This window comes from Balaenoptera physalus (assembly GCF_965194825.1).
Source record: "Balaenoptera physalus genome assembly, chromosome: X".
Taxonomy (NCBI): domain Eukaryota; kingdom Metazoa; phylum Chordata; class Mammalia; order Artiodactyla; family Balaenopteridae; genus Balaenoptera; species Balaenoptera physalus.
This window is the reverse complement of record NC_138903.1, coordinates 99,382,343-99,454,431: the sequence shown is the minus strand read 5'-3', so window position 1 is coordinate 99,454,431 and position 72,089 is coordinate 99,382,343. Positions and strand designations below refer to the sequence as shown.

Here is a 72,089-nt window from a genome sequence, read left to right as displayed (position 1 = left end):
AACAAACACATGGAAGGATATTCAAAATCACTAATTATTAGAGAAATGCAATTCAGAACTACAATGAGGTATCACCTCACACCAGTCAGAATGGCCATCATCAAAAAATCTACAAACAATAAATGCTGGAGAGCGTAGAGAATAGCAAACCCTCTTGCACTGTTGGTGGAAATGTTAATTGATACAGCCACTATGGAGAACAGTTTGGAAGTTCCTTAAAAACTAAAAATAGAACTACCATACGACCCAGCAATCCCACTACTGGGCATTTACCTCTAGAAAACCATAATTCAAAAAGAGTCATGTACCACAGTGTTCATTGCAGCACTATTTACAATAGCCAGGACATGGAAGCAAACTATGTGTCCATCGACAGATGAATGGATAAAGAAGATGTGGCACATATATACAATGGAATGTTACTCAGCCATAAAAAGAAACGAAATTGAGTTATTTGTAGTCAGGTGGATGGACCTAGAATCTGTCATACAGAGTGAAGTAAGTCAGAAAGAGAAAAACAAATACCGTTTGCTAACACACATATAAGGAATCTAAAAATAAAATGGTTCTGAAGAACCTAGGGGCAGGACAGGAATAAAGACGCAGATGTAGAGAATGGACTTGAGGACACAGGGAGGGGGAAAGGTAAGCTTGGACGACGAAGTGAGAGAGTGGCATGGACATATATACACTACCAAATGTAAAATAGATAGTTAGTGGGAAGCAGCCGCATAGCACAGGGAGATCAGCTCTGTGCTTTGTGACCACCTAGAGGGGTGGGATAGGGAGGGTGGGAGGGAGGGAGACACAAGAGGGAAGAGATATGGAGACATATGTATATGTATAACTGATTCACTTTGTTATAAAGCAGAAACTAACACACCATTGTAAAGCAATTATACTCCAATAAAGATGTTTAAAAAAAAATAGATAGCTAGTGGGAAGCAGCCACATAGCACAGGGAGATCAGCTCGGTGCTTTGTGACCACCTAGAGGGGTGGGATAGGGAGGGTGGGAGGGAGGCATAAGAGGGGGGTATATGGGGATATATGTATACGTATAGCTGATTCAGTTTGTTATACAGCAGAAACTAACTCAACATTGTAAAGCAAGTATACTCCAATAAAGATGTTAAAAATCTTTGTAAATCAACTATATTTCAATATAAAATTAATTTAAAAAGTAAAGCCTCCCCTTACTCTCAAAAATGTCCTATTTTGTATGATAAAATATATGGTCATCCTAAACACAGGTGGTCTTCCTGGGTCATTTGCTAGGAAACTGGATGTCAGTATCTTTAGGTTTTTTCTCTGGCTAGTCAAATTTCCCAGGGAATACTCTTTCATTTTCCTACCTAGAGGTAAAGGTCTGACTGCCAACATTTGAGAAACTGCCAAATAAAATGTTAGTAAAATTAAAAACATGACTCTCGTACAAATCTAGGGTCAAGCAGATTCAAAGAACATTTTGAGGAACTAGACATTACTTATAGTCATATAAGAAGGAATTTAAAATAAGATTGCTAGATTAGATACACAACTGATTAATATCCAACAAGGCAATAAAAACTATAATTTTGAAGTTATATTTTCTTCTGGACAAAAATTATTTGTGTCTCTACTGGGTAAGATCTGCAAGTTAACATAAAACTCCACAGAGTCAGAGCCCTTAATACAAATAGCAAAGTCAAATATATGTATATTTCCCTAGATAATTAAATCATCATTGGGTGGGCTTATTAATGTTCCCATGACATCAAAAGAACATGCTATACTCTTTTACTCTTCTTTCCAACTTTTGGATAATTTTTTTGAACAGATCTAGAGGGAGGAAAAGCCCAGGGTTTCAGCATTCAGGATTCATTTCACATAATCCCATGTTACTTATGATATTCAAGCTGCCAGCTGTTCATGGTATCACCCAGTCCAGAGACCCAATGTTTTACCATCTCTAGAGAATAAATCTCTAGTTTTCTGCTGAGGGAGAGGCGGGGCAGTGACCTAGAAGTTTCGAGGTGAGGGAACAGATCTAGGGTTCTATTTCTTTAACAGCTTTCCATCAATCTTCCTTTAATAGGTTCTACTTTATGGCCAGTTCCAGAGCTACAGGGTGCCTCCAACTGTAATCATTTTGATGATTCTGCAGGGTAAACCAGGTGGACTCTCAGCTTTCCCCACTGCCAGTCTAGAATTTATCTTTCTCAGATTTGCTAATTCAGTTAACCTTGATCTATCTGTTTTCCATCTTCCAAAATATTATTGTTGTCTTCCCTGTATTTCTCTCTATCCCAGTGGGCTTTACACCTCTAAAAGGTAATTCTTTTATTGTAGTTTAGAGGCATTTCAGGAGGTCTGATGAACTTTCCAATGTCAGTATCTTTGGGTCTTTCTTCCTAAGCTGCTGAGATTTCCCAGAAAATATGATTCCAATCTGCTGTCTGCAGAGTAAAGCTCTGGCTGCTAACATTCTAAGAGTTGAGTAGAGGGAAAAGGCAGGTGGCTTCTGACTTTAGTATGCATAGATTCACTCATTTCCCCTGGTTTTAATACAGCACCCTTGTCCTTGTCTGAATTACACCAGAAGTTTTCACTGGACCCAAGAAATGGGGAAAACTTTTGGAATGAAATTAAATGCATATGTTCAATCCACCACCAGCTTGACACCCAAAGTCTGATCATTTATTTCCTTTTTATTAAAATCTATACTGATGGCTATAAATAAGAAAATTTAGGTACTCCAGTCATTGATGTAGGACAAAACCAAGTGTGTGTTTTGTGAACTGAACATTTTATTCACTTCCCCACCACAAAATATGCAAAACTAAGACTGTGTTAAGTATATATACAAACAATAGTACAGTGCCTAGCACTCAATGTGTCAATTATGTTACTATAATCTGAGTGGGGATGGTGGGGCGGGAAGGGATAAATTGGGAGGTTGGGATTGACATATACACACTACTATATAAAATAGACAACTAATAAGGCCTTACTGTATAGCACAGGGAACTGTACTCAATACTCTGTAATGACCTATATGGGAAAAGAATCTAAAAAAGCGTTGATATACATATATGTATAATTGATTCATTTTGCTGTAGAGCAGAAAGTAACACAACATTGTAAATCAAGTATATGCCAATAAGACAATTTTTTAAATGTTACTATTATCTGAAAATGACTAGTTTAATAGGCAAATGTTAACAAACTGATGAGTTGTATCAGCAGCCCCATATCCTGTGCATTAAGACATCCATCTATTTTCCTTTGCTTTTCAATGTACATTTTAAATTGATTTAATAAACCATATGATTCAAACATCTTAATTCACTCTATGAGCCTTTCTGCCCCATGACCTCTAGAATACCTTGCCTGGTAGCATACTTGGAGATGACCATTGAATCAAGGTAATTTCCCACTCTGAAAGGTTCTGAGGTCAAATTAATGTTTAAGTGTTGGATAAGACAAAGTTAAACAGATTTAATTATTATAAAATTATTTAGAGCTTTTAATAGACTAGTGTGGAGTATGGCTCTCTAAGAAGGAGATATAGTATGCTCTATTTCCCAAACTTTTTGACAATGCAAACCTTGTTTTTTTTTTATTCTCCCAGGAGCATCTCATGAGACTAACGTTCCACAGACCACACTTTGGAAAAGGCTTCATTAAGAAAATAGGTCCTGCCATCTTGGTGCCTTTTCAACATCAATCTCTTGTTCATGTTTCTTTTCACTTCTGCCCCTGAGAAAAATGATTGGATTTACTGACACATTTTAGCAAAGAATATGGTCGAGGCTGTCAAAAGGTTGACTGCTTTGAATAAATGTCCTCTTCCTTTAAATCAAAAGCCAAATGTAGGGGAAAGAAAATCCATAAAGACTAATGAATGAAGACCTCAGAGACCTTCTGAAAGACGACCTGAAAAGGCAAAAATGCCTTGTGAGTTAGGCTCAGAAATGAACTACTGAGGTTCCCAAAAGCTCCCCAGAGGGAATAACTGCCAAATGAACTGAGTGCTTACTCTGTTTTTTTTTTTTTTCAAACATTGATCATTTCATTTCTCCTTCCAACAATCATGTGAGATTGGTCCTAGTTTTCTCCTAATTTACCAGTGTTACCGATACACAGAAAACTTAATTTACACAAAGTCACACGGTTAGCAAATTTCAGAGCCTGCATTTGAACCCCAGTTTGCATGCCTCCATGGGTGGCGCTTTTCAACACCATATTCAATTCTCTCACTGAAGAAGCTAGTAAAAGAGTCTATCATGACAATTCCAGGGGAAGGGCCACAATTAACTTTAGGGTTAGTCCAAGGCTGGTCTAACTGGCACACTCCCATCTTCAGCCACAACACATCCTCCCCTGGAGGGAGACCCAGAACTTTATTCAGCTCTGTGTCTGGTTCCCACATATGAATTTGGTGACTTCAAGAATTTTTTCTACCTAGCTCTTGGACAGTGATCACACTGGAAAAAAGCAGAAAAACTAGATCAAACTAACATGTTAGTGGCAAATAATGGTCCAATGAAGCAGTATAATGTGATGAGTAACATGCAGATGCTGATGCCAAAGTACTTGGGTTTGAATCATGGCTCTGCTATTTATCAGCTATATGATTTTCATAAATTCCTTAATTTCTCTATGCCTCAGTTTTCTCATCTACGAAGTGGGGATAATAATAGGATCTTTCTCACAAGATTGTTGTAAGGATTAAATGAGTTAACATATGTAAAGCTCTTAGAACAGTGTCCTGCTCATGATACATGCTCTATTAGTTTTAGCTATGATTATTATCCCACTATCAGGGCTATCATTATTTGATTATGGGAAACTTATAGAGCTAAAGAAATAAATCTCAAAAAGTAGAATTTCAGATTGCAAGCACTCTAAAGGAAAGCAGAAAAACAGGAATTACTCTGTAATTAAAGACCATGTGGAAAGGGAGACCCTAACCAAGTACTGTCAAGTGGTTAATACTCTAGGATCTTTCCTTTCTGCTGCTACCCTGCTTCTTGAGTCCTACTCTGTAGCTGTGGATGTGACTTAACGAGATTTTTTTCCACCCACCTCAGCTCTTTTGCGTTCTTAACCTTGCTCCCTGTTTGATTCTTTATACTGTATTCATTTGGCATAACTGAGCTTTCTCAGTTAGGAGGGTGGCTCTTCATTCTACAGCTACTCTTCATTAGCTTTTTGCCCCTTAAAGTAGAAGTTTGCATTATTGCTATTTTAAAATAGGCCCAAGTTTTCTAATTAAGCACCACAAATCTCCTGAAGTGTTTTACAGCATGGTCTCAGAACAGACTGCTTGCTTCTAAAGGGGACACATCTTTCTACAGAAAATAGCAAGACATCCTCCTCTGAAAGTCCCCTCCAGCCTTGCAAATTCAACGATTCTCACATCAAATTTACCTTCCTGCCAGACGAGTCCCCTTCCCTTCTCACTGGCCCCTGGCATACCACATCTGAACTGCTCCTGCAAAAAGCAAGCCTTACTATGGGGCAGTGGTTAAGAGGCTTACAGGGCTTTAGAGTCAGACAGACCTGGATTTGAGTTATTTGCTAGTGGTGTGACCTTTGACCCATTACTAAGTAGAACTCATCTGAGCCTCAATTTCCTTTTCTATGAAATGGGGATAATAATATCTACCTCCTCGTAAGGCATCTGAGGATTAAACGAGATGAAGCATGTAAAACCTTCAGCATATAGTGCATGGCACATAATAGTAGCTAACATTTATTGAGGTTTGCTATGTGCCAGGCAGCGTTCTAGCATTTTTTACATGTATTTACTTATTTAATCCTCATAATTCTATGGCATAGAAGATGTGGCACATATATACAATGGAATATTACTCAGCCATCATTATTATCCTCATTTTGCAGATGAGAAGATTCAGACATAGAAAGTTTAAGTTACTTGCACAAGGTCACAAAGCAGAACTGGTGTTCAAGTCAAGGCAGCTTAGCTCCAGAAGCCATGCCCTTATCTTAACCACCCCACTCCTCCACCTTCCATGCTGTATGCACTCAGAAGTCTCAACACCACTTTCAACAAATGATGGCACTTATTGAATGCTGAAGGCCATGTGCCAGAGACTCTGTACTGAAAGCTTTGAACGCACGATGTTAATTAATCCTAAACCTTTTGAGATATGAATGCTTGTTTCCATTCTATAGATGAAGAAACTGAGGCTCAGAGAGGTAAAGAAACTTACTTAAAATGACCCAGCTAGGAAGTGACATTCAGATTCCAATCCTAGATCTGTGTGGCTTTAAAAACCCTGTGCTCCTAGGCACTACTATTCACCTTCCTGAAAGCTCTTTCCTCATATGATAGGGGGAAAAGAGTGTTCCCATTTTTAAGGTTATTGTGTAGTTTGTTATAACCAGATGGCGATTGTCCATAGATGTTGAAACTGGTTTTGTTAAATGGAATGGTTCTTTTGTCATGAGATTTCACCTGGGTACAGAAATGCCAGGGTGGCACACTTAGGTCCGGGAGAGCATCACACCTAATGCCTTCAACTGTGAATATTAATTTTAGGCTCTAAATGGCCACATGGATCCCGGAAGACAAAAGTCTGGGAAACAGTCCTTAATACCTTATTCTTACTTAATTGTTTCAGCTTAAAGTACACTCTTTTCAAAGACTATATGGTGTGTGAAATAGACATGCTATACTGTTAAGTGACCAAAGAAGAAATTAGAAGCGATCATGCCATTCTTCTACACAAAAGCCCTATAGAATTCAAATCAATACATTCAGATTGACGTTCAGGAGACTTCACCTGAACAGCCTGACTTATCTCCTCAACATGAAACCTAGATTCCAATCAAACCTTACTATTTACAGCTACTGAGTGCACCTTTGCAACTCTGGCCTCTGGATCTCTGCCTATTGCTTTCCCCCTCCTCCGTGGTCATCCATCCAGGCCCAGCTTAACATTCGTGTCCCAGATGAACCCCAACTCACAACGACCCCTTTGCTTCTAAATTTACAGCTCGGAGTCAATTTCCCTACAGAAAATAATGTTAGACATGATCATTCATTCAGGGCTAGCGTACCAAACGAACTATTTAACTCACAAATTTTGAATTTCTTGACTTCTTTCAAGAACATGTCTGCATAATCATGATTTTTAAATTGTTTAATGATTGAAAATCTTGTCCCCCAAACAATATCATAAACTCCTCATGGGCAGGAAACATGTGTGTCTCCAATTCTTTCTTTTTTTTTTCTTAAGTGTTCATAGCTTCAACCTCAGTTCTAGGTACACAAGAGGTTTTTTATTAAATGCTTAATGAATAAATGAATGAAACAAAGTACTGCTATGTGCAAACATCTAAAAGGCACAGTCAAAAGCAATTAATCATATGGATGAGTAGTCTCAGAACAAACGAAGTAAATTAAGCAGTTGGCTGGGGGCAATTTGGTCTATACCAATTCCTGCCAAACCTTCAAAATGTTCAAACTTTCAAGGATTTATTTTCTGATCTTGCTCCTTTCAAAAGATTGATCTCAAAACAGCTCAGGCTTCTGACAATTTTTTAGTCATTGCTAATCTCACGCTCTCTCCTGTACATGAATCACTCAATTCTTCCACCTTATCCTTTTGTCTCTGAAAGCCCTGCTTGTTCTCCTTAATCTCATCAGAGTATCAAGTTAGCTCCCATTGTGCTGTTCTTATCTCTTTTTGCAAACCCTAACTGATGTGGACTACTGTTGTTCCATTCTGGTTTTTGCTCTCTCTAGGACCAAATATTTCACAGCAGTTCCACGGCTTAGAGTGGGTGTCTCACTGATGCTTGACTCTACTTCTTTACCCCTGAGGAACTATGATCACTGATAAACACAGCTGGCCTATGCATTGGTTACCTCTGTGTTACTGAAGGGCCTTTTTTAAAAAGCTCACTGCCCTTCAAATGTTCCTTCTTTACAGCCTGGGATACAGAAAGGAAGTGGCATTTCGCATTACTCACTTCTCTAAGTTAAGCCTCGAGAGAGCCCCATTCTCTTCGGGTATACCCTACTTCCCCCAAGCAGGCACCAAACATCATCATGCCACCTCCTAACTGCCAATCCATTTTCTCTTCAATGAATGGCACAGGCCTGCCTGCTAGCTGTCTAGATGAGAACTTAGCCCTCGAAAGACAGAAAAAAAGAATGAAATTATAGGCTAATTCAGTTATAGCAACGGAAACCGTTGCCCAAACTCTATAACCTCTCTTCTTCCCATCAAAATTTACCTGTTCTATGTCTCTCTCCCTAGGAGTCCTGCTGGATAATGCTGCTGTCATAAAAATTAATCTGTGCAAAAGCACTAATGGTTAATATCTCTTAAAGTACTCCACTCCTGCTTATGTTTATCAAAATAGTCATTTGTTTTCAACAGAATTGAAAAACCGAACTCCAGATACGTAACTACATTTTTAAACTAGTAAATGTTCTGTGGTTTTGCAATATTGTAGAAAGAACTTTAATTCATCATTGGTAATTTTTAAAAAATCATCCAAACCAGTCATGGCACCTCAAGAGATTCCAATGTGCCTAGCCAACAGGTTGATTCTTTCACTTTCCAACTGGTAGATGTGATCCCAACGGATGTGGTTAAACTTTCTCACCTAAAGGTGGACTTTCCCAACAGAGTTCTTCCAGAGTATCAGAAAAAGGGGACTTGATTAGAGCAAAAGAGGGAAGGGAGTGGGTCCTCTCTAAGGATACTGCCAAGAATTTGACTTGAATTATATTATAAATGATCTCGCCTAGCATTCTAATTATCCTTCTTCATAATTAATCCTGCTCACGCCACAAAACTATGCACGATTATGTTTTTCCCTGGAGGAACACCATGCTTCAAGATTACTGCAATATGTAGCTAGAAGTGAACTGGACAATCAGAGAAAGAGAAAAGTGAGCTCCAGAGTTCAAGTGACTGTAAATGATGCTTAGACGATTGGTTCAATGCACTTGTTTTTACTTTTTTTTTTTTAACATCTTTATTGGAGTATAATTGCTTTACAATGGTGTGTTAATTTCTGTTTTATAACAAAGTGAGTCAGCTATACATATACATATATCCCCATAACTCCTCCCTCTTGCATCTCCCTCCCACCCTCCCTATCCCACCCCTCTAGGTGGTCACAAAGCCTAGGGGCAGGACAGGAATAAAGACGCAGATGTAGAGAATGGACTTGAGTGCACTTGGTTTGAAAACAAATTGTCTTGCAGCTTGGGATTAAAGTAAGGCAACTAAGTGAAAAATCACAGGAGCAAATTCTATGTCTATATCTGGGAGATAGGCTTTCAAGGCAAAGACAACTGAGGTCAAGCCCAGCCTCTATCAAGTGTGTGACCCTAAAATTTTTATTTAACTTGGTTGAACCTGTTTTTTCAATTGAAAAACAGGCATAACAGTATCTACCCCACAGAATTATTAAGTATTATTGAGTATTAAATTGCATAATGGATATAACAAGTCTGGTACATATGGGAAGTACTTAAAAAGGACTAATCCCCTTCTTCTTTTTCCCTGATGTGAAGTGTCTGTTTCAGCAAAAGTCTTGGAAACTTGGACTATTAGAGCAAGGGGAAATTGAGAGTTCATCTTATTCAATTACCTCATTTTTGCAGATGAGAAAACAAAAGTTCAGAATATTTGAGTATGCCATAGTGGGTTGTATTATAAAATAGGAATGGGGCTACAAATTCCCACCTCAATATACTGAGGAAGTCTATAATTCCCTCTGCATTAACCATTCCTGTCCAGATCAGGAACATGGAAAGGAGGTATTCTTCTCCAATCTTTTCTTAGATTTTCTACTTAAACCAGGTCTATAGTTTAAATGGATAATTACCCATCTGCAGCTCACAAATTCCATAGCTATTTGCTAAGTGAATTTCCTAAACAGCTCTTAGAATTACTTAGGACAGGATTAGACTCAAGTGGATACAGTGAGGTCTCAGGATTCCAGAGACAGGAAATATCATGGAAATGGAACTGACAGAACCTGAAACTGCCTTCAAGTGGCAGAAGGTAGTGGGAGGAAGACGTCTGAGGTTTGGAGCTTAAATGACTGGGAAAATGATGATGCTAACAGACATTTGGAAGTCGAGAACAGGAGTGGATTCACAGTGGAGCTAGAGAAGATGAGTTCATTTTTGGACATGTTGTGTTTGAGGTGCCAGTGGAACATTCAGACAGTGATGCCTGGGAGGCAGAGTTACAGCTAGTCTTTTTGGAGCTTTTGTGTGAATATTTAACAAGGCGATCTCTCCAGGTAGACAGTCCTGAGCACAAGACTTGGTCAGTGGACAGTTAGCGCCTTCATGTGAACAAAAACCACCGCTTTACTCAGTCTAATGCAGCCTGGTACAGGACTTGGTGAGCAGAGCACCAAGCTAGATTAAGGCCCCCACTTCCTCCAGAACCATTTGCAGTTGCTCTGCCAGTAGCCAACTGAAGATGTGAGTCTGAAGTTCAGGGGACATATCTGGACTGGATAGAGAGAGTTGGAAGTCATGACCTTATAGGTGAGAGCTGACTCTCTGCTCAAAGAGAGTATATATAAAGACAAAGAAGGGCTTCCCTGGTGGCGCAGTGGTTGAGAGTCTGCCTGCCGATGCAGAGGGCACGGGTTCGAGCCCTGGTCTGGGAGGATCCCGCGTGCCGCGGAGCGACTGGGCCCGTGAGCCACAAGTGCTGAGCCTGCGCGTCTGGAGCCTGTGCTCCGCAACGGGAGAGGCCGCGATAGTGAGAGGCCCGCGCACCGCGATGAAGAGTGGCCTCCACTTGCCACAACTAGAGAAGGCCCTCGTACAGAAACGAAGACCCAACACAGCCAAAAATTAAAAAAAAAAAAAAAATTAAAAAAAAAGACAAAGAAGAATGGCCTTATGGCCTTGGGTGTTTGAGGGTTTCAGGAGGTTGTTTATCATTCACTAATTGTTTTCGTTCTTTCCTTCATTGACAGAACAAGTCATATGTATACATGGGGGAAAACCCTTCCAGGCAGAAGTAACAACTAGGAGAAAGACCCATAAGCAGGAATATGACTGACATGTTCTAGAAAGAGTCAGGAGACTTGTGTGGCTAGAGCAAAGTAAACAAAAGGGGAGAATGGTTGGAGATGAGATCAGAGTAGGTAAAGGATGGGGATCACTGCCATGTTAGATAGGATCTTACAGGCCATTATAAAAACTTTGCTTCTCCTCTAAGTGAAATGGGAGCCATTGGAGGGTGTTGAATGGAGGAGTGATATGACTTGACTTAGGTTTCAAAAGGTTCACTCATACTTCTGTGTGGAAAATAAAATGTAGGGGTATAGGGCAGAAGCAGGGAGTCTAGTTAGGGGAGGCTTCTGTAATGACCCAGGCTTGAAATCATGTTGCCTGGACCAGGATGGCAATGGAAATGGTGAGAAGTGGTTAAATTCTGGATATATTCTGAAGGTAATGCTAACATGGTTTCCTTAAATATTGCATGTAGAGGGAGAACAAAAGAGAGAGAGGAGATTCGAGGATGGAGTTGACATTTACTGAGATGGGAAAGGCTATGGAAGAAATAGGTTTGGAGGTGAAGAACAGGAATTCTGTTTTGGAAGTATGAGTCTTCAAGTTAGAGAAGAGGTCTGGGCTGGGGATATCAAATTGGGGGTCATAATTTTATACTTAGTATTTAAAGCCATGAATCTGGATGAGATCACTAAGGGAATGAGTAGAGACAGAAAAGAGTTGTGAGATGTAACCCTGTGGATCACAGAGATTAGAGGAAACAGAGGAAGAGGAATCAGTAAAGGAGACAGAGAAGGAGCAGCCAGTGAGGTAGGAGGATAACCAGAAGAGCGCCAAGTCCTGGAAGTCAAGTAAAGAAAGTATTTCAAGGAACTAGAGAAAGAAGAACAAACAAAACCCAAAGTTAGTAGAAGGAAAGAAATCATAAAGACCAGAGCAGAAATAAATGAAATAGAGACAAAAAAATAGAAAAAATCAATGAAACTAAAAGCTAGTTCTTTGAAAAGATAAACAAAGTTGATAAACCTTTAGTCAGACTCATCAGGAAAAAAAAAGGAGAGGGCCCAAATCAATAAAATCAGAAATGAAAAATGAGAAGTTATAACCAACACCACAGAAATACAAAGGATCATAAGAGACTACTACAAGCAACTATATGCCAATAAATTGGACAACCTAGAAGAAATAGACAAATTCTTAAAAAGGGACAATCTACCTAGACTGAACCAGGAAGAAATATAAAATATGAATAGACCAATTACCAGTATTGAAATTGAATCAGTAATTTAAAAACTCCCAACAAACAAAAGTCCAGGACCAGATGGCTTCACAGGTAAATTCTACCAAACAATTAGAGAAGAGTTAACACCTATCCTTCTGAAACTATTCAAAAAAAAATTGCAGAGGAAGGAACACTTCTGAACTCATTCTATGAGGCCACCATCACCCTGATACCCAAACCAGACAAAAATATCACAGAAAAAGAAAATTACAGGCCAATATCACTGATGAACACAGATGCAAAAATCCTCAACAAAATGTTAGCAAACCGAATCAAACAACACATTAAAAGGATCATACTCCATGATCAAGTAGGATTTATCCTAGGGATGCAAGAATTTTTCAATATCTACAAATCAATCATTGTGATACACCACATTAATAAATTGAAGAATAAAAACCATATGATCATCTCAATAGATGCAGAAAAGGCTTTTGACAAAATTCAACATCGATTTATGATAAAAACTCTCCAGAGAGTGGGCACAGAGGGAACCTACCTCAACATAAGTAAAGGCCATATATGACAAACCCACAGTTAACATCATATTCAATGGTGAAAAGCTGAAAGCATTTTCTCTAAGATCAGGAACAAGACAAAGATGCCCACTCTTGTTACTTTTATTCAACACAGTATTGGAAGTCCTAGCCACAGCAGTCAGACAAGAAAAAGAAATAAAAGGAATGCAAAGGAAGGAAGAAGTAAAACTGTCACTCCTTGCAGATAACATGATACCATATATAGAAAATCCTAAAGACACCACCAGAAAACTACTAGAGCTCATCAATGAATTCAGTAAAGTTGCAGGATACAAAATTAATATACAGAAATCTCTTGCATTTCTGTACACTAACAATGAACTATCAGAAACAGAAATTAAGGAAACAATCCCATTTACTATCACATCAAAAATAATAAAATACCTAGGAATAAACCTACCTAAGGAGGTAAAAGACCTGTACTCTGAAAACTGTAAGATACTGATGAAGTAAATTGATTAACCAAATAGCTAATAGCCAGAAAAATCTTGAAAAAGAAGAACAGAGCCGGAGGAATCAGGCTCTCTGACTTCAGACTATGCTGCAAAGCTACAGTCATGAAAACAGTATGGTACTGGCACAAAACAGAAATACAGATCAATGGAACAGGATAGAGAGCCCCAAAATAAACCCATGCACATATGGCCAATTAATCTATTATACGACAAAGGAGGCAAGAATATACAATGGAGAAAAGACCATCTCTTCAATAAGTGGTGCTGGGAAAACTGGACAGCTACATGTGAAAGAATGATATTAGAACATTCTCTAACACCATATACAAAAATAAACTCACAGTGGATTAAAGACCTAAATGTAAGACAAGAAACCATAAAACTCCTAGAGGAAAACATAGGCAGAATATTCTTTGACATAAGTTGTAGCAATATTTTCTTAGATCAGTCTCCCAAGGCAAAATAAATAAAAGCAAAAATAAACAAATGGGACCAAATTAAACTTAAAAGCTTTTGCACAGCAAAGGAAACCACTGACAAAACAAAAAGACAACCTACTGAATGGGAGAAAATATTTGCAAATGATATGACTGATAAGGGGTTAATATCCAAAATATATAAACAGCTCATACAACTCAACATCAAAAAAAAAAACCTGATTAAAAATAGATAGCTAGTGGGAAGCAGCCACACAGCACAGGGAGATCAACTCGGTGCTTTGTGACCACCTAGAGAGGTGGGATAGGGAGGGTGGGAGGGAGACGCAAGAGGGAGGAGATATGGGGATATATGTATATGTATAGCTGATTCACTTTGTTATAAAGCAGACACTAACACACCATTGTAAAGCAATTATACTCCAATAAAGATGTTAAAAAAAAATTGGACAGAAGACCTGAATAGACATTTTTCCAAAGAGGAGTTCAGATGGCCAACAAGCACATGAAAAGATGCTCAATATTGCTAATCATCAAGGAAATGCAAATCAAAACCACAGTGAGATATCACCTCACACCTATCAGAATGGCTATCATCAAAAAGAATACAAATAACAAATGTTGGCAAGGATGTGGAGAAAAGGGAACCCTAGTACACAGTTGATGGGAATGTAAATTGATACAGCCACTATGGAAAACAGTATGGAGGTTTCTCAAAAGACTAAAAATAGAACTACCATATGACCCAGCAATTCCACTCCTGTGTATATATCCCCAAAAAACGAAAACACTAATTCGAAAAGATCCACATAGCCCAATGTTCATAGCAGCATTATTTACAACTGCTGAGATAATGGAAGCAATCTAAGTGTCCATCAACAGATGAATGGATAAAGAAGATGTGATACATAAATAAATACACACACACACACATACACACACACACACACACTGGACTACTACTCAGCCATAAAAAAGAATGAAATTTTGCCATTTGCCACAACATGGATGGACTTGGAGGGCATTCTGTCAACTGATATAAGTCAGAGAAAGACAAATACTGTATGTTATCACTTACATGTGGACTCTAAAAAATACAACAAACTAGTGACTATAACAACAAAAAACAGACTCACAGATATAGAGAACAAAATAGTGATTACCAATGGGGAGAGGGAAGGGGGAGGGGCAAAATAGGAGTAGGGGAGTTAGAGGTACAATTTACTATTTATAAAATAAATAAGTTCCAAGCATATATTGTACAGCACAGGGAATACAGCCAATACTTTATATTAACTATAAATGGAGTATAACCTTTAAAAATTGGGAATCACTATCTTGTACACGGTAACATATATAATACTGTACATCAACTATACTTCAATTAAAAAATACTTAAGTTAAAAAATAAATATATCAACTGTACTTCAACTTTTTTAAAAGGAAAGCATTTCAGGAAGTATATTCATTGTATTAATTGCTGCTGATAGGTCTAGCAAGGTAAGGAATAGGAACTGTCATTTATCCAACAAACTAGAGGTCATTGGTGACTTTTACAATGAACAATTTTGGTGGAGTGATGGAGGCAAAAGCCTGATTGGAGTGAGCTCAAAAGAGAATAGGGGACAACAAGGAGAGACAACTCTTTTGAGGAGTTTTGCTAAGAAGGTGAGCTGAAAAATGAGGCCATAGATATAGAGTCAGGTGGAGTCAACAGGAGGATTTTTTTTTTAAGATGTAAGCAGTAACAGTATGTCTATACAGTGGTAGGAATGAACCAGTAGAGAGTGAAAACCACTGATGCAGAAGATCAACGGGAGAAATGTTAGAGCGATAGCCTTGAGTAACCTAGAGGTGTTGGGATGTAATGTAGAAATGGGGTAGTTGGCCTTAGATAGGAGCAGAGATGGTTCTCCCATAGTAACAAGAGAGAAGAGAAACAATATGGGTATATTTGCAAGTAGGTGGGTAGATGGGGGAGTCTGTGGGAGTTCTCTTCTGACTGCTTCAGAAGGTCAGCTGCTGTGAGAGGGCTTGAGGGAGGGAGTGTAGGGATGTTGAAGAAGAAAGAAAAGTATAAAGAGTGAGAGAGTGAATGAACCAAGGAAATGTATAGGAGTGGCAGTCAGCACCAAGGGCGCAGCTGAGATTAGTGGTTGTGAATATGAAGTGAAATCAGTTAACACAAAGCTTCCTCTGTATTCCATCCAGCTCTCTAGGCTTCACCCTTATTCCTTTCTCCTCAGCTTACAAGAGAGAGGCTTGGTTCGTATCCTCAAATCCAAACCATCTCCCTTTCTGCTTCTTAGGTTATCTCTTCCGCACAGCTCAAGCTGAAAGAGAAGCAGCAGGTTTGAAGTGGGAAGTCAGATTGTGGAGAGGGTGAATTTGCGACACCTATAGGACATCCAAGTGGTTTCAGATCCAGAGCTTGGGTCAGAGCTCTGGACTGCAGGCACAGATTTGAGAAGTACCACTCAAGGCTGAGAGAATGGATGAGGTTATGCAGGGGAAGAAGGGAAGATCAAGGAAGGGGAGAGTGTTCAGAATAGAGCTGTGGGGCCTGACTACCCTGCAAGAGCAGGTAGGAGCAAGAAGAGGAAGGTTTACTAGGGAAGTGAAGAGAGGACAAGTGTCCTGCCTTGCACCTGACTGCTGTTAGCCAGGCAATGTTTGAAGAAACACAAGTAGAACCCCACCATATTTCATCTATTTCTCACTCCGCCATGAGCTGCTTGCTGCCTCTCTGCTTGACAAATTCTCCTGTCCCTGAGGATCTTAAAGGACAGAGTGTTCCACACGCAGTACCAGCTTGCATCACGGATGCTGGGTAAAGAGGAGGAAAACCAATTAAAGCCCCCATATGTCCATGTTTCAAAGGGTCCCTCTCTTTCTGTCTTCTTCTGAGTCAAGGTCTGGCCTTGGGAATTAACATCCCTTCACATCTGCACGCCTTTCACTTTGCAAAGAGCTTTCATGATTGTCATCCAAACTGTTCCTTAGAGAACCTCTGTGAAGTAGGCAGAACAAAACTTATGACCTTCGCTCCCCAGGTGAGAACCCTAAGGCCCAGGCAAGCAGGGAGGCTGGCACAGGGTCATCTGGCCGGTTGGTGGCAGAGCTGCGTCCGGGGTGCAGGTGCCCCGTCCCCAGCAGGGCGCTGCCGAGAGGGCTGCTACCAGGTGGCTTGGGCTGCTGCCCTCTGTGCTTCTGAGAAGCCGGGAGCCGTGACTCCAAGACCTGCCTCGGCAGTTGCTGAAAACTAGAACCTCTGGAGCTGAGCCCAGACTAAGAGCTTATTTAGGGCCTGCTGCGTGCCTACCACTCAACCGCTGCTTATGGGGGCCTCAAACAGGGGTCCAGCATAGCCCCCACCCTCAAAGACATGACAACCTGAATGGAGAGACTAAGCTTAGATAGCAAGCCCAAAGGCAATCCCAAGGGCTTCACTCTTCTCCGCTAACCAGTCTGTTACCAGGGACCGTGACGCAGAGACACCTTCCGCATTCACCTTTCTCCTGCCCCAGCCCTGTGGAATGATGGGTAGCAAGGGCTAAGGGTGAAGGATGGGGAACATGCGGGAAGAAAGGAAAAACTAGAGTTTCCGCTAGGTGTCAGGCATAGTGTGGAGTGTATATGTTATACATATGCCAGCTATATGATGTTTATTTTACACACACACACACACACACGCACAAACAATCTCCATGGATTAACCTTCTTAGCTAACTCTCATCCATGTAAAGAGCTTAAAACAGTGTCTAGCACTTACGAAACACTGAATGAATGTTAACCATTCTTCCTTATCATCATCATTATTATCTTCAGGCATATTTCAAAGTTTTGGGACTTGTAGTATGTATAGAGCTGTTTACAGAGGAAGATAGGAAGGCTCTGAACATGAATCGGAGCTACCTCAATAACCCAGCTGAGACCTGGAGCTAAAGAAATTGCTGAGCTTTGCTTGGTGATAATGCATCTCTCTACACACTAGCCTAAAAATCCCAAACTGTTAGGGTTGTTGAATTTCCGAATATTTAATAGTATTAGTAGTAGTTTTTATTTTTCCCCATATTCTCTCCTGGGCACCATAGTTTCAGCCAGACACGTGACAGTCATAAATCTTACTCTGCCACCTCTCCTATCACTGTCTACAGATGCCTGAGCCTCTTGCTTCACTGAGAAAATCAAGGCCATCAAGGGAGCCTTTCCTATGCAGCAACCAGCCCCACTGTTGACTCCTTTTCTCTAGTCCCAAAGAGTGAGCTGTCACTCTTCCTGTTCAAGGCTAACTCATCTACTTGGACCCTACTGCCTCCTCTTCTCAGGGACACTGATTGTTTAAAGCATCCTCTCCCTCTCCTTATCCTCAACCTCACTTTTCTCCTACTGATTCTTTTTCCACAGCATAGGAACGTGCTCAAGGCTCTCCTACATTAAACAAAATTTAAAACGTTCTTTAACTTGCAATCCTTTTTAGCTGGCATCCTCTTATTCCTTTTCCTTCCCAGCTAAATTCTTTGAAACGATAGCCTACACTCACCATTTTAACTCTCTGATCTCTCATTAATACCTCAACTTACTGCAAATTGTCTTCCTCTCTCATAATTCCACTGAAACTGCTCTCCCTGAAGTCACCAATGATCTCCATAATTCCAAATTCAATGGATACTCTTCTGTCATTTTCTTAAATTGATCTCTATGTGCCATTTGACATTACTGACTATTCCCTGGAAAACTTCTTTCTTTGACTTCTTTGAAATCATTCTCTCCCCATTTCTCTCCTTTTCTTGCCATTCATCCCTGGTCTCCTAGTCTGGAATCTCTTTCTCTGCTCAAACCTCAAATATTGTTGTGCTCCAAGGTTTCTACTTTACCACTCCCTGGGTGATCACCTCTGTACCCAAGGCCTCAGACCCTGTGCTTCTCTCTACCACTGCATTTAGCCCCATCTTCCTATTCATCTGCAATCTTCTTGAGAGCAGAGCCCATGCCCTGTTCATTCTTGTATCCTCAGTGCTTTGCACAGTGCCTGATATGTTATGGACATTCCATTACTATTTGTTTCATAAATGAATTAAAACTAAGGCTTGACCTTAGTTATGCCTTATCAAATTGTAAGTCCCCCAGGATCAGTTGCCAGGGTTACAACTTATACTTTAGATCAAGTAACCACTCAATATTCTGAATGAAGCTATATAAGCCCATTAGCCTGCTCATGCCCCAAAACAAAGTTCCTTATCTAAAAGTTTCAATAGATATTCATGGGGTTCTTTATGCTCCTGAGGCCCAAATCTGCAAAAGCTTTCTGAGATTGTGCTTAGATTCAGTACAACGTAAGTAAGATAATGTATATGTATAGTTGTATTGAGGCAAGAAAGACGGAGCTTAGATAAATGGGAAAGGAGAGGCCTTATATAGAGATGCTCATTTCCTTCAGACTTGCAGGTGGTCATTTGGATGGATATATAAAGCTAGTAACACTGAAGTCAGGATATAAGAAGGATGGTGATTGTGTTAATTTGGCTATTAGTGTATGAAGTTTGGCATTAAGGAAATTTGCCTTTAGAAGACCAAACTCTCCCTTTCAGAACCACTATCAACACTCTGTAGTAACATTTCCCCAATATAATATCCCCTTCTCCAGACATTCAAGGCCTTCCTCTTATAAAAGTTAGCCAGCTAACACAAATCTTTCCTTTTGAATTAATCGCACATCACTGCAATTCTCTTCCTGTGGACTTACTTCTCAATTGCAGAATAAAAGGCCAACATGATCTGACAGAGAAGGATTCCAAAGGGTGTTGGGACCAGCTTGGAACCCCCCAAATCATAGGACATGTACCAGTCTTAAGAGCTATACTTGCTTCCAAGACCCAGATCCATTTCCTGTAAGGGACTCCTATGAGCTGGTGCTGATATGCATGAATGGGTTAGATACTGCAGCCAACAGTCCTAGATAAATTGTTCCTCCTTCCAGCCAATTATGATTCTGTATCCTACTGTAAAAGCCCCAGAGCTTTCCATCCAGGTGGGTCAAAAGTTGAGATTTTCTCTTTCTCAAACTTCAAGAATTGGCCTCATCAGAACCACATTATTATCTTCTCAGTAATCAGGGAAGTTTGGGGTGGGTATGGAGAAAATATACTATCTGGTATTTTATTAGGCACTCAGGACAGAAAGATAGAAACACAGAGGAGAGAGTTCCTGAAAATTGCTTTGATTGCTGGTGGTTAGAGAATTAGCCATTCTCATCACTAGCCACCACTTTTTCTTGAAATGGAGATTGGAATTGCTTGCCCCAATTTCCAATGGGGATACCAAGGCATACAGAGTCTAGATACTATGGCAAGGAAGCAGATATCTGGGTAGCACTGTACTGTATACCCCTGGTAGGTTCATTACATAATGTCAAGGAATAAATTCTCAAACAAATATTGAGTGGTTATCATGTGTCAGTCACTGTGCAAAGTGCTTTAATACATTATTTCCTTCAATCATTGTAACATTTCCAGGAAGTAGCAACTATTATTATCATCACTAATTTACAAATGAAGAAACCATTAACTTTCATATCATTGGAAATTCTAATGGAATAAAAATTCCATTTAGAACATATTAAAGAAAAACATAAAAGATTTCTATGAAGACCACTTTACTGCTGAGAGGAATAAAACAAAATTTGCACAAATAGAAAGATACAGTGTTCTTGAATATAAAAACTCAATATTGTAAAATAACAATTCACATATTAGTCTAAAATTTAGTCTATTAATTTAAATGTGATCCAAATGAAAATACTAACAGGACTCTTTGGATTTAGACATAAAGGTATTAAGTTCATGTGGAAAAATAAACACGCAAGACTAGCCAGAAAAGTACTGAAAAAAATATTATAAAACTATGGTAATTACAACAATACAGGATTGGCTAATAAGAAAACAAACTGGTCAATGTAACAGAACAGAGTGCCCAGAAGAGCCCCTATACACATAGGAGTTTTATACTCTATGGACGGTACTTAAAATCTGTCAGCAAATGAGTTATTCAATAACTGATGTTACTGAATTGATAACTGAATGATAACTCACGTTATCGATTGTTATTAAATTGGCTCTCCCTAACCAAAAATACATTCCAGATAGTAGAAGATTTAAATATAAAAAATAAAATAATAAAAATACTAGATGGAAATATGGCAGAGTATTTATAAAATAATCTAATATTGAGTAAGGCCTTTCTAAACAACACACAAAACCTAGGAGTCATGCAGGAAAAGAATGATAGATTTGAATACAGAAAAATTTTAAGCTTCTGACAGCAAAAACTATCCTAAACATCAAAAGAAAAGTGAAACAATATTTACAACATAGGGCAAAGGCCTAATTCCATTTATATGTAAAGAGTTCTAAGGGAATTCCCTGGAGGTCCAGTAGTTAGGACTCCACGCTTCCACTGCAGGGGAACCGAACTGGTGGGGGACCAAAGATCTCACAGGCCATGTAGCACGGCCAAAAAAAAAAAAAAAAAGAGTTCTGAGAAATCTGTCAGAAAACACAAACAACTCCATTAAAAATGGACAAACAACATGGACATGCAGTTCCCAGAAATATTTAAAAGTGGCTTTTAAATATATGAATGCTTAACCTCACCCGTAATTACATACATAATATATTTTATTTTTCAGAGCAGTTTTCGGATCACAGCAAAATTGAATGGAAGCTACAGAAACTTCCCATATACCTCCTGTCCCCCGACACATACACAGCCTCCCCCATTATTGATTGCCATCCCCCACTGGAGTGGCACATTTGTTACAATCAATGAGACTACATTGAGCCGTCATAATCACTCAAAGTCCATAGTTTACATTAGGGTTCACTCTTCCTGTTGTACAATCTATGGGCTTGGAAAAATGTATAATGACATGTATCCATCATTATGGTATCATAGAGTATTTTCACTGCCTTAAAAATCCTCTGTGCTCTGCCTATTCATATTCACTCCCCCCTCCTCAACCCCTGGTAACCACTGATCTTTTCACTGTCTCCAAAGCTTGGCTTTTTTTCATTATACAGAATGCCTTTGCATTAGACAGATGTATAATAACATGTACCCACCATTGTAATTAAATGCATTTTTTAGTGAGAATATTTTAAACCATCAGAAGAGAAGATTATGAAGAGCTTTATGCTAATCAAATTAAATTTAGGGAAAATTCTCTTCAAACCAACCCATAGAGAAAGAGAAAACCTAACAAGCCCTACAATTATTGTTTAAAATTTGAATAAACAGTTAAAAATCTACTCCTTCAACCAAATTTCAAAAAACAAACTTTCAAAGAACATATCATCTCTAATTTACATAAATGTTACAGAAAAAGTATTCAGTTCTCTAATGAGCCTAGTTTAGTTTTGACATCAAAAGCAGAAAAGGAGAGAATGAAAATGAACAAGTATAAGCCAAACTGAATTATGAACATAGACACATAAACACTAAATAAAATATTAGGAAATGAATCCATCTCTGTATTACATCACGACCAAGTGTGGTATATCTGAAAACTGAAAGAATGGTTTAGCATTCAAGAAAAAAAAAAAGTATTTAATGTCTGTTGACGCTATAAGAGCAAACAGAAAAATAATTTGATGAAATGCAGGAAAAGCTTTTGATAAAAATCAACACCTTTTTAGCATAAAAACACTCAGAAAACTGAAAATGAAAATTAATTTCCTCAAAGTCAAAACTATGGCGATGAAAAGATCGGTGACTGCCAGTCGGGGATGGGGATGAAAAGGCAGAGCACAGAGGACTTTTAAGGCAGTGAAAATGCTCTGTATAATATTAAAATGATGAATATATGCCACTATGCATTTGTCCAAGCCCATAAAATGTACAACACCAAGAGTGAATTCTAAGGTAAACTATTGACTTTGGGTGATTATGATGTGTCAATGTAAGTCCATCCTTGGTAAAAACAAAAAAATGTACCATTCTGGTGAATGATGTTGATAACGGGGAAGGCTATGCATGTGTGGGGTATATCTCTGTGTCTCCCTCTCAATTTTGCTGTAAATTTAAAACTGCTCTAAAAAAATAGTCTTTTAAAAAGTTAATTTGCTGAACTTGATAAAAGTTCAAAAAGTTACTGGAGAATGTATAACAACTATAATTGGTGATACCTTTGAAATACTTATTTGCCTTAAAGTCAAGAATAAATAAAGAATGCCTACTACCACTGTTTTTATTCAATATTATATTGGGAGACCTGTCCAACACAACTACACAAGGAAAAAAAAATCTAGTATTTCAGTATAGAAAAGAAAAAATAAAACTGATGTTATTTAGAGATAATATGATTGCCTACACAGAAAACCCAAGAAAAGACTACAAGTTTTTAAAACTAAAATATTGCTGGGTATACAACTAATGTACAAAGGTTGTGTTTTTATATATCAGCAACAAATAATTTAAAAGTAAAATAACAAATATAGACACTATTTACAACAGAAAAAGAAGGCTATAAGTATTAAACAATAAATCTGACAACAGAAGTATAAGACTTTTATGGAGAAAATTATAAAATATTATTAAAAGCATAAAAAATATATAAATAGATGGAGAACTGTCAATGTTCATGTGCCATGTTCATGGATGGGAAAATCAATATCACAAAAATTATAATTTCCTCCAAGTTAATCTATAAACCCAAAATACAATTCCAACAAAATTTTTCCTTCAAAAGCTTGTCCTAAAATGTATATTAAAGAATAAAAGGCCAAGAGCAGTCAGGATAATAATGATGATGATGATGATGATGATGATGATGATGATGATGATAATGATAATAAATGGAGGATTTACCTACCATGAAATCAATATTGATTATAAAGCAGGGTTTTGTACAGTGGTCCCCCTTTATCTGTGAGGGATGTGTCCCAAGACCCCCAGGGGATGCATGAAACTGCAGATAATACTGAACCCTATATATATGATGTTTGTTCCTATAATACAGACCTATGTTAAAGTTTATTTATAAATTAAGGTATTACAAGAGATTAACAGCAATAACATAATAAAATAGAACAACTGTAACAAAAACTATCATTTTTTAAGTGTAGTATCATTACATGGATAGACTAATAGAATGTAAGAGAAAACCCAGAAACAGACTCACTTTACATATCTGAGCTTTATCTATGAATAGATTTTGTTATAAATCAATTAAGAAAAAATGGGATGAACTATTCAATAAATTTTGGGGGCAACGAGCTATCTATATGAAAAAAAGACAAAAATTAGATTCATGCTTCATCCTGCTGAATTAAAGAGTTATGTATGAAAAGCAAAACTTCAAAACTTTCAGAAGGAAAGAGGGGAGAAGAGCTTTGATAGTGGGATAGAGAAAATGTTTTAAATAAAACACACTGAAAAGCACAGATTAGAAATGAAGAGATGGATGAATTTGACCACATTAAAATTATATTACAAATTTCTATGTGACTAAAAGACACCATAAACCAAATGAAGAGGCCAGACACAGACTGAGAGAAGATATTTGCAATGCATACAGCCAACAAATGTTTTTCTTTTTTTAATGGAGAATATATATTCTATAAATTAATAAAGAGAAGGCAAACTACCCAACAGAAAATTGATTAAAGGGTATGTACAAGTACTTCACAGACGGTTAATAAACATAGGAAAACATACTTGAGTTCACTAATAATCAGGCAAATGCAAGTTAGGATAATGAAGGACCATTTTGTACCCATCAGTATGGCAAAAAGGAATAAATTTAACTAACATTGAGCAGGGCTAGGACTAGGGTGAGGTGAGTGAGGCACTCTTTCCTTAGGCACAAAATGTAAGGGGGCACCAAAAAAGCTCAGCAGTCAAGATAAACAATATTTTAATGCAATATTTTCAAAACTCAAAATTTATGCAAAAAAAAAATCCGTGATGAACAAAGTAGCAAACTTTTAAGCAAAGACAGAATCTCACCATTCACTCGCATGACTCATCTTATTTGCCTTGACTCTAATCTGGGTCTGTTGGATCAAAGCGCTGGTAAGGATTTGGGGAAATTGGATCTTTTATGCATTTCTGGTAGGAATATAAAAAATTTGTACAACTATTTTGGAGAATCATTTGATAACACTGAAGATGCCACACCTTACGTCATAGTAATTCCAGTTCTAAGATTCTATCCTTTTATTTTTTGTGGTGGGGGGAGGGTTTCTGGTGTGGACAGGAAAACCTGCTAGATAAATTCTAAAAGATTCTATCTTAAAGAAACTCTCACACCAGTACACAAACGTACAAGGGTTTGCTTTGCAGCACTCTTCTCGCAAAAAAGGAGGCGATCGTTGACAAAGATTCTCTCCTTGACCAAACTCTATCCAGGCTCCTCTGAGCCCTTTCTTGACTACACCTCAACCTTGGCCTATGAAGCCTTGAAGAAAACATTAACATTGTTTCTAACAGCACAAAGTCACATCCCTAGGATGACCCTAGATCCCCTTAAAGTGCCTGCCTGAGAAAACTCTAATCTGCCATAAGAATTCACAGTTTGTTCCAGCCAACATCTGAAGATAGCACCCCTGTCTCCCAGTCTCTGTGGGAGGATAGGAATCTAACTTCAATAAGGGCCAGTTAGCAAATCCAGATGGGTTTCATATGGACCAAGACCTTCTTCCCACTTTTTGTAATTTTTCACTTCCCTGACTCTACTGAGTCCCTACTCACTCCCCTTCCTATTCCCTCATTCTCCCTTTAAATCTTCCAGTCACCTCTCTACAAATCAAAGTTGAGTTCAGTTCACACTGGATTCTTGTCCCTGTTGCGATAGTATATTACTGATTAAACTCTGTCTTTTCCACTTTAATCAGTGACCAGCTTTGTTAATCTTTGACATTTTTTAACTGTCCCACAGGAGGGGAATGGATAATTAAACTGTGGTTTCTTTGTACAATGGAATAGTACATAATAGCTAAAATGAATGAACTAGATCTACATATAGCCATATAAATCTCAAACATAATTTTGAATAAATAAAAGCAAGCTGTATAAACCTCAAAAATAATTTTGAACTGAAAAAGCAAGTTGCAAAAAGACAGTATGATACCCCTTACGTAAAACTTAAAAACACAGAGAGATACCACATATTAATGTGGGTATACATATTATATATATGCATACACACATATACGGAATGATATATAACTTTATATATTATTATATACCACTATCCACACACAGATTTGTTATATATATTGCATATTATTATATAATATACATATATGTAGTGATACACATCAACTTCAATGTAGAAGTTACCTCTGAGGACGGAGGGAGAGGGAAAGGGTAGGAAGTGGGATTCTAACTATATGAATAACATTTTATTTCCTCTTTAAAAAGAAAGAAGAGGGAGAGATGTGCAGCACATAAAGTAAAATATTAGCATCTATTTAATTTTTGCTGTGTCTGTTATACGATTTTCTGGGCTTTTTGTATGTTTGGATGATTTTAAAAATAAAAATGAAAATGAATGATCACCTAGTTTTCACCTCCTAGATTAGCAGAAATGAAAATTTAATAATGCACAGCATTGAGCGTGTGTAGAGAAGCAGGCAATGTCATACACTAGAGGTGGGAGCACAAATTAATGCAATCTCTTGAGATGGCAATTGTGCAGTACCTGTTTAATTAAGAATCCCTGTTCTCTTTTACTTGGCCATTACAATTTAGGAATATATTTTCAGACAGGTGCACAAAGAAAAAGGTTGCTCATTGAAACATTGTTACAGCATTGATTATACTAGCAAAAGACTATTAACCTAGATGAACATAAACAGGGGTCTCATTAACAAATTTATAGTACACCCATATGATGGAATAGTATGCAACTGTGAAAAAGGCTAGATTGATTTGTATATACCAGGGGCCAGCAAACTATAGCCCACAAAACAAATCTGATTCACCATATGTTTTTGTAAATAAAATTTTATTGGAATACAGTCACACCTATTTGTTTATGTATTATCTGTGGCTGCTTGAGTAATTGTGACAGATACCATATGGCCTGCAAAGTTTAAAATATTTACTGTCTAGACCTTCATAGAAAAAGTTTGCTGATCCCTGGTATATGCTGATATAGAAAATCTCCAAATATTGCTCAGCATTCAACAAATATTTATGAAGCCTCTAGTACATGTCAAATATTTTTCTAGATGCTAAAAACAAACAAAATCCTGCCTCCCTAGAGCTTACATTCTATTGGAATTATTAATGTAAAGGACAAAGTGCAGACTACTGTGTATAGTAATGCTGTCTTTAGTATTTTTAGTTGTACATTTACTTGTATAGAAATAGAATATTTTTGAAAGGATTTACAAGAAAATGGCAACCGTGGTTGCTTCAGGGGAAGGAGAATAAGAGACAGTATATCAATGGAAGAAAACTTATTGCTCATTGGTATGCAGTTCTGAGATGTTTGAATGTGAATATGCTATGTGTGTATGTATATATATATATGTATATATATGCTAGAAGGCTAGTTCAAGATTAACAAAAATGAAATTTAGTGGATGAAACAAAATCCTATCTGTGAGTTAAAAATGCCATTGAATATATTCTAAATAAAGGAAAATTCACTTAAACAACTGTTCATATGAAAAATAAAAATACCTGGGCATTTTAGTTATCCATAGGCTAAAAATGAACCAAACATATGACATGGTTGCTTCAAAAGGCTAATGCAATTTTAGGCAATATAACAGAGTTTTATTATCCAGACCAAGAGAACTAACTGTTCCACTTCACTATATACTATCTCAAGCATACCTGGAGTATTATGTTAATTTCATTTCTGCATGCCATAAGTTAGGAGGGATATTTCATGTAGGGGAGAATATCAGGGAGAGAGAGAAAGAACTATGAAGTAGCTGAGAAAGATTAGTTTCAAAAAGGAAGACTTAAGGGAAATAAGAAATCTATCTTCAAATATGTGAAGGCAAGAGGGGTTATCCTTAACTTATATTCTTTCAAATAGCACAGCTAGGACCTCCACAATCACAAGGGTTAAGGGAAACAAGTTTGGGCTCATTATAAAAATGTTCTAACAATTTGGTTGTGGAGCAGGAGCAGAGTAAAAGGAAATTAATATTTACTGTCTACAACATGCCAAACCCATTGCATACCTCACAGCAATCCTGCAAGGAAGATATTATTCTTCATTTTCCAGAGGAGAAAACGGAGTCTCAGAACGGTTGAGTAGCTTCACCTAAGTCTCTACAGCTAGTAGAAGCAGAGCAAGGATTTGAATCCAAGCTTACAACAGGCTCCTAAATTGGTTTCCATACATCCAATCCTGTCCCTCCAATACCAATGTAGCCAGAATGCTCTTTTTAAAACATAAATCTGATCATGTTACTTCTCTACTTAAATTTCTTATGAAGCCCTTCATGATCTGGCCATTGCTTACTTCTCTATAACCACTCACCACTTGGAACTATACTATGGCCACATTGAATATCTTTGAATTACTCAAATATACATAGAAGAAAATTGTGTTTCAATGGAAAACTATGCATCCTCTATAGCCCACTTTTCTAGGTTATCAGATTCTATCTCTTCATTGTCATTGAGCCATTTTACAATTCTTTGTAAGTTGTAGATAACTGAGAGACACTTATGTCCTACCCGGTAGTGTTTTAGTTGATTCCTCCCCACCCTTGTGAAAAACCAGTTTTGTCTTTATTTGCAATTCATCTCAATATTCCTTTACTCCATATAAATCTGTGCTGTTTTGACTTTTCTTTTTTTTTTTGGATTAAAAAAAGTGTATTGGATTTCCAATACTAAATAAAAACATGAAATTGTTTTTCAAAAAGCCATAGAGTTTACAGCAAAAACTACAGAAAAGGCCAAACAAGTGTGTACAGAAACTAGTTCCCAGCAGCCCTCCAGGTCCCCTTCCAGCAGGCGACAAAGCAACAGACACATTTGCTCCAAATCCTTCTGAAGGAAGCTGCTGGTCAGCAGTTCAACTAGGACATTACAAGACACACAATGGTTTAATTTCAAAAATCACAGGAAAATGTATTAAACTGTGAAAAGGTGCAATACAGAATAGCTTTCCTTTTTCTTAATTTTAAAAATTCCCCCAACTTTGAACAGTTATTTAAAAATAGGCCCCTCCTCCCACCCCAGTTCTGTGACAGTATCCAGGTACCAAGGCCCTGAGGTAACAGAAGTACCAGGGTTCATGGGAGGGAATGCCCCGAATACCGAGCACGTTTCTTTGGGCAAAAGGTAAGACAGTTTCTGGGGAATCTAGCCCTCCTGGTGTCCAGAGTGCTCTTTTCAGGATCAGTTTAAGTGCACTGGGTTTCCAGAATCCGGCCCGGCACTATCCTCCGTGACCAGCTAGCGGGGCAGCGGGAGTTCCAGCATTGCACTTTTCATTGCCCCCAATTAAGAAATAGAGTTCATCTTCTAGAAAAGCAAATGTGTGATAAGACCTAAATAGGGGAAATAAGCAAGGTACAAAGGCAAGTGGGGCGCCTGTGTGGCCAGGGCAGAGCACAGCCCCCGGGGCAGGCGGGTCCGAGCGCCCACTGGTGTTCTCAGCAGCTGACCTCTTCTTGGCTACAGAACCAAAGTTCGATCTGCCTTCTGCACTGCCTTCCACAGTCTCTTCTGGGGATTTGTTGGGGAGTAGGGGAAGATGCCTGAGGGTCAGTCCTGTATTTTTTTAAATATATTTTTAATATTAAAAAAAAAAATTCTCAGCTCCTTACCTTTTTAAGAAAAAGCACACCAGAACCTCCTGCAAAGGCAAAGGCAAAGGCTTCTTGTGTGGCCAGCCTCTCAGCACACCTCAGCGACCTCCTGCTGCCCTCTTCAAATCAGGGGCTTAGCTGAGCTGCTGGGATGGTGTGGGGACGGGGGAGGCCGCTGTCCCCGTTCCTGTCCCCTGCTACGTACGGAACAATGTTCAGAAAGAAGTGCGGAGCCTCACTGGTGCTGCAGCCCCTGCCTGCTTCATTCTTGCTAACGCCTTCCCCACGGGGCTCTGAGGCGTGGAAGTGAGAGCTGGACTGACTGAGGAGAGGAACTAGGGAGAAGCAAGGAGTCCTACATGGGAACAAAGCTCTCTCCTTAACCTCCGACTTCCCCAAAGGGAATACATGGTAACAGCAGGAAAGGGTCTCTATCCTCTTCCCTGATTTCCCAGGAACTTGGCCAGGCTCGTGCCCTGTCCTGCATCGCTCCTGCAATACAGCACCTGACTCCTCAGCGTGGACATTCTTATCAGGATATGACCAAGACACCAGGGCAGCTACATCCTCGAACCCACCTATTGCACAGAAGAAATTTTTTAACTAGATCCAAATGAAACTCCAGTTGCAACTTAGTGACAATAGAGATGAACATGCCAGGACAATAAAGAAGATGCTTCCATTCTCTGCAGGCTTCTGGCAGAAAGTACAATGACTGAAACATTCACAGGACCTCAGCAGCCCCTCCATTTTCAATTCCCAACCCCCCCCCAGCCCTCCCCCACCCCAATACTGCAACTGCACAGAAAGCAACAAACAAGTCTTTTCAATGTTACATTTCATTCAGATAGATCTGTAATCCCACAGTGATGAGAAGAGAAAGTCAGGCCTTTAATAATTATAAATAAAAAAAATAAAAAAGCTTACAAACAGCAATGCAACATTCCCCCCTCCCCAAAGTGATGGATTAACAGCTGGTAGAGGATGCAATGACTCAGAATCAAAAATAAAAAACAAAAACACAAAACAAGCCAATCCCTGGAACAACCCACACTGTCAATGACTTTCCATACATAATTCAAACAAGTAGTCAAATGTCAACCACTTGTGGAGAACACCACAGACTTCCTTGGTTTTTGATAGTGTTTTTCTTTTGAAGGTAACATAAAATAGGACACAAATAAAATTGTACATAAATGCCAACGTCTACACTCCATAAAGGCAATGTTGTCACAGCATGAAAACACAGCCTGACCACAAAGTGAAACATAGGTGGCACTTCTTGCCTCTTCCTTGGACACAAAATTTTGGCCCATGGTGCCCAGTCCTGCAGGGTATCGGCAGGCAAAAGGAAGCTGCCTTGACACGGCGTCTTCCAGGCTGACCAGGAGGAGGCAGGTTTTGAACCAGTTATAACATCTGCCTGGTTCACTTACATCTTATGAGTAAAATAAATTTTTTAACACGTATTCATTTTTATACATGTGTAAGCATCATGACTTTACCTCTTTCTGAAAATTATTTTTTAACCTATGCCATGCTCTCTTCTTTCTTGCCTATTTCTTCCCTCTTGGCCTTCACATAGCCTATTCCTTCTATCTAGAACAGATTCCTTACCCCATCTTCCCCTGTTGCCAGCAAAAGGTTCATAAAATGTTTGTTGAATGAAGGTAAAAGGAAGGTTACAAGGAAGAAACCAACTAATCAAATCGGGCCTGACACCCAAGCCTATGCTCTTTCCAATAAGTTGCTGCCTTTTACATCTTTCATGTTATCTAAACAAGAGAATGGTCTACCTCAGAGTAATAAACTCCACGTCACTGGAAGTATTCAAGTAGAGCCTGAGTTATCATCCCATTAGGGATGCAGTAAGGCGGGATTCTGACACTGGAAATGTTAAAGAAAAAAATATTTTGATACTTGCTTAAACAGTAAGGCAAACTTTACCCAAAAACTGCTGCAATAGAGGTATTGAAATAGGGAAGAGAGATTGGGCTCATCTCCGAATACAGCAAAGACAGCTGGGGATTTATAGTCAAGGTGCAGGGTGAGGGGGTCAATGGATGGAAAATTACTAAGAGGAAATATCAACAGTAGGAGGCATTCTTACTAAACTGGCCTAATAAGATTCTTGCTAAAACCAGGCCAAGGGCTTAGACATCAAAGATGGAGGATGAGGAAATTGATCATATATCAAGGATGATCAGATATCAAGGGGTGGGGGGAATTACTTAGCAGGATGTTTTGCTAAGACTGGGCTGGGCAGGCCAAAGAGAGGGCAGGGGCCAAGATCAAGGTCTAGTCGAGGAGAGGTCTCAGAGTATTCCGACTAAAGATTGGTCAAGGAGACAGTCTTTGTCAAGAGGTAGGTTGTAATAGATAATCTCTATGGTTTTTTCCAACTCTATGGTCATTGCAATGTAATATATTAGAGCCAAGACCTGCATCATAAATCTGTGAACACTTCAAGAGAAAGGGAGCCTAGGACAAAAAGAGCTCTACCTCTGTGCGTCACCCACAGGTCCCTGATGCCAGCCCACTTGACCTTTTTGTTTTTGGCATATTAAGTTCCAAGTAGAATCTAGGAAGCAAAGCATAAAGATGGCTGTGTTTTCTAGAGTGTTCCTGGATGGCTTCCCACTGTGAAATTCTTAGGGAACAGCCCCATGAATGTTTAATTGGAGCTGCTTCTTTCTATTTATGTGGGCAAGTCATATCAGTGATTTGAAAAAGAGAGAGGATGGAAATGAGCTCAACGAAATGGTGAAAGCAGTTTGCAGTAGACTCATCTCTTCCCCAGGAGCCACTTCTTTGACATCCATCAGAGAAGGTACCAGAGGCAGTTCCTATGGCAAACAGCATAGAAGCAACCAGCTAGGATGACATGCTCACCTAGCACAGGGGCCCATGCTTTGCATCTTAGGAGATAGGAGCCGAATCAGTAGCAGAAAAGAGGGAAAGACTTCTCACTGAAAGCCTCAAAATAGCTCAAAACCTTTTCTTATCTTATTGCTCCACACCAACCATGGAGTAAGTTCACCATTAGAGTCAAACCTTTGAGCTGAAGCATTAACTCCAGAAGCTGACAGTTAAAATAAGACATGGGAAGGGTAACCTGTTAGCTCTGAATAACCAGCTGTGTGACTTTGGTTGAGGTAATTTCCATCTCTGGGCCCCAGGATAGCCAATGTAAAAATGAGGGGTTTAGACCAAGTCTCATCCAGCTCTGATTTTCTATGCTTCTGTATTTCTTCAGTCCAGTAGGGTACTCATTATCAGCTAGTAAATGCTACCTAATTAGCAAGGTTCAGAATAGGCAAATTGTGATAGAACAGGGAGAGAGAAATATACAGGGCAGGAGGCACTGCATGGGGCCAAGTCTGGTAGGCGCACAAGAGCCAGGGGACTTGGACAGCTATGGGACAGAGCCAGCAGGAAAATTGGGGCACCCACAGTTGTTGGCGTATAGAGTTTACTAAATCACAAAATGTACTTACTTCATAATTTCTTAGTGCTCAGGCCCAATCCTCCATATTCACACACAGACCCATGTATACACACACTCTCTCTCTCTCTCTCTGTCACTCTCTTTCTCACACACACACTCTGTCTCTCCAAATACAATAGTTCACAATCGATTCTACCTTTATTTCAGTAACCAACCTGGCATTGGAGGTTATAAAACAAATATTTCCCAAGCTCATGTTATCATAGCAGTACTTGTTAGGAGATTGAGCTCAGAGAAAAAATGAGCTCATAGCTTAGGAGAAGGGTGTTTTTTTTAATTGCCTCATTTTGTTCAATAATGTGACTCCTAATAAGACACCTGAAACAATTTGGGCCAGGTAAGAAGTTATGAACCAGTTTACTTTAGACTTAGTTCATTTTAGGTAAATTTCATTGCACCTAGAGATGCTGTTTGTTTATCTTTTAGGACAAACAGGGCAGCAGCTGATAGTATGGAAAAAGTTCCACTTAAATCATCTCCCAGACCTCGGATGGCAGAAAGCTCAGAGATTGATCTTTCTTTCTGTGTGCACTTTGGTTTATATTCACTTTCCACGCTTCAGTGTATCTCATTTTCATAATGTTCAAAGACACATTTTTTTATTAAAATGCTTACAACTTTACCAAGTAAATCCTTTGAAGTCGAAGTGCACCTGTTTTTCTCTTAGGCATGGGGCATTAAAAAAAATAAATAAATAAAGCTGTATATCTGCTTTAAAATGAAAAGCTATTTCATCCTGGCTTAACATCACTAGGTATTTGAGGGCTAGGGGCTAGGAGCTATGGCTGTACATCTTTGTAAGTGGAGTGCCAGCCTGCAAGTTCAATATAGAGTCATTTCTAATCTTCTATCCTCAATTCGAACACATACACCCACACACACATTATATATTGTCTATGTTAGTGTGAAAAATAGTCAAAGATAGTCAAAACTAATCTGATATACAACTTGGTTGGATCAAGACTTATTTACTCTAACCGTTGTGAACATTGAAAAATTCCCTTAGTAATCCAGAAATTTTCAAATGGCCTGATGTGCAGTGTTACGTTTTGCAGGATATAAACAGAGCCCACAACAAATAAAGAATGTCTTTTATCTTTCTATAGATGGCCCACGAAGGAAGGAAGGAAGGAAGGAAGGAAGGAAGGAAGGAAGGAAGGAAGGAAGGAAGGAAGGAAGGAAGGAAGTGGAGGATGAAAGGAAAGAAGGAATGGGCAGAGGGGAGGAGGCAAGGACAGAAAAGACAGAAGGAGCTTGATGTTGGTCAAAGCACCAAGAAGCAAAGGTCTAACACATTGACATTTTAAAAGAAAATAATCCAATCTTTTATATTTTAACAGTAAGTAAAAATTGACAGAATTTAATTTCTATTTAAAGTTTAGCAGTGCAGGCACTTCTAAAATGCTTCCTTTTTCTCATTTAAGGAGCATCCCTAAATGAAGGTCTGTAGCTGAAGGTAGTTTTTTGAAGATTAAATGAGTTGTTATATGTAAAGCACTTAAAACAGTGCCAAGTACTTAGTAAATACTCAGTACATGGTAGCTACTATTATCACCATCATCATAGTCAACCTTACAGTCATTGTCGTCCTTACATTTTTGCCAAGATAAAGATCTTGCACAAAGAGGGAAGAGATAGGGGAACATATGTATATGTATAACTGATTCACTTTGCTATAAAGCAGAAACTAATACACCATTGTAAAGCAATTATACTCCAATAAAGATGTTTAAAAAAACTTAAAAAAAGAAAAGAAAGCACAAAAAAAAAGATCTTGCACAGAAAACGATTCCTCTCATTGTTTTTTAAATATATCCACAAAATACTCTAAATGTCATGTTTATGTTCCCAACTACACACATAAATGGGATCATGTCCTAAAGTCTGACCTGTGGGCTAAATGGAAATAAGCCACATATCTGATCTTCCCCCTCTGAGGGCTAAATGTTCCCCACTCCTGATAACAATCAAACATTTTGAAGACCAATTGCATTTTTCTTTTGTGACTTTGAATATGTTTTGTCACGTAGATATAACAGTGCTTCTGGTTAGTCTTTCTCCTGAGAGATCTGCATACAGAGGGCAAATTATCAATTACTGTATCATCAAATAACTCCAATGAAGCCTCCATCTGCATGTGGCACTACTCTGGACATTGTACAGACAAAAGAGCAATGCAGTCTCTGCCTTGTGAATACTTAGAGAGGTAACATCCCCAGACATAAGTAATGTACAGTCTTGGGTCTACTTAACATTTCCACTTGGCCAGTCAATTCAGCCAGAAGAGCTGATCCCATACAGTTATAACTACAGACAATCAAGCAAGCACAGGACTAAATAAACCAACAACCATACAACTTTATCTCAGATCTCAAATTTTAGGTCTACACATGCATCTTTGTAATTATATGGAAGAAGATGGTTGTGGGTTTAGGCAGGAGAGAATTATTTCTTCCTCTTACAGAAACAGTGAAAGAACATTCCTCTCTGTTATCCCAAGAAGGTTACCTGTGGGAAAATTGGACTGATCATATGAAGCCCCGGGCAAGCAATGGGAATTTGGTATTATATTGAGGTTCTCCAGAGAAACAGAACCAATAGGATGTGTGTGTGTGTGTGTGTGTGTGTATGTGTGTGTATGTGTGTGTATGTGTGTGTATGTGTATATATATAGAGAGAGAGCGATTGATTGATTATAAGAAATTGGCTCACACCATTATGGAAGCTGAGAAATCCAGACCTGGGAAAGCCAAGTCTAAAGACAGGAGAAGACCAAAGTCCAGCTTGAAGACAATGAGGCAGAGAGAAAGTATTCTTTCTTACTCAACCCATCCACATTGGGAAGGGCAACCTGCTTTACTCAGTCTACTGATTCAAATGTTAATCTCATCCAAAACACCCTCATAGACACAACCAGAAACAAAATTTAATCAGATATCTAGGCACCACATGGCCCAGTCAAGTTGACACATAAAATTAACCATCACAGGATCTAAGGGTTGATCAAAATGGTCAGATGAAAGAGTAAGCTGCTCACATGCTCACACACTGACCTCCATTCCCCATCTCCCCAAATCTTTATCCATTGGCATCAGTATAACACAAGGTTTGCCAACTATCAGCACTTTCTGTTTTCCCCAGCAAGTGTCCATAAACAGATTATTTAAGGTTAGGAGGGTGAGAAGATAAGACTGTTTCCTTAACCCACTCACTAACCTCACTCTGACCGGCTGCATTGAAAACTACTGAGTATCCCAACTTTGTTTCTCTTCCTAGCCACTTGATAATGCTGGGCTCTGGTTAATGCCTTAAAGACAAACAGCAGTTCAGCATAGAACGGATGCTCCCAGGACTTTAAAAATAAGCCTGTGCCAGCAATAGGCTGTCAGGCAGGATAAAGTTAGACGGGCTTTATCTGATTTTCCAGTACCATTCTATTGCTACCTTTATAGATAACCTAGATTCTTATTCATGACTCCACCTCCGATATTAACTCTACACAGTTAAAATACCCTCCTGATCTGCAAATCATTGCTTTGAAGAGCAAATAAAATAAAACACCCAATAAGCACTCATTGGTGCTTGGCCCTTTAAACTCTCTACTTGATTTGGGTCTGGCTTTGACTACACCTTAATCCATTTTTAACATCACTCCACATATTCAAAGAATGGACTGCCATGGGACAGTTATCCTACTACAGCAGAGAAACGTTATAGAAATATATTGAAGACTCTAGTTCTACCTTTTTTCCTTCTTCCCTTTCCCAATGTCAGGATTCCTTCTCCAAACAGCCTGGCTCCTCCAGGAGCTATAAGAATGATAGGGAGATACTGTGTTCAAAATAGGCACTCTCCTAACAGATGGTGCAGAATGGTGAGTTGAAGGGAGAAAGCCATTGTTAGGCAACATTTCAAACAACAAAAATAAGTTGTGGGGGCTTGGGGAGGAAATTGTGTTTTGATTCAAAGCAGCAAATTACCTGGATGGCTTACAGTATCTGACAATCTAAGAATATCAAATTAGCCACTGAAAAATCTGGCTACCTAAGCGGCTTTTCCCAACTGCACATTATTTGCTCAACAAATTTTCTTCTTGCAAGTCTCTGAGAGGAAATTTCAAAATGCTCTTTTCACCACTAAAGAAAAATAGATATTTTTTAAAGTGACTATAGAAAGGATCTAGAGAATGAAATACCAAATTTCCCTGAAACTTGCAAGTTTCTCTTGGAAATAATTATAGCTATCTGTAGCAAACAATGTCTTCCACTTATATTGATTAAGCATGATAACCTAGATAAATCAGTGCTCACTATAGTATAAAATAAATATATATTCTTTCATCTAAAACCTCAAAGGTTTAAAGATGCTTAACCCTTTGTTATAAATGGGGAATAATATTGGCCAAATCTGTTTACATACAGCGGAATTGGTCACAAATGAAAGATGTGGGAGGACCAGTACTTCAAGACCAGCTTTCATGGCTGGAGGGAACAAGTCTGTCCTGTTCTCAAAGGCACCAACTCAAGTCAAGGCCAATAGAATCCTTAAATATTATTGTTATGGCCAAGCCATAATAATCACTGGTCATTGAGCATATTCCAAGTTGTCTTCTGATATAGATCCACCTTTTCTTGAACAGTGAAATGACATGGCATAGTGTAAAGGACATGGGCTTTGGCATTAGACCTGGTGTAATTTCTGGTTCAGCCATTTACTAGCTGTGGGACATTGAGCAAATTATTAAACTCTTCTGAATTTCACATTTCTCATCTATAATAGAGATAATCTTATTTATCTTCAAAGGATTGTTTTGAAGATCAAACAAAATAAAGCACTCACTGAGCCTGGCACCATGTTACGTGTCCAATAAATGATAACTTAAAAAATGAGGGGGGCACGCTACAACATGGATGAACCTTGAAAACATAATGCTAAATGAAAGAAGCCAGTAACAAAAGATCATATGTTATATGATTCTATTTATGGGAAACGTCCAGAATAGGCAAATCTATAAACACAAAAAGTCGACTGGTGTTTACCTAGGGCTGGGGATGGGGAGGGAGGAAATAGGGAATGACTGTTGATGGGTACAGGTTTCTTTCTGAGGTGATGAAAATCTCAGTCTTTTAAATGCTATATTTGGACCATTTACATCTAAAGTAATTATTCATATGTAGGGCTTAAGTCTGCTATTGTATTATGCATTTTCTATTTGTTTGTTCTATTTCTTATTCCTCTGTTTCCTTTTCCAGGCCTTCTTTTGGATCACTTGAACATTTAACAGAATTCCATTTTGATTTATACTTAATGTATTTGAATTTTATAATTTATAGTGTTTTTGTATAGGTTTTATAGTGGTTGCTCTAGGTATTACAATACATATGCTGAATATATCAGAGTCTACTTGTACCAATGTTTTACCACTTTAAGTGAAGTGAAGAAGCTTTACATCCATTTAAGTCCCTTTACTCTCACTGCTTTTAAAATATAAATATCTGAAGTATTTCCTCTACATACATTGGGCACCACAATCAGATAATGTTATAACTTTTGCTTCAACCATCAAACAATTAAAAACCTGATGAGGAGGAGACAAATCATCTATATTTACTCCTATTTTTACCCATTCCTTGTTTTATTCCTTTCTGGAGTCACAGCCTTCTTTTGTTATCATTTTATTTCTTTTTAGAAAACTTCCCTTAGCCATTCTTTCAGGGTAGGTATGCTGGTAACAAATTCTTAGTTTTTCTTAATTTGAGACTGTTTTACTTTCCCCTTTATTCCACAAGGGTATTTTTGCTGCATATAGAATTTGGTGTTGACAGTTACTTTAGTGCCACTTACTTCTGGCTTCCATGGCTTCAGATGATAAATTCACTGATATTTGTATCATTGGCCCCCTATAGGTATTGATAGTGTGTTGTTTCTCTCTAGCCTCTTTCAATATTTTTTTATTGTCTTCAGTTTTCAGAATTTTGATTATCATGAAATCTTGGCATGGGTTTCTTTGAGTTTATCCTGTTTGTGATTCAGTTAGCTTCTTAAATCTGTAGGTTTATGTCTCTTGCCAAATATGTGAAGTTTTTGGCCACTGTTTCTTCAAATAATTTTTCAGCCCTCACTATTTTTTCTCCCTTTCCCAGACTCTGATAACACAAATGTTAATTTTTTTGTTATTGTCCATTGTCCCCGAGGCTCTGCTCATTATTTTGTCAGCCTACTTTCTCTCTGTTGTTCACAGTGGGTAATTTCCATTGATCTGTCGTCAAGTTCACTGATTCTTTCCTCTGTTATCTCTGATCTACTACTGAGCCTGCATAGGAAGTTTTTATTTTTAATTTCAGTTATTGTATTTTTCAGTTCTATAATATTCCTTTGATTCTTTATATTTTCTATTTCCTTACGAAGATATTTAATTTTTCATTTGTTTTAAGAGTGTTTGTTATTGCTGTTTTAAAATGTCAGATAATTCCAAAATCTGAGTTATCTCATTGTTGATGTCTGTTAATTATCTTTTCTTATTCAAGTTATGGTTTTCCTGATTCTTGGTATATAACAAGTGATTTTTAATTGTATTCTGGAAAATTTGGGTATCATGTTGTGAGTCTCTAACCTCTTTATTGCAGGCAGTCACCATGTTTAATCATAATTTGTGGGCATGGGTGGAAGTAGATGTTTAGCTTCTGTCTTGGCCTGTTAATACCACCTTGGCAAAAGTGGATGCTAAATCACACTGTCCCATTGTAGCTGGTGGAGTGGAAGTTCAGTTCCCTTCTTCTTGCCACTGTCTCAGTGAATGTGGGGTACCAACTCACACCAAGTGGGTGTGTAAGCTCAGCACCTCTCTGGGCTGTACTGACACCAAGGATGGGGGAAGAAACAGAGGGCCAACTCTTACCACCTTGCACAGCCATGTTCTGCCTAGTTGCTGCCATGTGTGAGGGGAAGTTCAGCTCTCAGCTCCCCTCTGGGCCTAGCTGACACCAACAAGGGGAAAAGCACAGTGTTCATTTACCCTGCCTTATGCCCTGTCATTCAGTCTCATTGTTGCTGCCTGGGGATGGAAACTCAGCTCTCCGCTGGTCCCCCTACTAGGCTGACATGGGTGGGGGTGGGGAGGGAGTGGGAGTGCCTACCTTACTAGATCCATCTTTTTCCTCCTCATTCTACCTTGTTGATGTTGGGCAGGAGTAGAAGCCTACCTCCTCACTGAGCCCCACTGACTCTCAAAGTAAGGACTTTTGAGTATTATCTGCTCCTGCCAGGTGGGGGGATGTAAAATAAGCTCCCTACTGCTTAGCCCTGCCAACACCATCCCAGGAAGGGAATCAGAATATCACCTACTTCCATGGAGCAAGAGGTAACAAGAGAAGGAGTAGGAGAGTGGAAGTTCAGCTCCCTACTCTGCCTATCAATACCACCTGGGTGAGGTACTCAGAGTACCACCATCTGCTTTCAGTAGGTGGAGACAGGGTGGAAGATCTGCTTCCCAGTGGGGGAATTGGAATATATCACCTATTTCTGTAAGATGGGTGGGGGGGTGTGGTACAGTTTTTCCATTGGTGTTTAGCTGGAGTAGGGCAGGTATTGCCAAAAAGATTTTTTGTTGTTAGGTCACCCTTTTCCCAGTGCTTTGAATAGGAGTAACAGGCTTCCTTTTTTTTTGGTAACAGGCTTTTTTTGGCTGTACCTGTTGGTTCCAGGTTGGAGGCTAATACAGTACCCTGTCTGGGATAGATGAGAGGTAAAAAAGAAAGCCCAGCAGAATTACTGCTGTGTTGTTACTCAAGTCCTGAGGTTTCTAAAGCAGTCTGCCTTCTTATTTCATCCTTTTGGATATTTCTTGTTTGTTTGATGTGTTAAGACGATGCTTTTTTATTTGTAAGAGGCAGAAAGTGGGAGGAATGAGGCTGCTTCATCTTGTCTGAAAAAAGAAAGACATTACAGTGCCCTTTGCAATAGCAGTAAGAGTGAAATAAGGAAGAAAATAGAAGGAAATAAGATAAAATGCTAATAGTTAATCATAGGACTGGGCTGGGGGATATGGGTGTTATTTTTCTTTGCACTTTTCTGTATTTTAATATGTCTCAATAGAAGGCAAAGGACACATTTGTTTTGTTGTAGGAGCCATGTTAGGGAAATAGAACTTCCTCTGAAGTGGTCATTATGCAGTCTGTAGTGAGTCCACCTTCCTTACTCTGGAAAAGCACGACATACTCCTTTAATAGATCATGGCATTTAGTCTTTCTCATGTCCCAAACTTATTGAGACCGACTCAGCCTCATTTGACTCTCAGAACAAACTGCTCCGCATTCATTCAAATAATGTAGTAAGTGCTCCCCTCTATGCTAAGTGCTGAGCATACACTGGTGAATAAGACAAAGGCAGTGTTTAGAAACAAAATATATTATACAAGAGCTATAATAGAAATGTATACAGAGTATATACCTCCATTATAGAAATGTTCAGACTAATTTTCCCTTAGAGTTTGGTAAGATATAATAATTGAGCTTTAAAGACTTGGAAGGAGGAAAAATCTGTTTCCTTTCCTTATTTTGTACTTAAACTAGCATAATGTAGGAGCTAATCCCTAGAGAATTTGCCAGTTAGTAAACTGTATCCATCTGTCCCGCTGCTAGCTGCAATTATTCATTTGTGAACTTGCCCTTTGGAGGCCACTTCAAAGGAGATCAAGATGGAGGTCACTACCTTGATCCTCAGGGAATTTCCAAGGCAAAGGTCTAGCCCCTGTGAATTGTATGAGTGGAGCTGCTGTGTGGCAAACCATTCTACTCCCATAGGCTGCTATCTAATTGTCCTACTTCCTCAATAAACCACACAAGTCTTCCCTCCATGATTCTAATGTGAATTCTTATGAGCAAGGCAGCCCATTTAGATGCCCCTGACATAAAACCATCTTGGCAGCTGACCTCACCCTACAGAATATTAGTCCTGATCAGAAGAAGAAGAGACTGTTCTGAAATCTAGGACTATTTAATAGAGACCACTTAATCCTGGGGCTCTTTGGTTCGTTTCTGGAGGCTCTAAGGGAGAACCTCTTTCCTTGATTTTTCCACCTTCTAGGGGATGCCCACTTGTCTCGGATCATCACCCCCTTCCATTTCAAAGCCAGCAGTGACATCCCTCCAACCTCTGCTTCTGTCATCATATTGCCTTCTTCTGCCTTTGATCCTCTGGCTCTTGCTTATAAGAACACTTGTAATTATATTGGCCCAACCCAGGTAATCCAGGATAATCTCCCCATCTCAAGATCCTTAATTTAATCACATGTGTAAAACCCCTTTTGCCATGTAAAGTAACATATTTATGGATTCCAGGGATTAAGATGTAGATATCTTTGGCTGAGGTGGGGCATTATTCTGCTTTGCTTCTCTATCCACCTCGTGGTCTGGACTCCTGATCCAAAATTTGTCTCTGGTGTCTACTGATTTCTGGTGTTGACCCTGGTTTGAGTCTGGACGGTGTGAATTTCCCTATCTTTTGGTTACTCTGAAAGGATAATATATATAAGCGAGTACCTGGGAGAATGAGGAGTAGGCAATATACCATAGAGAGGGGAAAGGAAAGACATTTAATCCTTACAATGAACTTATAAGGTAGATACTATCTTCCCCATATGTAAATGAGGAAATAGGCTCAAAGGGGTTACATCACTTACTTAGATCACACAGATAGGAAGTGGCAAACCACAGATGAGAGAATGCTGTTGTGACACTGGGTTCCCTGAACCAATTCATCAAAATTAGGCAAAAATAACCTGATAGGTGAGCTACTAGGTTCATTCAAACCATTCTCTTCCCTTCCATGGCACTTGAGCCAACTTTGCAGTCTAAACTGTTTCACACTTTCCCTCCTCTTTTCATCTCTTTCCACCCCGCCTCCAAAGCAATAGCTTCCTCCACTGCCAAAAACATTTGGTACAGCCTGGGATGCATGACTCTGTATGAGTACTTGTAAAGAGCTATTTCCACAAACATTTACAGCCTTAAAATGGATCATTTCCTCAGCCTTACTCATGAGTAGACTCTTGGGAGCTGAGATTTCCCAATATGTTCCTGATAATATTTCTCAGATTTAAACAGCCAAGGACAGGGTGGGAGCAAGTCAGAATCCTTGCCTTGGGAATGACTCCTTCCATGATGCATCAATAAAGCCAGTCTGTTGACCTTCTGGGAAGGATGCCAGGCCCAACTTTTCAGTGAGACCTTGGCTAGACCTTACAGAGTTCTGAATTGGCTTGGCATTTTTATTGGATACAACTAGTATTTATACTTTTACTTAAGTCACAATAACTAAAAAGATATTGCCCAATAATTAGAGAAGAAATGTTTTAGAGCTCTGGGACTCAATTCTATGACAGGCTGTGTGGCCAAACCCTGCCTTCACAAAAGACACAGTCAGGCGGACAATCTGCCTCTAAGGCAAACAACAGTCCTGGCAGTGATGCCAATTACAGGGATTGCTTTGGGCCAGAAGCAAAGGAACATAGCTGTTGTGAAGCATTAAGTCATTCTGGGGACTTAGCAGAGGTATCCTAGAACTTCAGACCTAGATACTGAAGTCCACTTCCCTTTATCAAGTAGGCTGCAGGCTCAGGTTTGACTCACACCTGGGCTGTGGTCATGTCACTTGCCGCTAAGAAGACCATATTCTGGCCTAGGGTAGCTATTTGTCATTTGTCCTTGACTGAGTCCACTAATATAAGTTGGCTGTGGGGATAAGTGGTTGGTTTTAAAGAAGCCCAAACTGAACACATATTTATTCAAGTTTGATACCATCTGTGGCAAATAATTCTATAAGCAGACCTTGATAATATTTCTCAGTTTTGCTGCCAGAAACAACTTGGAGTAGAAAAAGGGAAGGAAAGTTACCTGAATCCTGAAAAAGGCAAGTCTGAATCATAAACTCCAAAAGCAGAAGCACCAAACACATCTAAGAATCCAAGCCTACCCTCCCACTTGATAAATACTAGCCAAACTCAAGGCCAGGGTGAATATAATGAGCCACCAGGCCAGAATCATAAAGCTCTACTGAGTACTACCCCCCACCTTTTTGCTCCATGAAGCATAAAGTGATCGTAATGAAATTGTTTGAGAGAGATAAATCAAGCCATCCATGTTTATATTTACGGGAGACAGTGATGTTGACCCCACTTGCCTGAAGTAGAGATTCAAAATCAGATTTTCCTGGAGTACAAAAAGGAGGTCATTAATCTGGCTTCTGTCCAGCCACTCATTTGCTCTGGCAGTGGGAGAGGAAAAGGAGTGAGTACAGGTGGGTGGGTGGGATTCAAGGATGACTCATGGCTTGCAGCCTTTGTCCCAACTGCAGCCTGTGGAAATCACAAACCTTGGCAAGTTGACCACTAGTTCTGGAGCTGACTGTAACCATGGAGACAGCACTCCTATATTTAGATCAAAGACCCAGGGGTTCCCAGTCCCTAGAATATATGGTGTGAATGATGGTATCACTGCAGTGGAGGGCCCCAGGAAAATCAACTCTTACATCAACCCAGGTTAGGGTTTCAGACTTACTGGTTTCTCTTTTCCATGGCTATGTCCTACTTGTACAGGGCTGATGACCCAACAGAAGGAACAAAGGGGTAAGTATATATAAGGTGACACTCTGACCCTTAAGTTCTGGAAGATAAAGAATTTATTGGTTAACAAACCAACCACTTACTATTTGTGGCAGAAAGTTTTTTTTTTTAAGGCAAATCAGTACCCATGTCTCCTTGCCAAATAGTGCCAAAACAATGATTGCCATGGAATTGGTACTTGTTACATGTCTACTGTGTGACAGGGTGCTATGCTGGCTGCTTTACCTATGGTATCTCACTTAATCCTCATGTGAGGAGAGCATCACTAGCCCTGTGGACAGGGCAAAAACAACACTACAGCTCAGAAAGATTAGGTGAATTGCCCAAGGTCACACAGCCAGTAAGGGTTTTATCTGATTCCAAAGTCAAAATCAATGGTTCATCATGACTTTTGCGAAAAATCTTCCAATAAATAAAATCAAAGTTCTACAGTGACAATAGAAAGATTTAGAAAGTCCAGCAACATTCTTTTTGCTGCTACTCCTTCAGTCACAAACAACTGACTCCCTATGAGGTGTCTAAGAGCTCAGTCATGCCCAGACTGAGATCTCTTTGCCTCAAGGGCTAAAATAGAGCTCAGCTCCAAAATCAGTTGACTCTGGGCCACAACCATGTGTTTTAGCTTCTTCTGAGCTCTCCCCAGCATTAAAAAACCACAGCCCCAAAGACAGGTTCAACTCAGTTATAACCACAGGATAAATCAACTAATCAATTTGAAGGAGACGGATGCTGTTGGCTGTTTCTTGAGCTTCCTTTCTGCCACATGTTCCCCTATGCCCACTGTGACCTTTCTGTGAGTTCACACTCTGTTGGCAGGTACATGGTTGGTGAGTGACTGAGATGACCAGTGGGAAGAAGGAGTAAAGCCTGGTTCTCCCCTCTGTGCCCACCAAGATGCATTAATGTTCTTCTGAGTCAAAATGGGTGATTCAATCCTACTACTGTTACTACTTCTTGGTCCCAAAGAAGCTGAGGACCATATGACTGGCTGACCATCCTTCCTGCTGCCGTATGAATAGTGGTAATGATGGCTATAATACTGAAACGGGAGGGAAGGGGGCAGGGCACAACCTTTAAAAGAATGACATAGCCCGAGGATACGACATAAACTGATTAGAACCAAATAGGTCCAAAATGGCAGACATCGACTTCCACTAGTCCTTGAGCCTCAGTATGTGCTCATTGTAACACATTAACAAGCTAAATGACACACCCACAGGTGCCATGACAGTTCCAAGGCTGACCATAAAGGTCAACAAGTGGGCGGTGGTCCAATTCCTGGAAATCCCCACTCCTTCCCCAAAATAGCTGGAATATTCCTCCCACTCATTAGCCTATGAAATTACCCACCCCTATAAAAACTGACAACCCCATACCCTGGGGCCATTCTCACCTTCTGAGATGGCCCACACTCTGTCTGTGGAGCATGTTTCTCTCTAAATAAATCCACTTCTTACCGTCACTTTGTCTCTCACTGAATTCTTTCTGCAATGAGATATCAAGAACCTGAGCTTCATTAAGTCCCGAGACCAGGTGTGTGATCTCAGGTGAAAGACGGTGGGTTCAAGTCCCAATCTGGGTTTTGGCTGGGTTCTAGTCCCGGCCCGTGGATTTAAGTACCAATCTGAGATGCACTGTTTCAATACCACAACCCCCTTTCCTGAGAATCAGGTTCAAAATAGGGAAAGGATTTTAGGCCTTAGCTTAGTTCCCCTCAAGGAGTAAGGAAGGTGGGGAAGAGGGTAGGGGATTAAGACATAGGGAAATTTCCTAGTCTCCTAAAATTTGTAAACTGGAGGAGGAGGCAGGAAAATCCCAGCCAATGGTTCAAGAAACAAAGAAAGGGTGGGGGATTTTCTGTCAAATTCAGGGAAGCCCACTCCAGTGTCCTCTGCCTTAACCAAATGAGCAAGTTGAAAAACTAAAAAGTCGATAGTAAAAGTGACTGGAAATCAACTTGGGCCCATGCCCAGATCACTCAGTGTGAGATCCCAGGGAAACACCTGTGGAATAACAGTTGACTCTCATTTTTAAATATGTCTAAAAGCAACTGGGGGGACTTGCCTGGTGGTCCAGTGGTAAAGAATCCGCCTTACAATGCAGGGGATGTGGGTTCAATCCCTGTTCAGGGAGCTAAGATCCTACATGCCGTGGGGCAACTAAGTCCACGTGCCACAACTACTGAGCTTGTGTGCCTCAGCTAGAGCCTGCATGCGGCAAACTACAGAGCCCACGCACCACAACTACAGAGCCCATGCACCCTGGAGCCTGCACGCCACAACTAGAGAAGAGAAAACCTGCACGCCACAGCTAGAGAGAAGCCCACGCACCACAGTGAAGATCCCGCGTGCTGCAACTGAGACCTGACGCAGCCAAAAATAAAATAAAATAAAATAAAAGCAATTGGAAGGTTCATTTGGAATCAGTTAATCACCAGGAGTCAAATTCAGGTGGTGCCTACATGATGCAAAGACATAGAAAAATGGACCTAATTACTCCAAAAATGAACTAATAGAAATGAAAACATTTGAACAGTCTTTGGTGTCTATTATTTTCTTTTATCCTCACACTATCCCTGTAAGATAGACAGAATAGGGACTCTAATTTGGATTTTACCGATGAAAAGACTGAAGCTCAAAGAGACCTAACTTGCCCACTATCACCCAGGGAGGTGATAGTAGGGCTCAGACTAGGGTGCAAATCTCCAGACTTCTGTGAAAAAAACAGATATGACCCCTTTGCTGAATGCATTTGTGCTACTACCTGCCTTAGCTGACATTTCTAGGCTTCATCTCCTGTACCTGAACCTAAGTTACCTGTTTTTTTGCTCTTTGTAATCTTGCTGGTATTCCATTGGTCCACCTGAATTAACATACCTGCCAATTCCAAGTTATCTCCTGGGCTTCTAGTTCCAGTTTTCCCTGTTTTATTGCCACTGCTATGTCTTCTTGACCTCTTTGTCTTCATGTAATAATCAAAGATTGCTTTCAAGGAGGCAGTAGAACATAGCAGTTAAGTACATGTGCTCTGGAGTCTGACTACCAAGGCTTAAATCTTGTCCCCACTACTTATTCCTCATATGAACTCGGGCAAGTTAAATAATCCCTCTCAGTCTCAGTCCCCTCATCTGTAAACTGGGAATAATAATACTTACCCTACAGGGTTTTTATGAGTATCACATGAGATAAGGTAAAGACCTTATCACAGTAATATACATGATAGAATAAAAGCTTTCACTGTTGAACCAGAGAAAACTAGGTTTAAGTTTTACTTCTACCACTTGTGACCATGAACAAGTTGCTTAACTGCTCTGTGTATCAGTTTGCTCATCTGTAAAATGGGAACAATAATAGTACCTATCTACTAGAGTAACTGGGAGGATTTAAGAGAAAACCCATCTAAAGTATCTGGTACATATTCAGTACTCAACAAGCGGTAACTATTGTAATTATTTATATTTTCAGCCTCAATGCCTGGCATGGTGCCTGATACATAATAGACACTCAGTAAATATTTATGGAGTGGAAATAAACAGCCTAGCATTTGCAACAGGAGGGACAAAAGAAACAAAACATCATCCCTCGAGAGACTGGATAGGAGTGGACAAGATAATTAGTGGGCTGAATGAGGATTAATGATGTTGAATCCTTGTGGAGGTACTTTTTTCCCGAGAGGGGACACCTTCTTTGGCATAAATGTCAAGCATCACTCATCTCATAGAGGGTTTGGGTGTCTGGTGTTTTGTCTTTATTAGGATGTCAGTGAGGAAAGACTGAGTGTGGTTGCTTGGTTTTAGTAAATTGATTTGAAATTTTCTTCTGAGATAATTCCCAGCTAACCAGATCTTGAGACAAAAATATAATTATATGGGAAAAAAACCCCACATTCCTCACAGAATTCACTGTGTTACAATTAAAATAAAAACGGTGCCTTTGAACGTCTGGGTATGGCCCGGAAGAAGTCAGACCAAAGGCAATCGTGATCCTGGGCCCTTGTCCTCACTGGCTACCCCTCTCCTCAACTAGGACACTTCCAAGAAATGCAATCAGCACTGGCTCCCCTCATTGTTATTCAAATCCTTACTTCTCTCCGACTGAGATTCCGCAGGATCCCTGCATCCACAGGTAGGGAGAGTGAGCAGTGAAAAAGGCTGTTGAAATATAGCTCCGCAATCGGAGTCCCTGGGCTGTCAGCAAGTGCATACGAGTATGTCCAGGTATCGTCACTGCACTATCTACTGTTTCTCAGTGCAGGATAACAGTGAGTGAAGTCATTTGCTGCTTGGCAATTCAGGGAGCTGCTCTAAGTCTGGGACCCAGAATCAGCCTGAGCAAGATGGCAAAGTCTGGCGAATTTGTTCCTAAGCCACAAAACTCCCATTTCTGAATGGCTAAGTTTACTTTCAAAACTACTCCAATATTCCCCCTCCTCTCACACTCAAGTGCTCTGTTAACCCCTGCCCAGTTCTGATAGTGAATCAGCCCATCCTGGCCACAATTGTAAACCTCACTTGCCTGAATCTCACTCAGCGTTACTGAATGACTGACTAAACTGATGAACTGATTTCTGCACAAGTGTCCATATCAGACAGTGGCCCCACTCACAATTATTACGCTTTGAAAGCAGCCTTCAATAATGCCCTTAGTTTAAAAAAGAACATTCCAGAAAGTCTTTAGACACCACAGAGTTGTGTAGAGTTGGATATTCTCCAGCACGCCAGCCTGGCGGCAATCATCCTGTAGGATCCAGGCCTAGGCTTGTGAACTCCAGACACATCTGGCTCTCTCCTGTCCGTAGGCCAAAGGTTGGCTTGATGGATTGGTATCGGCTGTTTCTTCGACAACCACTTCATCACTTCATCAGCCCACTGAGCCTGTCTGCCACTCAAGCAGTGCATGGATAGTGAGTTTTGATACACTGATACTGTAGTACATGGGCTCCATCGCAACCCCAACTTTATCCCTCCTGACTCACCCATAGCCCTGAAAGCCATAAAGAAGATGAGGCAGGAGGGGAGAGATGGGTATCAGGCAAGCCAGCCATTTACAGGTGCAGGGCAACTAAGGACATAGCTTTTGCCTGGATTGGCAGCCCTGACCAAAGCGCAGGGCGAGGCTGAGAGTCACCAAAGACAATCTCAAATACTATTCTTTTTGTTGGGTGTGTTGGAGAGTGGTAGTCACAGTTGATAAAGGGAAAGCTACACTGTAGGCTGTGCCTCTGGTATCAAATGACACAAAGTCAGGAGTAGCATTTGTTGGTATAGGGCAAATACATGAATAATAATAGCCACAATTTGTAAGTGCTTCCCATAAATTATTACTAATATTTATAATGATCCTGCAGGGTCACTCTTATTCCCATTTTACATCTATGTAAACTGAGGCTTAGAGGGGTGACTAATATTGGAGCTGGGGTTTGAATTCGTCTATGTCTAGCTCCAAAACCCCCATGCTCTTGTCACTATGCCCCATTGCTTTCCTGCACCATGCTGCTCTGTTTAATTAGGGTGGGTCTGCTGAAAGAGCATGCCTCCAATAAAGATGTCTCTTCATTACCCATCCCATAGCAACGGGGGAGGACACATCTGCTGGGAGTGGGGAAATGATACAGGGAAGGCTTCAAGGAGGTGGCTGCAGCTGAACTGGGCCTTGAAGGATGGGTGGAATTTTCATAGACAGAGCTGGAAGGAAAGAATATTCCTGAAGCTGGCTATAGTGTGCACAAAGGCATAGAAAATGGCGGGGTTAAAGGCATGGAATTTGGAGTGAGAAAGAGCTGGGTTTAAATCGAGCTCTGCCACGTACTAACTGCATTTAATAGCCCCAGCCTTCCTATGTTACCCGCCAACTTCCTACCCACACCCTCTCACATTCACCCATCCAGCATGCAGGTGCCAGCTTGCACTGGCTTGCAAGAACCGATAGTGCACATGTCTTCCCAACTCTGAGGTCAGTGCCCTCACATATGCAGCTGGAAATAAATCCTGGTGGGAATATTTACACCATGGAAATTGGCAAATGCCACAAATCAGATTTTTTTTTTTCTTTTAGAGAGATGGTTGTTAAACATTAGCCAGCACACCACTGCATAAACTCTCCAGCGGTGGAGCCAGGGTATTTGCATTTTCTCAAAAGCTCCACATTAATTCTGCAGGCTGGCCACTCACAAAGCTTCTTGGGGTAGTAGATCTCAACCTTAGGTATGCATCAGAATCACTGAAGGGGGAGCTTGCTAATATGTGTGCTAATATGTGCTATTCCTGGATCGCCTTCCTAAAATTCTAATTCAGTGAGTCGAGTGAAGCCCAGGAATCCGTCCTTTTACAAGATGTCCCACTCCCCATGATTCTGTTGGAGGTGATCTAGGGTATTTTGTTTCACCTCAAGTTAATAGGCACTGCAGGTAATAGAGGAAGAAATAGCAAAATGCAGGACTCTCCGCCTGTGTGAATCACAGACATCTGAGAAATTAAGAGAATCACCAAAATTTCTCACCAGCTTTTCCATTTTTACCATTGAGAAAGTAATTGATTAAGCATCTGGAGAGAAAACTTTCATCATAATGCAGGTGGCAAAAAAGCACAGGAACAAAATGCACAAAGTAAAAGAGAGCTTACCATCTAGGCAGGGCGATTTCTCTTGGCCATCTCTCTCCCCAAATCATGCACTATGTACATACATAATGTACCTGAGAAAATTACTGGAAAAACGAGAGTTTAGGAGAGATCAAAGTCCCATCTTGGAAAAAGGATGAGGTTTGGAGGGTGGAATGGAGAAGAAAGTCAAAAAGGCAGAAAGAGATAGTAGGTAAGCAGGCAGGTTCTGGAATCAAACTGCCTGGGTTTAAATCTCTGTCCTGCCACTTACTCATGATGTGACCTCAAGTTATATATTAACTCTGTGCCACACATTCCTTATGTGTAAAACAAGGTTATTGTTAGTAACTACCTCCCGGGATTGTCATGAAAATTACATGAATTAATATCTGTAAAGTGCGTAGAACACTGCCTGGCACGTAAGAAGTACAATATGTGTTTGTTAAACAAATAAATGGCCAGTTAGAAAGGAATACGTTCCTGAGGGCTATGAGCCAGAAATTGTTTTCATGGCTGAATTAGAGTCTGCCCACTTGCTTCATGAAAATAAAAAGTGTGGGAAGTGCAACATGGATCCCCTCCATTAAACTCTCACCTGCCTGGGAGTGGAAACCACTGGGATTGTTTTATGTGAGCAATGTGACAGCTTGCCTGACATTGAGGTGACATATGAGCGAGGGGAAACAAAAACATCTCTGCTGTGCGTGGCTAAACTATTTCTCTGAAAGAATGTGGAAGATATGTAATTATTTTCATTATTCATCATATAAATAATGCAGTTCTCCGAGCTCATTTGGTGTTACCTAAAACACGGAGTTGCACGATTTCACTTTGTGGGCCACGTCTCTCCTGGCATTTTCCTTAGTCAGACTATGTATCCCTTACTGCCCAGCAGTCCCAGTCCACACCTATTCTGGTTGTAACAATAGGGACGGGGTCTGGGTTCCACCAATTCAGCACATGTGGAGACCTAAGTGGCGGCCAAGGAGAGCAGATAGCTAATTAACAGATATTCAAAACTGAAGCCTAAAAGAAAAAAAATAAAGGAAATGGAACAATTTTATCAGGGAAAACCAAAGAGTGATTTGACTCGTTTCTAGAAACTGTAAGGCATCACTACATGAAGAGGAAGATGGTATCGTAAATCTCCGTGAAGGAAAAATGAGCGCGAAGTTACACTGTCAGTAACTTAGATCAGATATAAAGAAGAACTTCCTGAGAGAAAAGGGTAATAGGCGCTGCTGTGGATTATTGGGTAGGGCAGAGAAAGGCCGAAGGACCTGGCTCAAGCAGTTTTCTTTTTTTTTTCTTCGTTTAATTTTATTTATTTTTATACAGCAGGATCTTTTTTTTTGAATATTTGAATTTTATTTATTTATTTATACGGCAGGTTCTTATTTCAAGCAGTTTTTAACAGGGTCTCCTGGAATAGTCCCAATGTAGTTCCTCCTAGAGGGAGGGAAATAAACTAAATGTTGCCTCAAGATCTCTTCCTATGAGTATGTAACTGGAAACATCCATGGGAATATCCTGAAGCTACCACCGATGTCCCTAGGGATATGAGGATGCAGAGCTGGGGGCTGTGGCCTCTTTATTGACACAGATTACACAGAAGATGTGGTCTCACAGGGGAGGCAAAGGAAGCAAGCACCTTAGCCTATCCCCAGTTTATCCTTTTGTCTTTAAACTATCTGTCTCATTTAAGATAGTCAGGTCCAAGTTAGATTAGATTACAGCAAGGAAATAGGATTCTTTTAAGTAGATAATGTAAAACATGTCTAAGGAAACTCAATGGTAATTGCATTATCTCTGGCACGCTGTCAGGGAATTATCTGTATTGTATTAGGTGGTGGAATGATGCCAAAAAGCTATTTAAAATGCAAACCCAGTTGTGCTAGTCAATCAGTCATTGGTTACAAATGAATTAAAAGCTGGAAGGTTTCACATTCATAATTCCAGTCACCCTCCTTTACCAACAGTGACGAGAGCTGAATACAATTAACAGGTGACAGCTTGAACAGGAAGAAAAAAATCCTTGTGATGATAATCTCACCTCCTGACCCTTCTTCCTCTTTCCTGCACCGAGTTCAGGATGTTTGCAAAATGTCAGCCAAAGGAGCAGTGTTCAGCATCCTATGCACGCTTCAGTCACTGCTGAGAATTGTCAATAATTCTGTTTTCATGATACCTTAACACCTGTATCATAATATGTTCAATCTGGACTAAATGAGGGTGATAACATTGGTAAGGATTTCCCTCCCCCAATGCTCACTTCTTTTACTGGTGACTAGTTGGAAAGCCCAAGACAGTTGTCACTAGTACACCAGGGCAAGGGGACCTTCTTGTCAATTACATGGCATCAACCCCATTCAGCATTTCTCTGACTGGATCCTACTAAATGACAGGAAAATCTTTACTATTAAAGCTGATTAAAGAAACCCACTGACTGGGCTATTAAAGCTGGGCCTATTTCTGCAGTGCTAGCTGATCTTCTAGACTTTAGAATGTATTTCCTGTCCCTAGTTGTAAGAGGACCTACTGTAATGCGTGGGGTGGGAGGAGAGATGGGGAATTTCTGGAGAGATGGTAAAAATAATATTTTTTGTCTCCAAGGCAACATAGGAGAGTATTGTCTTCCCATAATTTTTTTTTTCTGGTCATGACTACAGCTCTCATGGGTCTGATGAGCCTCTATATATTCAAGAAAAAAAATTAAGTCCTTGACTCCTTAGGATACTATACAGTTGCCACAGTGATAATCTTAGAACTCACCCTCCATTCTGACAAATAAGCTCTTTCCTTTAATATTTATCTTGTAAAGAGTAAGAGAATGAGGAGTACAGAATGAATACAAGACAAGCTCAAGATGTTTTATTGTTTCACACTCATTGTTTCTGTTGTCTAGGACACAATGGAAGCAAGAAGAGCAAGGCTCTATTTTCAACAAAAGCTCAGAATCTCACAGGAAACAGGACCATCTGAATAATGAAAGCAATTGACCAACCCCAAAGGAGTTACATTCAGCCCAAGAGATGCCATAATAAGAAAGTTAAATCTTTGCTTTTGGTAGGCCACTGTGCCTTCCTTTGATAATACCCTAAATCTCCTTTGGAAAACAACTCCTTCACCACTCTCAGTTCATGTGGCTGACCCCATGCCCCTGACTTCACAGAAAAGCAGGTGACTCAGTCCTGGCGAATAAGAGTAAATCTCAAGATATTAACTGAAATTATTGGAAAAGAGAGTTTTCCTACTAGGACTGCTAAGCTAATAGGATGTAAATCTAGAGCTGTCGGTATCCATCTTGGCTGAGAATAACACTGAATTAGAGAAAAGCAGAACCAAGTGATAGAAACAGATTCCTAATGACCTGGCTGTACTGCTTTGATCCAGCCATGCCTGATGCTAAATACCTCTCTGGATTGTTTACTTACATGAGTCAATTTTTCTTCCAAAACCACTTTGAGTTATTTCCTTTCTTACACACAACTAAAAAAGTCCTAATTCATGTACAACCAAACTATGATAACTGTTATTTGGAGAGCACTTTGGAGTCCTTTGGAATCCAATTAATTGCATGATTACTGCCTTTACTGTTAACAGTGTCACTATTCCCGCGATTGTGCCATTGCTTGAATTTGACTAGACTCCTTTAAAAAAATTATACAGTGAGCCCACAAGAACAAATATCTTTCTATTCAGCAAATACAATCTAGACTAGCAAAACAACTTGACCTAATTCTTAGTTTAAGAAGTCACTATTTTATAGGATTATTTAAAAATCTGATTATGTTCTAGGAAAGAGGGGCAGTGTCTCTTTGAAGAGAAATATTAGTGTCAAGAGCCAGGCTATGGGGTTCCCTGGTGGCGCAGTGGTTGAGAATCTGCCTGCTAATGCAGGGGACACGGGTTCGAGCCCTGGTCTGGGAAGATCCCACATGCCGCGGAGCAACTGGGCCCGTGAGCCACAATTACTGAGCCTGCGCGTCTGGAGCTTGTGCTCCGCAACAAGAGAGGCCGCGATAGTGCGAGGCCCGCACACCGCGATGAAGAGTGGCCCCCGCTTGCCGCAACTAGAGAAAGCCCTCGCACAGAAACGAAGACCCAACACAGTCAAAAATAAATAAATAAATAAATAAATTTATTTTAAAAAAAAAAGAGTAAGCTGCTAACTTAATTTGACTTAGGAATAGTCTTGCTTAGTTTAAAAAAAAAAAAAAAGAGCCAGGCTATAAATCTGCTATGAGAGTTTTCAATGAGTAAATATAACTGATTATATAGAGAGGGAATTACTGATTTGACAGTACAGGTGGAGGTAGGGATAGGAATATTGGAATGATTTGGATTTAAGGAACTGGGGAAACAATCAGAGAGGGAAGAGGTAGAGTGAAGGCTAAGGAATAGAAGGAGAGAAGGTGTGGAGAAATAAGAATTTCTCTATCCTAAGTTATCCTTAGGATTAAGCCTCCAATAATCTAACCAGAGCTATACCTAGCATAAGGGCAGAGATCATGTACCACATTACAAAAAAATTTTGGAGAAAATGTCTAAATATATGTAAATTTACTTATCTCTAAATTGTGTACATAATCCATTATAATTCACTAATATCTCAAGGCAAAATATACACTCAGGATGAGATATAATCAATAATAATAATGGACATAAAGAGGTTTTTTTTAATTGTCTTCTCAATTTTGTTTTGTTTTGCTTGGAAAACTGCTTTTCTAAATTAATTAGATCACCACTGTTTTTACCTGATAATTCAATAGCTGATGAATAGCTCATACCACAAAACAGGAGAGGTGCCAGCTCTGCCATTTTATTGTTGTTCATCTGTGCTTACATGATGAGTATGATCTTCAATCCACAGTTGCTTTGAAGAAATATTTATTAAGCCACGTGTTCATTTTGCGAGTTTATTTAATTAAAATCAGATAATATAATTCATAAATTCACTCATCTGGAATACATAAACTGCGATGTATTGCAATGTTCTGAAGGCAGATCAATGAGTTTCTAGTTGTGAAATTCTTACCCTTCCCTCAGGATATCTTGTGAATCAGGTGGAATGAAACTCTCTAACATATATATTAAATAAGGGTACAAATGTCAATCTGAATATCAAATGTAAACACATCCTAATTCCTTTCATATAATGAAAGTTAAGATAACACTAGAATTTCTAATATTTTCTTCCAGCATGCCATTTTGGAGACTACCACTCTAGAATCCTCTTCAGCACAACACATAGACATGTGCCATCATAAAAGACCTAAGTCATGTTTCATTTATTATCTACTGGATGGGTCTTATGTAGTATCAGGAGTTACCATGCCAGCATTATAGAGCCAAAATCACCCTTTAGTCTTTGTGACTCCTAAAATGAATTTTAAAAACTGATTTTCTTTTCTTATTTGTTGATAAAGGACTTATGTAAATGCTGGTAGAAGCAAAATAAATTTCAGATGCTGTCAATCTTCATCAAGCCTGACTATGGCAATTTCCAAGCACTTAGGTCTTCATACCATAGCTGACAGCCAAGCAGCACTAATGTCTATACAGTTGTGGCTACTTAAATTGCCAGTAGAATATATGATCAGAAACCAATAGCCCTGTGGACTTCTTTTTTTTTTTTTTGGCCGCACCGTGTAGCATGCGGGATCTTAGTTCCCTGACCAGGGATCAAACCCGTGCCCGCTGCAGTGGAAGCATGGAGTCTCAACCACTGGACCTCCAGGGAAGTCCCGGCCCTATTACCAACCTAGAACTAGAAAGTGCTAATCACACCACACCCAGAGTTGTGTATGAGAGTGTGGTGAGGGAACAGAAACTAGTAGGAAAAATTTGCTGAGGACTTAAATGGCTTAAACTACTTGATCTTCATCTGAAGGGAACTGAATTGGGTGCAGAGGGACTTGGAATGCCAGCTGTCAGTAGGCAGACAATGGAAAACTGGGGAAGAAGTAAGGGACAACAACGTTCACAGAAAGACACCCTATGAGGTGAAGCCCTCAGGCAGCCTAATTATAGACTGAGTCTTGGGCTTTGTAATGTGGTCCTGGGACAATTACCTCCTTCTTTGCCCAGATGAAGAAACATGAAAAGACACTATTTTCGGTACCAGCTAGCAACACAAGTTGGCAGCTTGGTAGATGGCCTGATGCAGACCAGCATCACAGAGACAGGGAAACTGAGACACTGAGAGGTTAGTTCATCTCAGCCAAGAAATAGACACAGGGTTGGAAGTTGTATCCCTTGCTTATATACAGTTTGTTGTTTAGTTTGATCCCTACCAAAATTACCACCTTTGCTAAGTATCCTGAACTCCTGATGAACTACTGGGCAAATTGTACCATGGGCAATATTGGTTTTTAGTAACCCCCCTCACTTCTCTTTTAGTTTCCCTTGCCCCTTTCCTGGTACTCCTGATTCACCCTACACTTAACCTAGATGTTATCCTCAAACAGCTAGTGCCAGTTGGCTGTCAATGAACTCTCAATAAGAATTGTCTATTAATTGCCGAACTGTCTAGTAATGGCTTACAGTATTCCCTTTCACAGAGGTTCTTTCCTCCCCTTTTTTTCTTTCCATTTTTGCAAGACACTCCTGAAGACTAGAAAGTCTTCCACAGACAAGTAAATTAAATCTTAAATGAAATTTCAGATGCATGAAAGGGAATGAAGGAAATATTTCATGTAAGGGACTCACCCAATAATTTTTAATCATACTACTTAGGCTCCTTTTTTTTTTTTTTAATAATGTGTCTATGTTAATCCCAAACTCCTAATTTTATCCCTCCCCCCATTTAGGATTTGACTTTTTTTTTAAATTAATTAATTTATTTATTTATTTTTGACTGTGTTGGGTCTTCGTTTCTGTGCAAGGGCTTTCTCTAGTTGCGGCAAGCGGGGGCCACTCTTCATCGCGGTGCGCGGGCCTCTCACTGTCGCGGCCTCTCTTGTTGCGGAGCACAGGCTCCAGACGCTCAGGCTCAGTAGTTGTGGCTCACGGGCCTAGTTGCTCTGCGGCATGTGGGATCTTCCCAGACCAGGGCTCGAACCCATGTCCCCTGCCTTGGCAGGCAGATCCTCAACCACTACGCCACCAGGGAAGCCCCTACCTAGGCTCCTTTAAGGCCAACTCTGTGTTAAGCAGAGCAGTTAGATATTTATTGTATATATACTATTGGCAGGAAATATTATTGGCATATTCTTTTCTCCTTATCCAACATCTGGTTGTTTGTTATGTGCATTATCACATTTAATACTCAAAACAATCATATGTGCCCTGTGCTGTTATGACTTCCCCCATTAATAGATGAGTAAATTAAAATCTGAAAAGGTTAAGGAATTAGATGAGAGCATACAGATAGTAACTGGCAGAGCTGACACTGAAACCCAGGTTGTCTCTGGAGTTGGTATTCTTAAAACTACTTTCTACTGCCTCTTGGGAAGTAGAAATGAAAAAGAGTTGTGAGTGTCGTTGACCTCAGGCCACTTATAATGGAAAAGGCAGGGTCCTTCCTGGGTTCATGAAGTATTATGCTTTCTCTGGTCACCATCTCCTGTATTCATGTGCCCCATGGACTGAGGGCACCCTACATCTTACTTTCTAAGAATACTCAGGACACTGCCTATTGCCACTGTTCCAGACCCTTGCAGAAGGGCAGAAGGGCAGGAGGGATCTGCAGGGTTAGTGCATACATTGCTCAGCTTCCCTGAGATCACAAGCAATGAGAATTTTGTATCTATTCTCCTCTCTCTCCCCATCTCATTCTCTAATCTCCTTTCATGCATGGTAGCACTGACCAGTGTTAACCTCTGGCCAAAGAATGTCAATTTTTCTAATGTTATGAGAGCTATTGATTCCAAGGCTCATAAAGTCCTGGAGGATCCCTGTTGTCAAGAATGGATCATTAACTCTTCACATGTCTAGTGAAGGACTGCTAGATTAAATTTCTCATTAAGTATGCAGAGGCCAAAGACTTCGGAATAAGCAACAAGGTGCCCTCAATTTATGGATGGATGTAAATGGGCTGTTCCATTGCCACTGGGGGAAATGGACCAATTTCTCATCCTACAGATGCTGGAGAGGATTTCTTATCCCCTTTGTACTAATATAAACATACTCAAGAAATTCTACCTCAAATCCCTCTCAGCTGATCATACTTCTCATCTTTACAAGTCCATTAAAAATAGGGGCCATCCATCACCGTCGGAAAGCTATTCATGGAGAAGCAAAGGAAGTAGAGGAAGTGGAGAACACAGATTCCAAATTTAACCTGGAATTTTCAGATAGGTTTCATATAAGCTCCTGCAACCAGAACTTATAGCCAAAATAAGTAATGGGCTAAGGCAGACAAAATATTCCTCTGATGCCCTGATACTAATACCTAAAAACTCTTCCTTTAGAGATAGGTTCATTATTGGGGGGTTTATTTAAGGCTATAGCAGCTATTAAAATACAAATATCCTATGGTTAGGAGTATAGTGATTATAAAGTCATGATGTTCTAAAGCATTCATGGCAATCACTCTTGTTGCTTAATTGTAGTGTTTAATATGGTGGAACATTTGATGTGGATAAGTCCAAAGAGGCCTTCTATTTCAATCTTTCACTCAGCTCACCAATCTCCTCTACAACGTCCCTGACAGATAGGGTTCCAAGAGATGACTGGGAACTCTTTACTTTCCAAGGCAGCCCACTTTGCCACAGGTGTTTCAAATTGAGTCCAGATTGACCTCTCTAGAAGCTCTACTCCTTAGCATTGGTGCAGTCCCCTAGACCCTCAATCTGAAATTAAAGCAAATAACACCCCCTCTCCCTAGCCTTTTACATAAAGGAAAATAGTGTTGACAGATGTGAAATCTCCTAATTTTTAAGTGTTGGCAACTAATTTGAAAGTCTCCAAACTACTCAGTGGAGAGAAATTGGAACCCTATGCATTACTGGTAAGGGTATAAAATGGTACAGCCACTGTGGAAAACTGTATAGCAGTTCCTCAAAAAATTTAACATAGAATTACCATATGATCCAGCAATTCCACTTCTGGGTGTATACCCGAAAGAATTTAAAGTAGGGATTCAAAGATATATTTGTACACCCATGTTCATAGGAGCATTATTCACAATAGCCAAAAGGTGGAAATAACCCAAATGTTCATCAACAGATGAGTGGATGAACAAAATGTGGTATAGCCATACAATGGAATATTAATCAGCCTTAATAAGGAAGGAAATTCTAACACATGCTACAACATGGATGAACTTTGAAAACATTAAGGTAAGAGAAATATACCAGAGACAACAGAACAAATATTTTATTATATCACTTATATGATGTACCTAGAGTAATCAAATTCATAGATACAGAAAGCAGAACGGCAGTTGCCAGGAGCTGTAGGGAGCGGGGAATGGGGAGCTATTTTTTAATGGGTACAGAGTTTCACTTTTCGAAGATGAGAAAGTTCTGGAGATGGATGGTGGTGATGGTTGCCCAACAATGTGAATATCCTTTATGTCACTGAAGTGTACACTTAAAAATGGTTAAAACGGTAAATTTTATGTAATATAGATTTACCACTTTAAAAAATGGTGAAATCTGAACAAATATGGAGCTTAATAGTAAAAAATACTCAATGGTACAAGTAAAACATGTCTACATGGCACCAAGAACTGGACCCAGGTGTCTAACTGATGTCTAGCCAGCACCAAGTATAATAGACTTTATCACCTCTCTTGATCTAGATCAGGGATTTTAATAAGCACAGACATATTCTCATACTAAGACAATAACACTTTCTCAATGTTACACTATGAAAGGAATTGCTCCAAGCACCATTCATTTATTAACTCATTTAATCCTCCCAACAATCCTGTGAAGTGATTGTTATTAGCCTTATTTTATTAAGGAAGAAACTGAAGCCTGCCAACAGCATTATGTGGCTTCTAAAACATTTAATACATAGTAAGATTGTGGTCCACTACAAACTTCCAGATATGTTTTTCCTTTCCATGTACTTCTGCATAGTCAGTTTTCCCCCATTGCCATGATTATTCTGTTTTCTGTTTTACTGGCTATTTCTCCCAACTTGGAATAAAGACATAGAAGTGAGCTTATCAGGTTTTCCTATAGGACAAACTTACTAAAGCCAGCAAATATTGCTACGCACATAGCTAATATATCCCCACTCCAGGGTCATTTGGCACCTAAATCCAACATTGGGATAGGGGTTGGGGTGTGGTCAGCCGGTTTAAACCCACATTGTAGGCCAATTTATTCATTTATGCATCACTGTAATTAAATGTAGCAGCTCCTATGTAAGTAGATTTCAGTACGAAGAGATAATCTTGGTTGAACTTGGAAAGGAAAACATCCACTGATCAAATGAGGGACACTGAAAGGTGACTAGTGGAAGTACTGAACACTGAATATCTCACTAGCTATTCTGCCTCAGCCCCCTCACCCCTTGCCTATTTGTTTGCACTTCAACTTTGCCACTAGCAACCAACTCTCAGTACCTCAGCTGAGTCCTCTCCCAGTGCTAGTATATGAGATTATGGAGAGATTACTCAAAACCCCAGCATCGGTGTCTGGAAAGAAGAACCAAAACAGCAAGAGATCAGGGAAGCGTTTTAGGTGAAGAATGCCCAAAGGACCTGGGACGTTAGTTTGGAGAAGAGAACGTTTAGTGCCACTAGGCCTTGTTTCTAATAGAACAGCAGTAGCAATGGTTGTACTCAATGCCAAGACCTGATCTAATAAGCCCTGCCTACACATCACTTCTTTTAATCTTCACAAAAACTCCATAAAGAAGGTACTATTGTTATCCTTAGTTTAGAGGTGAGATAATTTTAAGTTAAGAGAGGGTAAGTTAACACAGTGAGTAGGTAGTAAAGTTTACCACACTACCTGATTATACACTCCCTGTTCACCGCTATCACCAAACCTTGTTTGTTTCTTCCACAGTAATTCCTACAATTTGTATTTTGTTTTTGTCAATTCCCTAACTAGATGCTAAACTTTAAAGGGACAAGAACCATATCTAGTATTGTTCCACATTACATCTCCGCAGCCTAGCATGGTGCCTATATATTACTTAGCACTCAATAAACACTTACAGGAGGGAGGGAAGCAAAGAAGAAGGGAGAAACTAAAACACAAGCAGATTTAACTCCAGAGCCTGTGCTCTTAACTATTAAATGACATTGCTGAATTGTTGTAGGCTGCCAGCACCAAATTTTGGCCAATACTCTGGTTCAGTCATCTGCAAAGTTCACAATAAACCCAGATCCATGTGCTGTATCAAAGCAGCCAAATCAACAGCAGGCACAGCTCATCAGACAGTCTATTAAATGCTGTCTTACTCTGTTTGCCACCCCCATGGTCCAATTCTAGGCAGCACTGCTCTAACTGGAATACACATTCTAACAAATCGTCCTACCATGTAGGGCTGACACAGGTTGTGGTTCACACGAGCATCTCCACAATTTTCTTGAGAAGCAAATATGCCAATGCACTTTTCCCGCACAGCAGCAGCCTCGGTACAAGAATCATCTATTTCACCCTCTGTCCCTCTGTTTTAATTAGTCCTCTTTCTAAGCTCCTCAGTGGCTTTGCTATGAAAAACTGTTAAAATTAAAAGGACGTTTTCATGATTAAATCCCCTCCCTGCACTTCCAAACCTTCAGTTGTCTATTTATGACTGTGAGATTCATTTTACCAAGTTCTATTTCTAGGCCACTAATATCATCTCATGCAGAGAGAAAGATGTATTCAGCATTCCATGTGGTGTCATTTTCTGAAGGGGGTGAAGTCTCGTCTCCAAGGCCTTCCTATTCTTTTTTTACAGAGTTTTAGAATACATAAACCAACTGTTTTGAAGAAATAGCTCCCTTATGTCCTTGCCATTCCAATTACTGGTTTCTAATGGTGAAAAGTGAATGTATATCCTATGACATAGTGAAGACAATTCTCAAGGAAAAATAACTCTCCTTCAGGGAAAACTTGATGTTCTCTAGGACTTGGTGAAATCCAAGCCAAAATGCAAATTTTTTTTTCTCAAGTTCTCCCAGGAGCTGAAAAATTGAAGACCTGCTACCAAGAGGCTTTTTCCTCCTTGGATGTGATACCCTGAAACCTATCTGAAAATGTCAATTGAAACTTTAACAAATGCAAATCAACTGACTAGGTCAGTGGTTTGTGTTGCTCTCTTTGTGAAATCCCCACTGGCTTAGGAGACCTCAGTTGAATCTGGGAAGAAAAGACACAGGGATTTTAGATCTTTAGGAAAGTTATCAACATGAATTTTGGATAAGATACAATGAAAGTGTAGTAATGTACAAGAAACTAAAATATTAGCTCTGTATGTCAATATCTTCAATGTTCTTGTTATCGCTGAAATAACTCATACAGAATCTGTCATGACGGCATGTTTGTAACACAATCCGAGTTACTTCATATACTATAGCTTAGATATAATAAAAGCTATCATTAAAAAGCACTTAATATATGTCAGGCACTATGCCTTGTGTTTTCATTTTTTCAATTATTCAATCTTCACAACAACTATACAACACAGGTACTACTATTATTCTCATTTTATACATGGGCAAGCTGAGGTACAGAGAAGTAACTAACACGCTCCATGATCACAGAGCTCATAACTGACAGAGCTGAGATTACAACACAGGTCTGTCTTTCTCCAAATATCACTCTCTTAGCCACTATCCTATAATACCTCTCAGATAAGACAAGGAATAGGGTTTACGAGGGCTAGGTGGAAAAAAATAGCATGAAATGATCATGATTGGGCTGTTTCAACAGTAAAACAAACTCTAAGAATCTACCTATTCTGGTGATTGGTTCCAGATGGCGGAGTAGAAGGACGTGCTCTCACTCCCTCTTGCAAGAGCACCGGAATCACAAATAATTGCTGAACAATCATCAACAGGAACAAACTGGAACTCACCAGAAAAGATACCCCTCATCCAAAGACAAAGGAGAAGCCACAGTGAGATGGTAGGAGGGGTGAAATCAAAATAAAATCAAATAACATTAACTGCTGGGTGGGTGACTCACAAACTGGAGAAAACTTATACCGCAGAAGTCCACCCACTGGAGTGAAGGTTCTGAGCCACACATCAGGCTTCCCAACCTGGGGGTCTGGCAATGGGAGGAGGAATTCCTAGAGAATCAGACTTGGAAGGTTGGCGGGATTTGATTGCAGGACTTTGACAGGACTAAGGGAAACAGAGACTCCACTCTTGGAGGGCAAAAACACAGTAGTGTGTGCATTGGGACCCAGAAGAAAGAGCAGTAACACCATAGGAGACTGAAATAGACCTACCTGCTAGTGTTGGAGGGTCCCCTGCCAAGGCAGGAGGTGGCTGTGTCTCACTGTGAGGACAAAGACACTGGCAGCAGAAGTTCTGGGAAGTACTCCTTGGAGTGAGCCCTCCCAGAGTCTGCCATTAGCCCCACCAAAGAGCCCAGGTAGGCTCTAGTGTTGGGTCGCCTCAGGCCAAACAACCAACAGGGAGGGAACCCAGCCCCACCCATCAGCAGACTAGTGGATTAAAGTTTTACTGTGCTCTACCCACCAGAGCAACAGCCAGCTCTACCCACCACCAGTCCCTCCCATCAGGAAACTTGCACAAGCCTCTTGGATAGCCTCATCCACCAGAGGGCAGACAGAAGAAGCAAGAAGAACTACAATGCTGTAGCCTGTGGAACAAAAACCACATTCACAGAAAGACAGACAAGATGAAAAGGCAGAGGGCTATGTACCAGATGAAGGAACAAGAAAAAACCCTGGAAAAACAACTAAATGAAGTGGAGTTAGGCAAAATTCCAGAAAAATAACTCAGAATAATGATAGTGAAGATGATCCAGGACCTCGGAAAAAGAATGGAGGCAAAGATCGAGAAGATGCAAGAAATGTTTAAAAAAAGACCTAGAAGAATTAAAGAACAAACAAACAGAGGTGAACAATACAATAACTGAAATGAAAAATACACTAGAAGGAATCAATAGCAGAATAACTGAGGAAGAAAAACTGATAAGTGACCTGGAAGACAGAATGGTGGAATTCACTGCTGCAGAACAGAATAAAGAAAAAAGAATGAAGAGAAATGAAGACAACCTAAGAGACTTCTGGGACAATATTAAATGTAACAACATTCGCATTATAGGGGTCCCAGAAAGAGAAGAGAGAGAGAAAATATTTGAAGAGATTACACTTGAAAATTCCCCTAATATGGGAAAGGAAATGGCCACCCAAGTCCAGGAAGCGCAGAGAGTCCCATACAGAATAAACTCAAGGAGAAACACGCTGAGACACATAGTAATCAAATTGACAAAAATTAAAGAAAAAGAAAAATTATTGAAAGCAGCAAGGGAAAAATGACAAATAACATACAAGGGAACTTCCATAAGGTTAACAGCTGATTTCTCAGCAGAAACTCTACAGGCTAGAAGGGAGTAGCATGACATATTTAAAGTGATGAAAGGGAAGAACCTACAACCACGATTACTCTACCCGGCAAGGGTCTCATTCAGATTCAGTGGAGAAATCAAAAGCTTTACAGACAAGCAAAAGCTAAGAGAATTCAGCACCACCAAACAGGTTCTACAACAAATGCTAAAGGAACTTCTCTAAGTGGGAAACACAAGAGAAGAAAAGGACCTACAAAAACATACCCAAAACAATAAAGAAAATGGTAATAGGAACATACATACCGATAATTACCTTAAAAGTGAATGGATTAAATGCTCCAACCAAAAGACATAGGCTCACTGAATGGATACAAAAACAAGGCCCATATATATGCTGTCTACAAAACACCCACTTCAGACATAGGGACACATAAAGACTGAAAGTGAGGGGATGGAAAAAGATATTCCATGCAAATGGAAATCAAAAGAAAGCTGGAGTAGCAATACTCATATCAGATAAAATAGACTTTAAAATAAAGAGTGTTACAAGAGACAAGGAAGGACACTACATAATGATCAAGGGACCAATCCAAGAAGAAGATATAACAATTATAAATATATATGCACCCAACATAGGAGCACCTCAATACATAAGGCAACTGCTAACAGCTATAAAAGAAGAAATTGACAGTAACACAATAATAGTGGGGGACTTTAACACCTCACTTACACCAATGGACAGATAATCCAAACGGAATATTAATAAGGAAACACAAGCTTTAAATGACACAATAGACCAGATAGATTTAATTGATATTTATAGGACAGTCCATCCAAAAACAGCAGATTACACTTTCTTCTCAAGTGCACATGGAACATTCTCCAGGATAGATCACATCTTGGGTCACAAATCAAGCTTCAGTAATTTTAAGAAAATTGAAATCATATCAAGCATGTTTTCTGACCACAACGCTATGACATTAGAAATCAATTACAGGGAAAAAAGCGAAAAAAACACAAACACATGTAGGCTAAATAATACGCTACTAAATAACCAAGAGATCACAGAAGAAATCAAAGAGAAAATCAAAAAATACCTAGAGACAGATAACAACGAAAACACGATGATCCAAAACCTATGGGATGCAGCAAAAGGATTTCTAAGAGGGAAGTTTATAGCTATACAAGCCTACCTCAAGAAACAAGAAAAATCTCAAATAAACAATCTAACCTTACACCTAAAGGAACTAGAGAAAGAAGAACAAACGAAACCCAAAGTTAGCAGAAGGAAAGAAATCATAAAGATCAGAGTAGAAATAAATGAAATAGAAACAAAACAATAGCAAAGATCAATAAAACTAAAAGCTGGTTCTTTAAGAAGATAAACAAAATTGATAAACCATTAGCCAGACTGATCAAGAAAAAGAGGGAGAGGACTCAAATCAATAAAATTAGAAATGAAAAAGGAGAAGTTACAACAGACACCACAGAAATACAAAGCATCCTATAAGAGACTACTGTAAGCAAATCTATGCGAATAAAATGGACAACCTGGAAGAAATGGACAAATTCTTACAAAGGTATAACCTTCCAAGACTGAACCAGGAAGAAATAGAAAATATGAACAGACTAATCACAAGTAATGAAATTGAAACTGTGATTAAAAATCTTTCAACAAACAAAAGTCCAGGACGAGATGGCTTCACAGGTGAATTCTATCAAACATTTAGAGAAGAGCTAACCCCCATCCTTCTCAAACTCTTCCCAAAAACTGCAGAGGAAGAAACCCTCCCAACCTCATTCTATGAGGCCACCATCACCCTGATACCAAAACCAGACAAAGATACTACAAAAAAAGAAAATTACAGACCAATATCACTGATGAATATAGATGCAAAAATCCTCAACAAAATACTAGCAAACAGAATCCAACAGCACATTAAAAGGATCATACACCATGATCAAGTGGGATTTATCCCAGGGATGCAAGGATTCTTCAATATATGCAAATCAATCAATGTGATACACCATATTAACAAACTGAAAAATAAAAACCATATGATCAACTCAATAGATGCAGAAAAAGCTTTTGACAAAATTCAACACCCATTCATGATAAAAAAAAAACTCTCCAGAAAGTGGGCATAGAAGGAACCTACCTCAACATGATAAAGGCCATATATGACAACCCACAGCAAACATCATTCTCAATGGTGAAAAACTGAAAGCATTTCCTCTAAGATCAGGAACAAGAGAGGATGTCCACTCTCACCACTATTATTTAACATAGTTTTGGAAGTCCTAGCCATGGCAATCAGAGAAGAAAAAGAAATAAAAGGAATCCAAATCAGAAAAGAAGAAGTAAAGCTGTCACTGTTTGCAGAGGACATGATACTATACATAGAGAATCCTAAAGATGCCACCAGAAAACTACGAGAGCTAATCAATGAATTTGGTAAAGTTGCAGGATACAAAATTAATGCACAGAAATCTCTTGCATTCCTATACATTAATGATGAAAAATCTGAAAGAGAAATTAAGGAAACACTCCCATTTTATCACTGCAACAAAAAGAATAAAAGACCTAGGAATAAACCTACCTAGGGAGACAAAAGACCTGTATGTAGAAAACTATAAGACACTGATGAAAGAAATTAAAGATGATACAAACAGATGGAGAGATATGCCACATTCCTGGATTGGAAGATTCAATATTGTGAAAATGACTATACTACCCAAAGCAATCTACATATTTAATGCAATCCCTCTCAAACTACCAATGGCATTTTTTTTTCCAATGGCATTTTTTACAGAACAGAACAAAAAATCTTAAAATTTGTATGGAGATACAGAAGACCCCGAATAGCCAAAGCAGTCTTGAGGGAAAAAAACGGAGCTGGAGGAATCAGACTCCCTGACTTCAGACTATACTACAAAGCTACAGTAATCAAGGCAATATGGTACTGGCACAAAAACAGAAATATAGATCAATGGAACAGGATAGAAAGCCCAGAGATAAACCCATGCACCTATGGTCAACTAATCTATGACAAAGGAGGGAAGGATATACAATGGAGAAAAGAGAGTCTCTTCAATAAGTGGTGCTGGGAAAACTGGACAGCTACATGTAAAAGAATGAAATTAGAACACTCCCTAACACCATACACAAAAATAAACTCAAAATGGATTAGAGACCTAAATGTAAGACCGGACACTATAAAACTCTTAGAGGAAAACATAGGAAGAACACTTTTTGTCATAAATCACAGCAAGATCTTTTTTCATCCACCTCCTAAAGAAATGGAAATAAAAACAAAAATAAACAAATGGGACCTAATGAAACTTAAAAGCTTTTGCAAAGCAAAGAAAACTACAAACAAGATGAAAAGACAACCCTCAGAGTGGGAGAAAATATTTGCAAACAATTCAATGGAGAAAGGATTAATCTCCAAAATATATAAACAGCTCATGCAGCTCAATATTAAAAAAACAAGGGGGCTTCTGGGAACTCCACCTGCGGCCCGGGAGGCCTAAGAAGGGTCGGACCCGCGTGCCTAGCGCCCTCTCCGGGGCCCTCGCAGCTCAGAAGACCGACTGAGGTGCTTGCTCATTGCCCATCTGCCTTGCTGGACCGCTGGTGGGGGAAGCCTGGGTCTTTCTCATTCACCACCCCCTTCTCCAATGCCTTGGAGAGTTCCAGATTCCGCCTGAAACTTAGTGAATCACTTAATGCTGGACCTGAGATTCCACCTGTGCACTGATTACAGGGCTGCTGTCTTATAATGAAGAAGTAGCATCATTTTATAGAATTTAAAACTCTAGAGCAACACCATCAGACGTGGACGTGCCCACCAGAAAGACAAGATCCAGCCTCATCCACCTGAGCTCAGCCATTAGTTCCCTCCACCAGGAAGCCTACACAACCCACTGAACTAACCTTAGCCACTGGGGACAGATATCAAAAACAACGGGAACTACGAACCTGCAGCCTGTGAAAAGGAGACCCCAAACACAGTAAGATAAGCAAAATGAGATGACAGAAAAACACACAGCAGATGAAGGAGCAGGGTCAAAACACACCAGACTTAACAAATGAAGAGGAAATAGGTAGTCTACCTGAAAAAAAATTCAGAATAATGATAGTAAGGATGATCCAAAATCTTGGAAATAGAATAGACAAAATGCAAGAAACATTTAACAAGGACATAGAAGAACTAAAGAGGAACCAAGCAATGATGAAAAACACAATAAATGAAATTAAAAATACTCTAGATGGGAACAATAGCAGAATAACTGAGGCAGAAGAAAGGATAAGTGACCTGGAAGATAAAATGGTGGAAATAACTACTGCAGAGCAGGATAAAGAAAAAAGAATGAAAAGAACTGAGGACAGTCTCAGAGACCTGTGGGACAACATTAAACGCACCAACATTCGAATTATAGGGGTCCCAGAAGAAGAAGAGAAAAAGAAAGGGACTGAGAAAATATTTGAAGAGATTATAGTTGAAAACTTCCCTAATATGGGAAAGGAAATAGTTAATCAAGTCCTGGAAGCACAGAGAGTCCCATACAGGATAAACCCAAGGAGAAACACGCCAAGACACATATTAATCAAACTGTCAAAAATTAAATATAAGGAAAACATATTAAAGGCAGCAAGGGAAAAACAACAAATAACACACAAGGGAATCCCCATAAGGTTAACATCTGATCTTTCAGCAGAAACTCTGCAAGCCAGAAGGGAGTGGCAGGATATACTTAAAGTGATGAAGGAGAAAAGCCTACAACCAAGATTACTCTACCCAGCAAGGATCTCATTCAGATTCGATGGAGAAATTAAAACCTTTACAGACAAGCAAAAGCTGAGAGAGTTCAGCACCACCAAACCAGCTTTACAACAAATGCTAAAGGAACTTCTCTAGGCAAGAAACACAAGAGAAGGAAAACACCTACAATAACAAACACAAAACATTTAAGAAAATGGGAATAGGAACATACATATCGATAATTACCTTGAATGTAAATGGATTAAATGCTCCCACCAAAAGACACAGGCTGGCTGAATGGATACAAAAACAAGACCCATATATATGCTGTCTACAAGAGACCCACTTCAGACCTAGAGACACATACAGACTGAAAGTGAGGGGATGGAAAAAGATATTCCATGCAAATGGAAATTAAAAGAAAGCTGGAGTAGCAATTCTCATATCAGACAAAATAGACTTTAAAATAAAGACTATTACAAGAGACAAAGAAGGACACTATATAATGATCAAGGGATCGATCCGAGAGGAAGGTATAACAACTGTAAATATTTATGCACCCAACATAGGAGCACCTCAATACATAAGGCAAATACTAACAGCCATAAAAGGGGAAATCGACAGCAACACAATCATAGTAGGGGACTTTAACACCCCACTTTCACCAATGGACAGATCATCCAAAATGAAAATAAATAAGGAAACACAAGCTTTAAATGATACATTAAACAAGATGGACTTAATGGATATTTATAGGACATTCCACCCAAAAACAACAGAATACACATTTTTCTCAAGTGCTCATGGAACATTCTCCAGGATAGATCATATCTTGGGTCACAAATCAAGCCTTGGTAAATTTAAGAAAATTGAAATCGTATCAAGTATCTTTTCCGACCACAACGCTATGAGACTAGATATCAATTACAGGAAAAGATCTGTAAAAAATACAAACACATGGAGGCTACACAATACACTACTTAATAACGAAGTGATCACTGAAGAAATCAAAGGAGAAATCAAAAAATACCTAGAAACAAATGACAATGGAGATACGACGACCCAAAACCTATGGGACGCAGCAAAAGCAGTGCTAAGAGGGAAGTTTATAGCAATACAAGCCTACCTCAAGAAACAGGAAACATCTCGAATAAACAACCTAACCTTGCACCTAAAGCAATTAGAGAAAGAAGAACAAAAAAACCCCAAAGCCAGCAGAAGGAAAGAAATCATAAAGATCAGGTCAGAAATAAATGAAAAAGAAATGAAGGAAACAATAGCAAAAATCAATGAAACTAAAAGCTGGTTCTTTGAGAAGATAAACAAAATTGATAAACCATTAGCCAGACTCATCAAGAGAAAAAGAGAGAAGACTCAGATCAATAGAATTAGAAATAAAAAAGGAGAAGTAACCACTGACACTGCAGAAATAAAAAAGATCATGAGAGATTACTACAAGCAACTCTATGCCAATAAAATGGACAACCTGGAAGAAATGGAAAGATTCTTAGAAATGCACAAACTGCCGAGACTGAACCAGGAAGAAATAGAAAATATGAACAGACCAATCACAAGCACTGAAATTGAAAATGTGATTAAAAACCTTCCAACAAACAAAAGCCCAGGACCAGATGGCTTCACAGGT

At 39.5% G+C, this 72,089-nt stretch overlaps 1 long non-coding RNA gene across 2 annotated transcripts; it reads right to left on the bottom strand.

Moving 5' to 3' along the window:
• Positions 1-24,624: 24,624 nt before the first annotated feature.
• LOC309652113 lies at positions 24,625-46,734 on the bottom strand. 2 transcript variants are annotated; one of them, XR_014258592.1, is made up of 4 exons: positions 46,036-46,734; positions 44,578-45,448; positions 44,201-44,284; positions 24,625-24,835 (listed from the first exon to the last, which is right to left on the bottom strand). It is a non-coding gene; the product is annotated as an uncharacterized lncRNA (long non-coding RNA). The 2 variants fall into 2 exon arrangements; XR_014258591.1 differs by having other exon boundaries at positions 44,201-45,448.
• Positions 46,735-72,089: the final 25,355 nt, after the last annotated feature.